Genomic DNA, 72,089 nt, shown 5'->3' with positions numbered 1-72,089 from the left:
TATTCTTCTCCAATACCCCTATATGAAGTTGCCCTCTGTTCCTTTCTGGGATCCTGACTGGTAAATTCAACCATGTGGATGCTAGCAATAACAGTACGTTTATCAAGGTATATTTAGTGCGACACATAATGTGTTTTATGAAAAAATGAGTCATTGGTGAAATTTGTTTGCCACACATTATACTTCCCTCTTAGAAATTCAAAAGATACAGCTTAGAAGTGCTGAAAAGTCTTGAAATAAACATTTTGAACTTTACTTAAGTTAGTATTTCTTAAACTTATCTGAGTAAGTAATGACTACTCACATCCTGTGGATACAGATTACTTGCAACATTATAATTTAGATCAATCCTTAATTATATAGGCAGCTCAGACCTGAAGAGATTAAGTAACTTGCCCATATGTCACACAGCTAGTTAGTGGTAGAACCTGGGACTTCTGATTAGGTTCAGTGAAGTCACCATTTTACTATGCTATTCATAAAAAGTAATGTGGATTATATAACGTTTGAACATTATTAGTCCCATAGTCTTAGCCAAATACACTAACTGGCTTGCCTATTTAGCATTTATTTTACAAGAATGGGATTAAAATGGATTTCTTCATGTTTAGAACTTGGCCCTGGGAACAGAGAAAGCCCCAAATTGATTTAAGCAGGGCCAAAGTTGGATTTCTCTGGGCTAAATTTGAACTTCTCTGAGCCAAAATCTATTGCCATTTAGCAGACTCGACAAACCAACTAAACATAACAGGTAAGAGGGAGGAGATTTACCCTCATCTCACAGCTGGCCTAAGAAAGATGACCCACATACTTCATAAAAGCCTAATTTACAATTAAGGCCAGATAAAATCTCGAGTTTTTTCCAAAAAACAATAATACCTTTTAGAATAATGAATTGTTTTGTTTTTCCTTGGTATGATAAGATGTAAAAATGTCCCTAATTCTTTACTTTTCCCTGTATTCATGGTGCTTTTTCATTCTTCGAAGTATCCTTTCACTCTGAATCTGGACCATATTTATTTCCAAAGATCTAGTGTATTTTTACTTTTCTGCTGTTGCCATAAGCACATTTGTGCTTTAGCTAGTCTGCTCGAAGGTTAGACATGCATGGAGCAGAGCCTTGTTATTGGTTACCCCAGCTGAATCCTATCTAGATTAGCTGATGACCAGTCAACCTCCAGATATGTGAACGATCTTCACCAGGATCAGCAGAACCACCTGACACTCTTCTGATTCCAGATGTGTGAGCAAGGGATGTCTGTTGTTACACCACTGAAGTTTCTAGCTGTTTGTTCGATAGCACTATTGTGCCAGTAGATACTTTATCTTTGGGTACAGTATCAGACACATCTTCCTCAAGTGCCTTCTCAGATTCTTGGCCTCACTGTTTCCCAGGCCACTAACCAGTTGCTTTGCCATAGCTACCACCCTACATAGAGTGAGAGACTGTCAGCAGGCTTGTGTGATTCCTCAGCCTGAGGTCAGCTAGCTACGTGCTCAGAATCCCTGGCCTGTCCCAACACTTCTGCACTCTAGGAAGCACCATGCCACAGGGTTTCCCCAGTGACTGTCAAAAGGGCCAGGGGATGCATGTGGAAGAGCAGTGAACTATCTGGAAAACTTGGATCAATGAACTAGAAGAGGCTTTCAGATAAACTTTTCTCTTTTCTTCTGAAAGATGCTCTGAGGCACAGTGTTTTACCCTCCTGCCTAGAAATATACCATGTAGCTAGGCAAGTGTTACTTGCCAAGTGAGTGGCAATGTCTCTTCATGGCTTTTGATGAAATAGAAACCAAGTGCTATACAGTAACTTATCAGTGTGCATTTTCTTCTCATCCTTGCTAGTGTTTCTTCCTCAGTTTCAGTGGCGTGGATTGCCCCTTCTAATAAAGTGATAGATGAAATTTTTACCTTAGGCTCTCTTCTAAGACAATCATATGTTTTAGTCTGGATTTGGTGAGAAAAGCAGATTCATTACCAGTATTATGTGAATAAAGAGGTTTAATAAAGGAATTAGGGTTCCACGCAAATATGGGAGTTGCTGTGGGAGTGAAGGTCTGGAACAGTGGAGCTGAAGAGGATTAATTAGAGGAATAGTCGTTAACCAGTTCAGCCAGAGACGTTCCAAGTACTCATGACTGCTTGTAGACCTGTACATCTTGAGTGTATAAATCGTATTATATTAATCCCTTAATCTTTCTTGTAGTTCTTTAGTTCAGGGGAAAGGCATCTCCTTCATCCCTTCAGAAATCTTAGAAAAATGAGTGTATTATTATACTCTTTATTGGGTTTTTTTCTTGAGGCCTTGGAAATGGCAGGACCCTGGATTTGATCTTTGTTCTAAAGCTACATTTAACTATCACACATTTGATTTGGTGAAAAACACTTTATTTTGCAGCCTTACCAATCTTAGACTCTGTATTCCCTTTCAATTCTATTTGTGTACTCACCTCCTTATTTTTGAGCTTGTCTCTTTCTTAGAGTAATTGCAACTAATAGCAGCCAGCTAATTTTTTTTTCAAAATTCTGCTTTAAAATCTCACCCAGTGCCATGAATGCATTAGGTACATTTTCTGTCTTCCATGCTACTGCAGGCAATAATTTTACCAAAATTTTGCCTCCAAATACTGACAATTAAAATACTCTAGTGAAAAGTTTGGCTAAAACACTTAATGAGCCCATAATGAAGACCACTAGCCCCAAAATCAACACCCATAAATAAGAGCCAGGTACGACTAGACATTTGTTGAAAGCCTCCAAATAACAAAGAAGGGCCTAGTTAACAAGGAGGGGGGAAAAAACCCAAAGGAACCAGACAAGCTGAGAACAAATGAAAAAAAAAAAAAAACCCAAATATCTTTAAAAAGATTATATTGTATAGCTGTGTGATAGTATAACACAAAACAAAAATGTGGTAGTATAACAATAAACAAAACCAAGATCCTATAAATTGAAACGTGATTGCTGAAATAATTCAGTAAAATGGCTGGAAGATAAAATTTGGCAAAGGAATGGAAAATTGTAAGTTCCAATAAAGTCCAACCTTAGTTTAGAGTTGTGTTTGAAACCATAAGCTATATGTTAACATTGAATTTAAAAATGAAACCTTGAGGGGAACATTATTTACTGAAAATGGTGCTAATATTAGCCATTACTCTTTGTTGTAAAAAAGAAAACTACACATAACACCCACCAGAGAGCATCCACTACCGAAGAGGTGCTAACAGTAAAGAACACAACAAGTCGCCTAGCTGACATCATCCATCCTTCCTTGGCTGTTAGCCACCCAATGCTAGCACAATGGGCACATGAATGGAGTGTCCACTATGGAAGGGATGAAGACTGACCATGGGCTCAACAGCATGAATTTCCCCTGATCGAGGCTGATTTAGCTCTTGTGGCTGCTGAATGCCCAACCTACCAGCAAAAGAGAACAAGACTGAGTTCCCAGTGTAACATTCCTTAAGACCAAATGTCAAGTTGGCCACATTAGGCCCGTTCCATTCTTAAGAGACCAGAAATTCCTTGTCACAGAAATAAACACATATTACAGGTATGGGTTTGCTTTTTTTGCCCATGGAACCTCATCCAGTACCACCATCTGAATGCTTATATAATATTAGATTCACTACCAGGGAATTCCACATAATATCACATCACACCAGGGAACCTGTTTTCAGAAAAGGAAGAACAAGAGTGGACCCATATGTACAAGATCTATTGATAATATCATATATCTTACCAACCAGAAACTGCCAGCCTGACAGAGCATTGGAACAACTTGGTAACAGTAGAGTTAGACAACAATTCTGAGACTATACTGTACAAGGATGCCATACTAAAAATGTATTATATGTATTGGATCAAAGATTTTTATATGGCACTGTGTCCCATTACAAAAAATATGGGTGTAGGAACCAAGGGGTGGTGTTAGGATACTTTGCGCTTCCTATATTCACATCTCTGAAGTCTGCATAGTTAGAGGTCTTGGTCCCTAAAGGGACACACTTTTGTCAAGAAATATAGCAGAAATCACATTGAAACATAAGCTTCAGATGCCTCCTTGGTACTCTGGGCTTCTTGGGTCTAGACATCAAGAAAAGGAAGTCCCTGTCTTGCCAAGATAATTGGCACTGATCATCAGGAGGAGGTAGAGATCCTATTACACAATCAGGGCAAGAAGGAATAGTGTGGAGCCCACATGATACACTTACCAAATTGTGACTATAATGAAGAGGTATAGCAACCCCACCCTGAAAAATGCATGATGACAAATTCAGGCCCTTCAGGGAATGAAGGTTGAGTTGCAACAGCAGTGAAGCCACCAAGGGCAGCATAGGTAGTATTGGACAACAAGGGAAATCTAGAATTAATAGTGGAGGGGGAGATGACGAGTGCTGATTGTATTCTTCAGCTTGACTTCAGCACTAGGGGTTATAGTTTGTCCCACTAACCTCCATCTTTCCCTCAGGAAAAGTGGTGCCTTCAATCCTGTAGGTGCAACTCCTAATTATATATAGAAAAATAGACCTAGGGGTGGGTTGTGGTAAGCAAAGAGATATGCTTCCCAGATTCACCTTCAAGAAAGGGCTTGCTGCCTAGCTGCAAGGAAGGAGGTCCACAACCCCCAGCTATCAGCTTTTTCAGAGTCTTCCTCAACTGTAAAGAGCCATTTTGCTACCGGTCATGCCTTTACCACATCTGCTGAGTGAAGTCAGCTGACTGCAGCTGCAGAAATGATCATAGCACACATGGGGAGAAAAAAAAACTAAGCAAAGAATTGTGAGAAATAATCATGCTAAAACACTGCATTTTAGGCTGGTTTGTTACTTAACAATAGATGTAGAAATTGGTATCTGGAGTGGCGTAGTATAACAAAAAGCTGAAACAAGAGGTATTGCCTTTAGGACTAGGTGATAAGTGGAGATTGGAAAAATACTGTTAGTTAGAAGCTGAAAAGGCAGTGTGGTAGGCAGAATAATGCCTCTCCCCAGCAAAGATGTCCACATTCTAAACTGCAGAACCTACGAATATGTTACCTCCAGCAGTAAGAAGGATTTCGCAGACATGATTAAGTATCTTGAGATGAGGAGAATATCCTGGGTTATCCAGGTGGGCCCAATATAAGCATGGGGATCCTTAAAGTGGAAAAAGATACATAAGCTAGTGTGATACAAAATGAGAAGTCAACCCACTGTTGCTGGCTTTACAGACAGTTGAAGGGAAACACAAGCCAAGGAATGCAGGCAGCTTCTAGAAGCTGGAAAAGGCAAAGGAATAGATTCCCCACTGGAGTCCCCAGAAAGGAATACAGTTCAGGCAACATCTTGATTTTATTCCTGCGAGATCCATGTTGGACTTCTACAGGACTATATAATAATAAATTTATGTTGCTTAAGCCTGCTAAGTTTGTGGTAACTTGCTACAGAAGCAAGAGAAAGAATACAAGAATACAGTTTAGGAGGTTATTAGTAAAGGCTTAAAGAATAGTGAAGGAATGGTAGAGGGTGGAAAGACAGTAAAGAAATTATCAAATGCTGAAAAACGTAGGACCTGAGTTTTGCAGTGAAAGAATGCTTAGTAATACTTTTGCCTGTCCTAGATGATAGAAAATTAAATTTATGAGCCTACAAATCTCTTAACGAGATTTCCAGGCAGCGTGGTGAAAGTACCAATTAATGTTTTATAACTACTGATGGTAATGTACAAGGAGGAAGAAATGAGCTAAAGAAGGAACTGTTCAATTTTAAAGAAGGAGTTACAGGAAACATTTCCAACCCAGCACTTGTCATTTTTTTTTTAATGTTTTATTATTTACTTCTAGGAGAGAGAGAGGGAGAGACAGCGTGAGGAGGGGAGGGCCAGAGAGAGAGGAAGTCACAGACTGAAACAGGCTCCAGGCTCTGACCTGGCAGTCAGCACAGAGCCCGACGCGGGGCTTGAACCCACGAACCGCGAGATCACGACCCAAGCGAAAGTCGGACGCTTAACCGACTAAGCCACCCAGGCGCCCCAGCACTTGTCATTTCTAATGGAAAAGGAAGCATGTATGACTGAATGGTGGAGCAGACTGAAGGGAGGAGCAAGGCAAGTGACGGATTGGGAAATCACTCCCAGAGCGATGAACTGAACCACAATCAAGGACTATCTCTTGCCCTTAGTGTGAGAGCTCTGACTATTTTAGCTTTATGTTTCTTGTTTCCTCCACTTTTTGACTGGAAGTGTAAGAGTGGTTTTTCCATTCTAAAAACCTGGACTGAGAGGCCACTCCCAAGTGACTATGCCTGGGGAACAGTAACCTGAGGACTTCTATCCTGATTTAGACTAGGATAATTATGTAAACTTATGCCATATGGGATGCCTTTTAGGGCCAGGGCAAGTATATTTTTGCATATGAGTTGGGCAAGAATTGTAGCCAGAGAATGGACCTTGATAGAGTCTTCAGAGATGGCCCCCCAAATAATTCCTCCCCTTCCTCTACAACATACCATTCCTACCTTCAAGGGGTGAATCCATTTTCCTTCCTCTTCAACTTGGGCTGACTTTGTAGCAAACTTTGACCAATAAATGTGGTGAAAAGTAAGGCCTGACATGCTCTTGGTTTCCTGAACCATCATGTTATAATTCTAAGTTATCCTGATGAAGAGAGGAAGTATGTAGAGAGTCCCTGTATACCACAGGGAGAGAAAGACCACCTAGGGAAGAACTGAGATATCCCAGTCAATAGCATAAGGCCCCAGACAAGTGGGGAAAGTCTTCTTGAACCTTCTAGCTCATCAGCTTAGCCACCATCTAAATGCAGGCACATAAGTCATTCTAGCTGCCACCATTTTAGGTTAGAAGAACCACCATTCAATCCATAGAAACATGAGAAATTTAAAAATCATTGTTTCAGCCATACATTTTGGGATGTTTTGTTACATAACAGTAGATAATTGATACAGTAATCTTTTTGTTTGTAGAGGAGGAGTTAAGAAAAAGAAACTTATGAAGAAAAGACCTGTAGAGATCTGGGGCCTAGACATTGTTTTTCTTTTTGAACTGCCTCTGTCTCTTTTAGTTGGTTGATGGTATCTTCACCAATACAATTTTCTTAAAAACTTTGTGAGCTTTCTATAACAAATTAGTCTACCCCAATAGATAAAAGTCACTTATATACATCTCTTTTAGACAGGCCTTTTCTACCACAGGCTGAGAATCAGGATGTTGTGGGAAATGCTCACAGGGCCTATGAGGCATTGCTTGACATCATTCTAAATTTTTTAAAAATGTTTATTTATTTATTTTTGAGGGAGACAGTGAGAGAGAAAGAATGTGAGCAAAGGGAAGAGAGAGAATCCTAAACAGGCTCCTCACTGTCTGCACAAAGCCGCATGTGGGTTTCGATCCCATGATCTTGACCTGAGCCGAAATCAAGAGTCAGATGCTTCACCAACTGAACCACCCAGGTATCCCCATTCTGAAATCTTAAAGGATCTGATAGCCTCTGATTTATCATAACCCTGAGACCATGTTTTACTCCTTATTTTTGGCACCTTGGGCTATTTATCTTTGCCCTGAGACTAGTTATAACATTGAAAATAATATTTCTGGCTGGTAAAATTGAGAATAAAAGTGGTAGAGAATACTTTAGAGACTGTTATAGATGTCTTCTAAGTTTATAGGAGGATATGAGGTCTATATAGTTTACTTTCTTATCTAAACTCATCATAAGAAACTTTGAAAATAATACATTTTAAAACAACTTGAAGTTAAACTTGGAATATCTGTTTTGTTATTAAGTGTCTTATAAACATCCGTGGTAATGAAATGCAGTATAATCATAACAAGCATCCATGAACATTTAATAAACAACTGTTAATTTCTAAAGCAGAAAGGAACATGAGTAAAAGTTCTGGTTTGATTTTTAAAGTGGATGCTCATTATTTATTAGCATAAGAAATACTTTATGTTTGATTGTCCTATGTGAAGGTGTCAATTGCATCTGGTTCTCTGCTGGGAATTGAAAAAAACAATTCAAATACTACCAAAACAGTATTTACCTTATTTATTCCTGACCACTAATAACTTAAGGCTTACAATCCTGTTATCAAGGGCAATGGTTTCTTTCAGCAAATATATATCCTTGGCAGTGCTACAGATAGAATCTAAATTACTGAATCAGAGGCACCTGGGTGGCTCAGTAGGTTTCAACTCAGGTCATGATTTAATGGTTCATAAGTTTGAGCCTCCCATCTGGCTCTGTGCTGACAGCTCAGAGCCTGCAGCCTGCTTCAGATTCTGTGTCTTCCCCTCCCTCTGCCCCTCCCTCACTCAAGCTCTGTCTCTGTCTCTCTCTGTCTGTCCCTCTCTCTCAAAAATAAACATAAATTTTTTTTTTATTACTGAAACAAATTTTCTGGTTTGATGACTACTTTTATTTAATTGATTATACATTTTGGAATTTTATAACTACCATGAATCTGAGAAATACATTGTTTTGTTATCTTCAGGGGAATTTTTTTAGGTCTAAATGTAATAGATTGTAAGTATAATGGAATAAAAACAATTGTAGGTTTCTTCCTTTTTTTAATGTTTATTCATTTTGAGAGAGAGGGTTAGAGAGCAAGTGGGATGAGGCAGAGACAAGAGGGAGAGAGAGAGAAAGAGAATCCTAAACAGGCTCCCCACCATCCACGTGGGGCTTGAGCCCACAAACTGCAAAATCATACTCTGAGCCAAAACCAAGAGTCAGAAGCTTAACCGACTGAGCCACCCAGGTACCCCAATTGTAGATTTCTTATACTCTCAAAGAAGATTACCTAATTTTCTTATTATCATTTATCTTAGGGGATTTTTTTCCATAGTGATATACTACTAAATGTGTGCTACTGTAACCTCTTCTCTAATTTCTCAAGTAAATATTTCATGAACACTTTAAGAAACCCTAGAGAAACTTTTAGTACTTTAACACATAAGTTCTGATTTTAAAGCACTTTGTCCAGAAGGAAGGAAAGAAGGAGATAAAGAAAACAAGGAAGGAAGGAAGGAGGGGAGGGAGAGAGGGTGGGGAAAAAATACACTGACTGAACTAAATGACCTAATGTTTTATAATCTTAAGGGGAAAAAAATCTTTTTTTTTCTTTCCAAGACATATTTCCCTGAAAACATGTTTTTTGCATTTAAAAAATAGAAGCCTTTGTTACTTTTGGAAAATACTTTTGTAAAGTTAAAGATGTTTTCCAAATTTAAGTCTGGACACCTTAATTTATTTTAACAATGAGAGTTAAGAAGCGATTCCAAAAGTAAATTGATATTACTTCTCAGATGAAATCAATGTACAGAGACATTTAAAGCTGGAACATGATATCTTTTGAAATCCAAGCTATTCTCCTGGACATGTGACAGGTCCTTGGAGGCACTATATGAGAAGAAAGGCTGCATAAGGAATAATTGGAGTACCTCAGTCAATATTGCCAAAGCCCCAGATGAGTTAGAGAGACTTTCTAGCTCAGCTTAGCCACCAGCTGAGTGCAGCCACAAAGCAAACCCAGTTAACATCACTTGAAGCATCTATAGAAAATATTTAAACTGTGTAACACATAAACTTTATATTAAGCAACCAGGTAGTTGACTGAATATTTTTCATTGTCTAGTCAGTGACTCTGTTGTCATATGAAAGTAGCCATACTTGACAGCTTTTACTATATACAGGAAAACTGAAAGTTTGACAGTCATTGCTTTTTCTCCCCAAGATTGCCCACATTAGGTCTTTAAATATAATGTGCACATTAAAACTAGTGAGTAGCATATTGCTCATTGAAGTTGGTTTGCAAATTGTTGAAAATCACCTTTTTATATCCATCTATTACTAATAATAAATACTTGCTATTTCAAATTTCAGTTTTCTAGAAAGCAAAACATCACTTTAGTATGTATATTATTATACATAAATGATTTTGATTATGGGTTGGTGAAAAACTGGCTGTAGTTAAATGCTAACCAATCTGAGTCTTTTGGGGCAGTGAATTTTTTATTAAGTTTTTAATTTTAATTCCAGTATAGTTAACATACAGTATTATATTAGTTCAGGTGTACAAATAGTGATTTAACAGCTCTACACATTACTCAGTGCTCTTCATGTCAGTGAATTTGAATAAAAAGTTGCTGCTTTTTCAATCTACCTGTATTAAGATATTCTTTTCAAGATGCAATGGATTTTCTGTTCCCCTCCTCAATTTCATATGTTGAAAACCTAACACCCAGTATGATGTTATTAGGAAGGAGAGCCTCTGGGAGGTGAGTAGGTCATGAGAGTGGAACCCTCGTGGATGGAACCTTTATAAGAAAAGAAACTAGAGAAGTAATCTTTTCTCATATCGATCAGAATTATACCACAGGCACACCCGAAAGTAATCATTGACAAGGGATTCTCAATCCGTATTTGCCTTTAAACTAGATTGGCTTAGGGGCTCCTGGGTGGCTCAGTCAGTTATGACTTCAGGTCATGAACTCACAGCATGTGAATTTTAGCCCTGTGTCGGGCTCTGTGCTGACAGCTCAGAGTCTGGAGTCTGCTTCAGATTCTGTGTCTCCCTCTCTCTCTCTGCCCTTCCCTTGCTCATGCTCTGTCTCTGTCTCTCTCTCTCTCAAAAGTAAATAAACTTTAAAATTTTTTAAAAAGAAATAAAAAATAAAGGGAAGGGGAAGGGGATGATTATTGGGTTGATTAATATTTTTCAAACTTCCAGTAGCAACCCATTAGAGGATCATGAAATCAATTTAGTGGGATGTAGTCAACATCTTACAAAATGAAATGAAATGAAGTAAAATAAAATAGAAATGATAACTTCATCATACTTAATATGGGCTAACATGCTTTGTGACACTTATGTTTTAGTTATACATGTGTATATTCAGTCATGATGTATGATGAATTTCTTAATGTATGTCAAATTCAAAGAGTTTAAAAGTCCCTTGAGTGGACAACCAGCTGTGTGTGCTATAGACAGTACCTACTGGTCTTCTGAAAATTTGTTAAGGGACTATTTGATGTGATTCTTCCTTACAAGATATAATGAGGTTTATCAGGAAAAAGAGACCCAAGAGTAAAAATTATTTAAAGTATGTGAATTATCTAAAATATGCGGATATATAATTATTCAAAAACAAACTAGATAGTAACAACAAAAACTGCCATCCAAAGATAAATTATACACATGGGATTTTATATACAATCTCTTAATTTGCTCAGCCTCCCAAGATTATGTATTGTTCTCATTTTAAGGTGACAAAAAGCAATCTATAAGGTTCATAGGTTAATAAGTTGGTGAAAATCACATGGCAAGTAAGTAAGAGAACTTGAATTTAAACTTAGCTCTTTGTGATTTAAAGAAGCTCAAGTTCAAACCCAGTAGAAGAAGAGAAATAATAAAAATCAGGGCAGAAATAAACAATAAAGAATCCAAAAAACAGTTGAACAGATTAATGAAACCAAGAGTTGGTTTTTTGAAAAAATAAACAAAATTGATAACCCCAGCCAGGTTTCTCAAAAAGAAAAGAGAGAGCACCCAAATAGACAAAATCATGAACGGAAATGGATTTATCACAACCAATCCCTCAGAAATACAAGCAATCATCAGGGAATACTATGGAAAATTATATGCCAAAAAAATGGACAACTTAGAAGAAATGGACAACTTCCTAAACACACACACTACCAAAATTCACACTGGAAGAGATAGAAAATCTGAACAGACCCATAACTAGTGAGGAAATTGAATCAGTTATCAAAAATCTCCCAATGAATAAGAGCCCTGGACCAGATGGCTTCCCTGGGGAATTCTACCAGACATTTAAATCAGAGTTAATACTCATTCTTCTCAAGCTATTCCAAAAAATAGAAATGGAAGGAAAACTTGCGGACTCATTCTATGAAGCCAGCATCACTTTGATTCCAAAGCCAGACAGAGACCCAGAAAAAAAGAAACACAAAAAAACCAAAACTACAGGCCAATATCCTTGATGAATACGGATGCAAAAATCCTCAACAAGATACTTGCAAATTGTATGCAACAGCACATAAAAAGAATTATCCACTGTGATCAAGTGGGATTCATTCCTGGGTTACAGGGCTGTTGTAGCAATGTGGATGGATCTGGAGGGTATTATGCTAAGTGACATAAGTCAGAGAAAGACAGACACCTTATGTTTTCACTCTTATGTGGATCTTGAGAAACATAACAGAAGACCATGGGGGAGGGGAAAGGGAAAAATAAAGTTAAAGAAGGAGGGAGGCAAACCACAAGAGACACTTAAAGACTTAGAACAAACTGAGGGTTGATGGGGGGTGGGGGAGAGGGGAAAATAGGTGATGGGTATTGAGAAGGGCACTTGTTGGGATGAGCACTGTGTGTTGTATGGAAACCAATTAGATAATAAATTATATTTTTATAAAAAGAGGATAGTCAATAGATACTAGTTGGATAAATGCACAATTTGAATTTCAAATGTATTCTATTTTTGTTTTTCAATAAATTTACATTTCAAAATATGTTCTTCTGGGTGGTGTTAACATGATATCCTCAAAAGTGTAATTACCCATTGACAATAGGAAGCTTAGAATAAGCTAGATAGCTGGAAGCAGCCAGACTGGCTTAAAACATATTAAATAATCCATCCTAAGAATGATAGACTTCTCTTTAACTGTGGTATTTAAATAAGCATTGTATTCTTGGCAGGTAAGTTTCAAGTCTAACTTCTGGAACACTGTTACCTGCAATATGCTCTGTACAGCTGGGTCAATTAACATGTATCAGAAAAATTAAAAATTTTTTTGCATAATCTTAGTGATCTTATTTTTATTGAATTTATTAATCATTCAGCACAAATGAGGAGGAAGAATTCTCAAGATTAACAATGCTGATAACAGCAAGAGAGCAGGTCCCAAATGTTAGCACTACATATCCATTCCAACTCTCATTTTGGAATGTGAAACCCCAGTATTTATAGTCATATTGGACTACATCTTTGGTAGCATGAACACATATTATTGGTTAATTATTATTAATTTTACTCTTTTGCATTATTATATTCATAGAGCTACAGTTCTAATACCTGTAGCACATGTTCTATTTTAGTGGGCATAGCAGGGAAAGTTTGGCAATCTTAAGGTCTTTCTTTAAGACACCAAGAGGGAAATGTTGTTCATTTTAAAGCAGTCAGTAATAAAACTATTTGTATCCAACTGTTCAAGCAGATAAATGGCCTCTAAATCCATAAAGGAAAAAAAATGAAATAAAAGCTTTAAAGAAAATCTAAATATATTAGCAGCTCATTTCCTGACATAGAGCAAACCACTACTTTATGCATAAAAATTATAGATGGAACAAAATTTCTTATTATATCAACACAAATACTCAGCCAATGGTCTATATTAGAAGAAGAGTTGTACCATATGGCTAGATTTGAATAAAACATTGTATGCCATTTATATTGCTGATTGGAAAATTTCAACTAGAAATAAGGAAAATAGTTCATGACTCACTTTGAAATTACCAATAGAAAGGCCTTAATTACATAGAAATTTGTGGGGTTTATTTCCCTTCCTTAACAAACATGAAATATTTTATGTGGTTGCTTCGGTTTACATAATTTTTAAATGGCTTTAAATTAACACTGCCATTGTTGCTTAGAACAAAACTGCTTCTATAGTGATAAATTGTTTGGAGGCATTTGAGCATTGGAGAGGTAGATTAATGTAATTAATACACTGGACCTTTTTTTTAAATAGTAGAGTTCTTTTAATGTTTTATTTATTTTTGAGAGGAGAGAGAGAGCACAAGCAAAGGAAGAGCAAAGACAGAGGGGGACAGAGGATCCGAAGCGGGCTCTGCACTGACAGCAGAGTGCAACACAGGACTCGGACCCACAATCCCTGAGATTGAGACCAGAGCTGAAGTCAAATGACCAAGCCACCCATGCTCCCCAGTGGTAGAAATTTTTAAAAGTTGGATTATATTCTTTTTTGTCAGGTTGGTTTCCATATAACACCCAGTGCTCATCCCAACAAGTGCCCTCCTCCAAGCCCATCACCCACCTTCCCCTCTCCTCCAACCCCATTGGCCCTCAGCTTGTTCTCAGTATTCAAGAGGTTCTCATGGTTTGCCTCCCTCCCTCTCCCTAAATATTTCTCCCCTTCTCCTCCCCCATGGTCCTCCATTAAGTTCCTCCTTATCCACCTATACGTGCAAACATATGGTATCTGTCCTTCTCTGCCTGACTTATTTCACTCAGCATAACACTCTCAAGGCCTATCTACGTTGCTACAAATGGCCAGATTTCATTCTTTCTCATTGCCTTGTAGTATTCCATTGTATAGATAAACCACATCTTCCTGATCCATTCAGCAGTTTATGGACACTTAGGCTCTTTCCATGATTTGGCTATTTTTGAAAGTGCTGCTATGAACATTGGGGTACATGTGCCCCTATGCGTCAGCATTCCTGTATCCCTTGGATAAATTCCTAGCAGCGCTATTCCTGGGTCATAGGGGAGTTGTATTGTTAGTTTTTTGAGGAGCCTCCACACTGTTTTCCATAGGGGCTGCACCAGCTTATATTCCCACCAACAGTGTAGGAGGGTGCCTGTTTCTCCACATCCTCGCCAGCATCTAGTCTCCTGATTTGTTCATTTTAGCCATTCTGACCCACGTGAGGTGGTATCTCAGTGTGGTTTTGATCTGCATTTCCCTGATGATGAGGGACACTGAGCATTGTTTCATGTTCCTGTTGGCCATCTGGATGTCCTCTTTGGAGAAGTGTCTGTTCATGTCTTCTGCCCATTTCTTCACTAGATTATTTGTTTTTCAGGTGTGGAGTTTGGTGAGTTCCTTATAGATTTTGGATACTAGCCCTTTATCCAATATGTCATTTGCAACTATCTTTTCCCATTCCATCAGTTGCATACTAGTTTTATTGACTATTTCCTTTGCTATGCAGAAGCTTTTTATCTTGATGAGGTCCCAATAGTTCATTTTTGCTCTTGATTCCCTTGCCTTTGGGGATGTGTCAAGTAAGAAGTTGCTGTGATTGAGGTCAAGGAGGTTGTTTCCTGCTTTCTCCTAGATCTAGGGTTTTGATGGTTTCCTGTCTCACATTCAGGTCCTTCATCCATTTTGAGTTTATTTTTGTGTATGGTGTAAAAAGTAGTCTAGTTTCATTCTTCTGCATGTTGCTTTCCAGTTCTCCCAGCACCATCTGTTAAAGAGGCTGTCTTTTTTTCCATTGGATACTCTTTCCAACTTTGTCAAAGATTACTTGGCCATACACTTGTGGGTCCAATTCTGAATTCTCTATTCTATTCCATTGGTCTATGTTTCTGTTTTTGTGCCAAGACCATGTGTCTTGATGATCACAGCTTTGTAATAGAGGCTAAAGTCTGGGATGGTGATACCTTCCGTTTTGGTTTTCTTCTTCAGTATTCCTTTGGCTATTCCAGGTCTTTTGTGGTTCCATACAAATTTTAGGATTGTTTGTTCTAGTTTTGAGAAGAATGCTGGTGCAATTTTGATTGGCATTGCATTGGGATTGCTTTGGGTAGTATTGACATTTTAACAATATTTATTCTTCAAATCCATGAGCATGTAATATTTTTCCATTTCTTTGTGTCTTCTTCCATTTCCTTCATAAGTTTTCTATCATTTTCAGCATACAGGTCTTTTACATCTTTGGTTAGGTTTATTCCTAGATATGTTATGGGTTTTTGTGCAATTGTGAATGGGATCAGTTTCTTGATTTCTCTTTCTGTTGCTTCATTATTGGTGTATAAAAGTGCAACTGATTTCTGTACATCGATTTTGTACCCTGTGACTTTGCTGAATTGGTTAATCAGTTCTAGTAGGCTTCTGGTGGAGTATGTTGGGTTTTCCATGTAGAGTATCATGTCATCTGAGAAAAGTGAAAGTTTGACTTCATCTTTGACAATTCTGATGCCTTTTATTTCCTTTTGTATGACTGCTGATGTTAGGACCTCCAACACTATGTTAAACAACAGTGGTGAGAGTGGATATCCCTGTCATGTTCCAGATCTCATGGGGAAAGCTCTCAGTTTTTCCCCATTGAGGATATTAGCTGTGGACTTTGCATAATTGGCTTTTAATGATATTTAAGTATGTTCCTTCTATCATAACTTTCTCAAGGGTTTTATTAAGAAAGGATGCTGTATTTTTTAAAATGCTTTTTCTGCATCTATTGACAGGATCATATGGTTCTTATGTTTTCTTTTGTTAATGTGATGTATCACATTGATTAATTTGTGAATATTGAACCAGCTCTGTAACCCAGGAATGAATCCCACTTGATCTTGGTGCTGTTGAAATCAATTTCTAGTATCTTGTTGAGAATCTTTGCATCTATATTCATCAGGGATATTGGCCTGTAGTTCTTTTTTTGCTGGGTCTCTGTCTGGTTTGGGAATCAAAGTGATGCTGGCTTCAGAGAGTGAGTCCAGAAGTTTTACTTCCATTTCTGTTTTTTGGAACAGCTTGAGAAGGATAGGTTTAACTCTGATTTAAATGTCTGGTAGAATTTCTCAGAGAAGCCCTCTGGTACAGGACTCTTATTTGTTGGGAGATTTTTGATAATTGATTCAATTTCCTCACTAGTTATGGGTCTGTTCAAATTTTCTATATCTTCTTGTTTGCGTTTTGGTAGTATGTGGGTGTTTGTTATGAATTTGTTCATTTCTTCCAAGTTGTCCAGTTTGTAGGCATAGAATTCTTCATAGTATTCCAATAATTGCTTGTATTTCTGAGGGATTGGTTGTAATAAATCCATTTTCATTCATGGTTTTATCTATTTGGGTGCTCTCTCTTTTCTTTTTGAGAAACTGAGTAGAGGTTTATCAATTTTGTTTATTTTTTTAAAAAAACAACTCTTGGTTTCATTGTTATACTGGGTTTTTTAAAAAAAATTCTATATTTATTTCTGTCTTGATTTTTATTATTTCTCTTCTTCTCCTGGGTTTGGGGTATCTTTGCTGTTCTGCTTCTAGTTCGTTTAGGTGTGCTGTTAGATTTTGTATTTGTGATTTTTCTTGTATCTTGAGATAAGCCTGGATTGCAGTGTATTTTTCCTCTTAGGACTGCCTTTGCTGCATACCAAAGAATTTGGATTGTTGTATTTTCACTTTCATTTGTTTCCATATATTTTTAAATTTCTTCTCTGATTGCCTCATTGACCCATTCATTCTTTTTAAAAAAATTTTTTTACATTTATCTATTATTGAGATACAGAGAGAGACAGAGCATGAATGGGGGAGGGGCAGAGATAGAAGGAGACACAGAATCTGAAGCAGGTTCCAAGCTCTGAGCAAGCTGTCAGCACAGAGCCCGACACGGGCCCTGAACCCACGAACCATGAGATCATGACCTGAGCTGAAGTCAGATGTTCAACTGACTGAGCCACCCAGGTGTCCTTGACCCATTCGTTCTTTGGTCAGATGTTTCTTAACCTCCATGCTTTTGGAGGTTTCCCAGACTTTTTCCTGTGGTTGATTTCAAGTTTCATAGTATTGTGATCTGAAAGTGTGCATGGTATTATCTCAATTCTTTTATATTTATTGAGGGCTGCTTTGTGACCCAGTATGTGATCTATCTTGGAGAATGTACCATGTGCATTCGAGAAGACAGTGTATTCCATTGCTTCAGGATGTACGGTTCTAAATATCTCTGTCAAGTCCATCTGATCCAATGTGTCATTCAGAGCCATTGTTTCTTTAGTGATTTTCTGTCTAGTTGATCTATCCATTACTGTAAGTAGCGTATTAAAGTCCCCTACAATCTGCAAATTCTTATCAATAAGATTGCTTTTCTTTCTAATTAATCATTTTATATATATGGGTGCCTCTGAATTCGGTGCGTACACATTTATAATTGTTAGTTCTTCCTGATGGATAGACCTTGTAATTATTATATAATTTCTTCTTCATCTCTTATTACAGCCTTTACTTTAAAGTCTAGTTTGTCTGATATAAGTATGGCTACTCCAGCTTTCTTTGGACTTCCAGTAACATGGCATTTAGTTCCCCATCCCCTCACTTTCATTCTGAAGGTGTCCTCAGGTCTAAAATGAGTCTCTGGTGGACAGCATATAGATTGGTCTTAGTTTTTTATCCATTCTGATACCCTATGTTTTGATTGGAGCATTTAGTCCATTTACAGTCAGTGTTGTTATTGAAAAATATGGGTTTAGAGTCATTGTGTTCTCTGTAGGATTCATGCTTGTAGTGATGTCTCTGGTACTTTATGTTCCTTTAAACATTTCCCGTATAGAGTCCCCCTTAGGATCTCTTTGTGGGGCTGATTTAGTGATGATGAATTCCTTCAGTTTTTGTTTGTTTGGGAAAACCTTTATCTCTACTTCTATTCTGAATGGCAGGCTTGCTGGATAGAGGATTCTTGGCTGCATATTTTTCTTGTTCATTACATTGAAGATTTCCTGCCATTTCTTTCTGGCCTGCCACGTTTCAGTAGATAGGTCTACTGCTACCCTTATGTGTCTACTTTTGTATTTTAAAGCCCATTTATCCCTAACTGCTTTCAGAATTCTCTCTTTATCCTTGTATTTTGACAGTTTCATTGTGATATGTCGTGCAGAAGATCAATTCAAGTTATGTCTTAGGGGAGTTCTCTGTGCTTCTTGGATATCAATGTCTGTTTCCTTACCCAGGTTGGGGAAGTTCTCAGCTATGATTTGTTCAAGCACCCCTTCAGTCCCTTGCTCTCTCTTCTTTTGGAATTCCTATGATACAGATATTGTTCCCTTTGATTGTATCACTCAGTTCTCAAATTCTCCTTTCATGTTCCTGATCATTTTATCTCTCTTTTTCTCGGCTTTCTCTTTTTCCATAATTTTATCTTCTTATTCACCTATTCTCCCCTCTGCCTCTTCAATCCATGCTGTGTCCACCTCCATTTTATTTTGCACCTTATTTAGAGCATTTTTAAAATTTATCATGACTATTTTTAAGATCCTTGATTTCTGCAGCAATGGAGTCTCTGCTGTCTTCTATGCTTTTTTCAAGCCCAGCAATTTTATAACTATTATTCTAAATTCTTGTTCAGTTATGTTGCTTATGTCTGTTTTGATCAATTCTTTAGTTGTCACTTCTTCTGGAATTTCTTTTGAGGACTATTCTTCCATTTCATCATCTCAGCTAGTTTTCTGTTCCTTGCAAGTTTTAAAAGCTCACAGTGCTTTGCCTCTGTGATTACTGCTATATTAAAGGGGGCTCATACATTGTCCAGGACCTGGCCATTCAGGAGGTGTTTTTTGGAGAGTGTTACTTGCTCCCTGTTGTTGTGACTTTGGTTATTTTATTTCCCTACTCATAGTAATGTTTTGGATCCTCCACTGGGTGTGGTTTGGTTTGTTACTTGAAGTAACCCTGGAAAGGAAAAAGGAAAACAGACAGACAACAAACAGGAAACAAAAAGACGCAAATGCACAAACAAATAAAACAAACAAGCAAACAGACAAAAAAGAAAACCTAAAAGCATAAAACCAGAAACACCAGCTACAAGTAAAGAACAGGGTGGAGGCAGCGCTGATGAAAGAGGATATACAAAAAGAGAAATGATGGGCGGGGAGATAGAGAAAATGAATGCTGATCAGGAAGAGAGACTAAAAGGCTTAATCCAGAGAGAGAGAAAGGAGAATAAGGAAGGAGGTGAGGAAAAATAAACGAAGATAAAGTTACCCAGAGAAACTATATGACCTGATTATTCCAGAGAGAGAGAAAGTAAAGTAAAGCAGGAGGTGTAGAACATGCATCAAGAGAATGGATTAAATCTGTCAGTTTAAGCAAACCAATAACCAAAGTAATCAGCCTAAATGAGGGAAGAGATAAGAAAGAGAAAAGGGAGAGTATATCTGAATAACAAGAATTGACCTAGAGGTAATGCAGGCAGGCGATGCCACAGTGCTAGTCTGAAGGAAGGAATGTCTGGTTTGCAGCATCTATGCAGCTCCAGTAGAGAAGCGGCTGTCTAGTAACGAGGGGCGTGATTTGATGTCAGGGCCCCACCTCCGCTGTGGGCCCGTTGGACCAACCCCTGAGGCCCCACCGTGGAGGTTGTGGGGAGAAAAATGGCGACCCCCCCAGTCCGTTCTTCACAGACCAGGTCTCCCAAATCACTCCTTTGGATCCATCCTCATTGTGCCGGGGGCACAGACTAGACGGCTATCTTGCTCCACTATCTCTTATGTCCCACGCTGTGTTTTAAACTCCTGCTCCGTGTGCTTAATGATGCCCGGAATGTAATCCCTTGGCTGTGCTGCAGCACTTCAGGGGAGGGGACCGAATTCTCCTGCTGCCGACTGTGCCCCTGAGTTACCACCAAACCTGGAGGGGACTCTGCTCTTTCCCAGGTGTGGGAACAGGGCAGCCTGCCCCAGTAAGAAGAAAGCTCTGCAGTTAGAGATGGGATGATGGGTTCCATCTCCATCCCGGTCAGAGGTTTGTCTCTTGTCCAGATACAGACCTACGCTCCCCCAACTTCTCTTTCTCTTCCTTTGTCTTTCTGCAGAAGGAGATCCCTGCCCTCCGTGCCTCCATAGCCCGTTTTATCTTCCTCAGTTCGCAATCACGCACCTATCGGGCTCTCTGGTTTTCCTGTTTTCTTTCTAGTAGACTCAGCCTCTTTTCCTACTAGACTTTTGGGGTTAAGAGTCCTTTGGCTTCAGCCCTTCTTTTTTTGAGAGATGCAGGGAGTATGGATCCCCCTACTTCTCCGCCATGTTGGCCCCTCCTCTATCCTATTGACTATCTTCTATGCCACATATATCCACTATGCCTGTGACTGTTTTTTTTTTTTTTTTAATTTTGATTTCCAAATATTCGTTACTAGTATTGAGAAATGTGATTTATTTTGTATGTTGGCCTGGTATATGAATTTGCTAAACTCACTTATTATGTGAGTTTTATTTTGTTTTTGTTTTAGATTCCTTGGAATTTTCTGCACAGACAACCACATCATCTGTGAACAGAAACAGTTTTGTTTCTTCCTTTCCAGTAAGTATGCCTTTTATTTTTTTCTTGCCCACTTGAGTTGGCCAAGACTTCCAGTATAACGTTGGATGGGAGCGTGAGAGCAGACATCCTTTACTTGTTCCCAGTATTAGGGGGAAAGAATTTAAACCTTCACCATTAAGTATGATGTTAACCTTAAGTCATATGTGCATATGCATGTGCATGTTTTCAAATGTTACCCATTATGAGGCTAAAGAAGTTCCCTTCCATTTATAGTTTGTTGAGTTTATATGTAAGTAATGAATGAAATTTGAACTTTATCAAATGCTTTTTTTCTTTTTGCATCTATGAATTCTTTCTTCTTTAATCTGCTGAAATTGTGAGATACAGTTCTCTAATTATATTTTCTAATGTTGGACTACCTTTGCATTCCCTAGACAGATTCTACTTGATTGTAATGTATTATCCTATTTATGTATTGTTAGATTTGATATATATTTTGATCAAGCACATTTGGTATATTGAATATATTTGATAAATTGCTAGATTTTGTTGAAGATTTTTATATCTCTATTTGTGGGGTATGTTGTGCCATAGTTTTTTTTTGTTATGACTTTCTCTCATTTTGGTATCAGAGTAATACTGTCCTCCTAAAATGAACTGAGAAGTATTCCTTCCTTTTGTGTTTTCTGGAAGAGTTTGTGTAAATTTGTATTCTTTCTTTCATTTTTAAAATTTTTATTTATTTTGAGAGAGAGAGAGAGAGAGGCAGAGAGAGGGAGAAAGAGAATCCCAAGCAGGCTCCACACTTAGCACGGAACCCAACTTGAGTGCTAGAACTCATGAACCGTGGGGCCATGACCAGCCAAAGCCAGGATTTGGACACTTAACAGACTGAGCCACCCAAAGCACCCCTGTATTCTTTCTTAAGTGCTTGGTAGAAATGATCAATGGAACTATTTGGGTATAGAATTTTCCATTTTGGAAATGAGTTTATGAGTAAAATCAAATTCCTTCACAGATATAAGAAAATTTAGGTTAACCGTTTTTTGAGTGAGTTTTGGCAGTTTATTTCTTTAAAATAAAATTCATCTGTCTTATGAAATTTATGGGTATTGAGTTGTTTGTAGGATTCTCTTATTACCCTTTTAATGTCTACAAGGGTCTATAGTGTATGTTTTCTTGATTAATCTAGGTAGAGGTTTATCAATTATTGATTTTTCAAAGAATAAACTTTTTGTTACCTTGATTGTATCTATTTTTTATTTATTATTTACTTTTTTGCTTGCTTTGATTTTAATTTGCTTTTCTTCCTAGTATTTTAATATGAAAACTTAGACTATTGATTTGAGTTCTTTTTTATTTTCTAACATAAGCATTTAATGCCATAAATTTTCTTCTAAGTACTACTGTAGTTATATCCCACAAATTTTAATATGTTTTGTTTTCATTTTCAATCAGTTCAAAATAATTTTCAGTTTCCTTTGAGACTTCCTTTTTGACCCATGGATTATTTAGAAGTGTGCCATTTAATTTTCAAATGTTTGGGATTTTCCAGAAAGTTATTTTTCTAGTTCCTTTTGAACAGAGAACAAATTATTATTGTTCAATTATTTTAAATTATTATGATACATACTATGGCCCAGGATATGATCTATTGCCATGAATCTCCTGGAATATTTGAATTAAAATGTATGTTCTGTTGTTAGAGTTTCCTTTAAGTGTCAAGTTGGTTGATGATGATGTTCAAGTGGCCTGTAATCACTGGAAGACATAGATTGTAGTTGGCTTACTTCATCTTGGCCAGCAGTGGATTTTGAGCCCAGATTATTATTTTTATTATGCCATAACAAAGTATTTAAAACTTTCTAAAAGCTCAAAAATCCCTTATGTATTGTGCAACATACTTCTTTGATTTTAAATTCATCTTCATACTGTGAGAATGTTTTATTTTTGCTTAAAAGGGAAAAGTCAAAATCTACTTAGAACATGTACAAGTTTTTCTTTTTTTCTTCTTTCTTTCTTCCTTTCTTTTTCTTTCTTTTTTTTTCAAATAGACTAAAACATTTTATTTCATTGATTGCTCATTGTAAACAGGCTTAACATATGTTTCCTACTATATCCAAATTTTAAAGATATGCCCTTCTGACTCTAGGTATTTTTTTAAGTCTTTATTTAAATCCCAGTTAGTTAGCATACAATGTAATATTAGTTTCAGGTGTATAATGTAGTGATTCAGCACTTTCATACATCACCCAGTGCTCATCACAACAAGCGCATTTCTTGGGTGCCTGAGTGGCTCAGTCAGTTAAGCGTCTGACTTCAGCTCAGGTCATGATCTTGTGGTTCATGAGTTTGAGTCCTGCATCCAGCTCTGTGCTGACAGCTCTGTGTCTCCCTCTCTGCACCTCCTCTGCTTACACTCTGTATCTCTTTCTCTCTCTCAAAAATAAATAAACATTTAAAAAATTAAAATATAAAAGCAGGTTCACTCCTTAATCCCCATCACCTATTTCACCCAACTCCCTAACAACAACACCCCCCCCCCCCCCCCCACTTCTCTCTGGTAACCATCAGTTTGTTCTCTGTAGTTAAGTCTGTTTCTTGGATTGCCTTTCTCACTCTCTTTCTTCCTTTTGCTCATTTGTTTTGTTTCTTAAATTCCACCTATGAGTTAAATCATATGGTATTTGTTTTTCTCTGAGTGACTTATTTCGCTTAGTGTAATACTCTCTAGCTCTATCTGTGTCATTGCAAATGGCAAGATGTTCATGCTGAGTAATTTTCCTTTATATATATATCCCACATCTTCTTTATCTATTCATTAGTTGATGAGTTAATGGACATTTGGGCTGTTTTCATAATTTGGCTATTGTAGATAATACAGTCGTTTCCTTTTGGGGTCAAAAGGCTATTTCTCCTTAGTTATAGAGGGCAAACTGAGGCATAGTGAAGGAAAGAAATCTATTAAACTACTGCATCAGGTATGGAATCTGAGCTTTTTTCCCTTCTGGCTGGCTACTCTTCCATGCTTTCTTCCATTCACGAGTTAGAGAGGCAGGTTAGAGTAGTGTTTCTCAGTCTTTAAAAAAGGAAAAGATAAAGAAAAATAACAAAAAGGCATGTTCCCTTTTCACAAATATAAATGTCCTATACTCTTTTTACTGTACATTTAAATTTTCTAAACATATGAATATTTTTGACTTAAAGAAAACTTTTAGTAATTTAGGGTTTTCCCCCTCAAATTCCTCATGTTCCCCTCTCCTAAGATTCAAACACATTCCCTGAGGGTGAGACACCTTACGTTGGAAGTGGAAATCATTTCTCCCTACCAGAAAATCTGTACCTGACCATTTGGGGATCCTTTGGCAGTCTTCTTGTTCTTTAAAGTCTTGTACACCTTAAGCAGTCAGACTGTAGCCCATCTGCAAATCCAGAAATAGAGCAGGTTCCACTACAATAGATAGTTTCCTCCCTTTCCAGACCCACACCTTCTGGACAGGAAGAGGACACAAAGAGGGCAGCTGGTTTGTACAAAAACCTGCAAAAGAATCACCTGTGTCACAGCCCCTGAGGGCAACTAGTGATAGGTTAGAAATGGTTGGCCAAGGGCTGAAGGCCAGCAAACTCTTGGGGCAGAGTAGGCATTACCAGCAGCAGGTCACTAGTAATGAGAAACTTTCTTCTTTGCTCTTTGTTATGAAAGTGAAACCATATTGACTTTGCTGCCAAGTCGGCCATCATTTAAACAGATTCAGCAGAGGGACTACCAGACAAATCTATTCCTTGTCAGGTGTCTTCCAAACATACCTGAAATAATGGGGAAAAGTAACATGATATTATGTCAATGAGTCATATTAACCCCTTTCTTTTTTCTCTAAGTTGTTTTTGGATCTTGGGCGTATTAGCTGTGGGATGATACAGGATATTTTGAAGAATTTTCCTAGCGTCCCTACAATGTTATATAAAATATGAGTAAGTCTATAGAGGCATGGAGAAAGAAAGATAGCATTGAAAATAAAAGAGAGGGAGTAAGCAAGAAAACGGACTAAAGTGAGAATAAGAGTCTACATGAGACTAAAGGCCTGGCATATTTTAAGCCTGAGATCAACATTGTTTCTTAATTGATCTTGTGTCTATTTTCATTCTCCTCTAACTGAGCCTTTTCTATTCCAGAGCCAGTTTTTACACTGCACATATACGTCCTTTGCTTAAAACTCTGTAGAGGATAAAGTCCTTCTGATCTGATCCTAGTCCTCTGCTTTAGACTCACTAACTGCCATCCTTTATGCTTAGATGATTGTCATTTCCTTTCAGTTTCTGAAAACACTGGGCTGTGTCATTCCTCTTTGCCTTTGCATTATTCCTTGTCCCTGGGATGTCTGGTCTTTGTCTTCGTTGGTCAGTTATGCTGTGATACTTCCTCTGCGACTTCTTCTGAGGCCATACATTCTATCAGAGTTAATTTCATATTCTGTAAAACACGGTACATAGAACTTTCATTATAGTACTGCTTGTTATATGCTAATTATTGATTTTGTGTTTGTCGTGCCACTGATCCGTGAACTTTTTGTGGGCAAGGACAACGTCTTGTTGGTCTTTTGCCATCTGTATCTAACACTCTCCACCATAAATTCTTAGAGAATGTTGGTTGATACACGTCAAATAGAACTGTAATAAGAAGTCACCATATAGACTTTCACTTTGTAGACTCTTAAGCTCAAATACGCAGCTGTGTTGTGCTATTATGATATATATTTTATCCGACTTAGGGGAAAAAAAACTAAACAGTTTTATTTTAGGCAGATAGCTGGCTTAAGGAATCATGTTCTCTTTTTCCATTGGGATAAGGATATTCCACTGGGATAAGGGAAAATATGAACAGGAGCCTTTTACACCAATATTTTATATTTAGGGGAAAAGGACTGCAAATTTTTCCAAAGCTGGTTAGAAAAATTGGCCCCTCTGCAATGTGATACTTCTAAAAATAATGCCCAAAGGAATAGCAGTTCTAGAGAATACTAAATCCAAGTGTGGCTAGATTCCATCTTCATTTTGGAAACAGCCACAGCTGTGGCCAGCCCAGTCAGACAACGGAATGCAGTTTGGGATTTGATATGGGGGGAAAGGAGAGGGAACTTGCTTTCCTATCCTGAAGCATTTGGTACATAGTTCCAGGTCTCTTCCCTTCCCCCATCTCCAGACCCCAATCCTCTCTTCATCACCTAGGAAATATATTGGTGATTGGGATAAGATCTGGCATTTGGATTTTGTTTGTACTCTTGGGAATATTGTGCTAAGATGACAATATTATACTGTACATCTCTAAATCTCTCCAAGTATGGACAAGTACCAAGTTCAGCCACAGAGAAATGTTTCCTTCTTTTAAAAATTTTCTATAAATGGTATTTTGCAATTTATCTTAGACAAAAGAAGCACAGTAGTTCCAACATCATTAAGCTTTTTTTCCCCTCCAAAATATTATAAGATCAAATGTCTGCTGGAAATGACACATTGGTCTTAACCAACAATACTTTATAGAGAAGATAATTTCCAGTCCTATCTTCTGTGTCTGCTTGTACTCTTCTCACCTCTCTTGCTTTATTAAATAATCAAAAGCTCACACAGCAAAAGATGAGAGCACTAGCAACTATATGGAAGTGGCATTTCTATTCTATTAAAGAGCTACGGTGCGGGGGAGGGGTGCCTGGGTGGTTCAGTCAGTTGAGCTTCTGACTCTTGATTTCGGCTCAGGTCATGATCCAAGGGTCATTGGATCAAACTGTCCATTGGGATCTATATTTAGCATGAAGCCTGCTTAAGATTCTCTTTCTCTACCCCTCTCCCAGCTCATGTGTGCTCTTTCTCTAAAATAATATTTAAAAGTAAAAATAAAAGAGCCTCCAGGAAAACTAATATATGGCTATGTTAGTCAGAGTAGCAGTTACCCTTGGGAGAAAAGGTTGGTAGTGACTGGAAGGAGGCACAAGAAAGACACAAGGGAGACTTCTGGGGTGCTGCTTGTGCTCTATTTCTTGATCTGGTATTGGTTACACAGATGAGCTTAATTTTGACCTATATCCCCGTATGATTTATATACTTTTCTATATGTGTGTTTTACTTTAAGAAAAATAAATCATGATAATCATGGTACTAGAGCCATGTTGGGTCAAAATGCCATTTAGCACAAAGAAAATTAAGGCCAGTAGATCTGTGTCTGTATGCTAACAGGCAATAAGTATATAACATAATGAAATAATATACAATGAGTATACATGGTAGGAACATGGAATATGCCTTTTAGTAAGAGGCTATTTGTTTACTTTGAGAATAGGAGTCCCAGAAGCCTAGCCTTTTTTCAGTGAGTAATAAGGCAGGAAAGGTTCTCTTCCGCTCGTATTGCCACATCGCTTAGACCTTCTTCACTTGTCTTCATATTGTTACAGAAGAGCCCTTTGGAAACACAGGGAAAATATTATCAACCCATCTTAAGAAGAGGAGTCTAGATACATATTAATTTCATAATTTGTTTAAGATAATAAAGTCAGTGGTGATGCTAGGATCTGGACTCAGGTCTGCTTGTTCCTGGTGTAGAATTTCCATGTCATACAAGTCAATATGATACATTGAAATCAACAATCATTGTGTCCAGTTCCCTCTTTTCCATATCAAATCAAGAAAATACTATTATTATTGAGAGAAAGCCTCATTTGGACTCTGTTGACCTGGATCAATGACTTCTTGGTTACTTTCTTTCCTATGATTTATCCTGCTTAAACTTCTATATAAGAATATAATGCCCACCCCACTCTGGAATCTCCTGCCAAGGGAAGACCTGATATTTCTCAGCTTTCTTCAAATAGTAGACAAGATTGGCATGTCTGTGAGAGGAATTTTTGGTGAAAGAGTATGGTGGAGTTATATGGGATACCCCCATCATGAGTTTCTGAGATTTGGTGCTCCTGGGTGGCTCAGTCAGTTAAGCATCTGACTTCAGCTGAGGTCATGATCTCATGGTTTGTGGGTTTGAGTCCCATGTCGGGCTCTGTGCTGACAACTCAGAGCTTTGAGCCTGCTTTGTATTCTGTGTCCCCCCACCCCCCCGCCTTCTTCCCCTCCCCCTGCTTGTGCTCTGTCTCTGTCTCAAAAATAAATGTTTAAAAATAAATAAATAAATGAGTTTCTAAGATCTCTGTAAGGACCCAGCAATGGCTCACCAAGGGCATGAGTTGTGAGCCATAGGAGCAATCTGCCCTGGGTGCGGGAAATAAGAGGGTACATTTTATGTAGAGAATTTGTAAAAATAGTAAAGGCAACTGAAAGTTGTTAGCCTGCTTTTTTTTTTTTTTTTTTTACAGTCTTGAGGTCTTTTATTTTATGTTTTTACATTTATCATGCCATGAACTCATAAGGAATGGGCTCCAGCAGCTCAGGCTCCTTTCCATTGGTTCTCACGAAGTGTGCTTCTCTGGGCGAGGCAGGCTGGTGCTTCAGCTGAACCCAAGTACCCTTCTCCTTAGCTTCCTTCTTTTTCTGATCATTTTCTTTCACACGCTTCAGGAAGCTGTCTCGGCTCTTTGAGTGCTTAATATGCTCAATACGTACATTAATTCTCTTAGCAAGAATCTTTCCCTTAGCTTGCTTGTTTACGACGATGCCAACAGTATGCTGGGTAACATTGTAGACTCTTCCGGTTTTGCCGTGGTAACATTTGTGGGGCATCCCTTTTTGAACAGTGCCCATTCCCTTGATGTCCACAATATCACCTTTCTTGTAGATTCGCATGTATGTTGCCAAAGGAACAACTCCATGTTTCCTAAAAGGCATAGAGAACATGTAGCGAGTGCCCCTCCTCTTTCCCTTTGTGTTGGTCATTTTGGCGAATTACTGGAAGATGGCGGTTCCGGCCGAAAGGAAGGTTTTTGTTTTTTTTTTATTTTTTATTTTTTATTTTTATTTATTTATTTATTTTTTAGCCTGCTTTTTATTATCACCATGTGCCTGAAAATCCTTAGGCGCTCTTCCTGGAGACATTCACCAGACCAGAGAGCAGTGGTGAGGACTGCAACTGATGCTTCCTCCATGCCTCATTTTGACATTAAAATGAGAAACTCAACAGATGAATATAGGGAAAAGGAAGGAAAAATAAGATAAAAAAACAGAGAGGGCAGTAAACTATAAGAGACTCTTCAATACAGAGAACAAATTGAGGGTTGCTGGAAGGGGAATGGGTTAAATGGGTGACAGGCATTAAGGAGGGCACTTTTTAGGATGAGCAATGGGTGTCATATATAAGAGATAAATCACTGGGTTCTACTCCTGAAGTCAAGACTACACTGTATGTTAACTAACGTGTGTGTGTGTGTGTGTGTGTGTGTGTGTGTATAAAATAGCTCTTGCAGCTATAAAACACGCCATAATTGTCAGTGCACCAGCAAGCAAGCTCTGTCTCTAAGGCCAAAGGGATCAAGGAGTTGTTTGTAAGAGTTGTTATAGGTGGACATTCTGGCTCATTCTGGGTCTGCACCTGTCTTGTGGCCTCATTCTGACATCTCTTCACAGAACTGAAGCTCACGGTATTTGAGCAGATGATTGTGAACATGTACAGACATTGGCTCGGAGACCACTCCACAGGAAGCACTCTTGCCTCTGTCACCTCTCAAGACCACAGTCTTTCCAAGGTGTTGCCTATGACTTTGAACAGCTGAATAACTTCTCCTTCCCCTCTACAAAGGCATCTCTGATTTCATCACCTCTCAGGCTAAGCCCCCTCTTATCTCCCCTACTCTCCACCTTTTTTATTGTAGAAATGAGTTAAAAGCTCTAAAACAAATGCTAGCTTGTAACTATGACTGGTCAGTAACTGAAGAAGAGGAAGGGAATGGAGGGAAAGGTATCTCCTTTCCATCAGACTCTGGATATTTGCATTGAGGTTCCTGCTACCATTGTTCCCTATGCCAAACTTATGCCTTACTAACTGGCTCCAAATGTAGTTCCAAAAGCTTGAAAAATAAAGGATGGACCAAACTGAACTAAGCAAATGTTAACTTAAAATGATAATGTTAATATCAGACAACATAGAATTTTAAAATATCATTCAACATAACAAAGAAGATTCCACGTATGTTTGTGTAACAAAAAATAGGACCACACAATATGGACTGAAAAGAATAATTAGAAACACAAAGAAATTTGTAAACACTTAATCTTCATAGAAGCCTTTAATGTATTCTTTTTTAGAAACTGATGGATAAATCACATAGAAAAAAATAGTTATTGAAAATGAAAATTTAAAAAAATGATAGTTACATAAAACAGAATAATAGACTATTCAAATACTCTTGGAACATTTAAAAATTTTGATGTATAGGTCATAGGGTAAGTCATTTCTCTGACCAAAAATGCAATTAAATTAGAAATTATAGCAAAAAGATAGCCCAGAATGTTTATTTTCTTAGAAATTTCAAAACAAATAATTTCTGTGAGCAAAAGAAGAAGTCAAATTGTTTATAAATCCATTTTGAAATTCAACAATGAATGCATAATACATCAAAACATATAGAAGGCTACCAATACATATGTTTATTAAAAAATATAAAGGATGGAAAATAAGTCGACTAAGATTCAATTGAAAATCTGAAAAACAACAAAATGCAACTGGAAGAAAAAAGAAGGAAGGAATTTATAAAGATAGTATCTGAAATTAATGACTAGGAAGAAGTTTTAAAAGTGGGTGATAAATAAATCAGCTCCCCAAAACTACCAACAAGTACAGAGGGCCATGACAAGGAAAAATTAGAATAGAATGCAAATGTCCATTTACTGGGTGCCACAACAGTACGGGCATTGTACTAATGCTGGGATATTTGTTAGATTTTTTGCTTGTTCAGCATCTTTTCTTATTGGAATTGATACTCCTTCCATTACCAAGGTTTCAATCACATAGCCCTGGCCTCCCACATCAAGAGTTAGTAGTTACCCAGATTGGACAATTCTTTTGGATACAGTCATTTATTCAGGCTTGGGTATTTGACACAGATAGGCCCCCAAAAGTCTTCTTCTTGGGGATTCAAACGGGTGCCAGGAAAAACAGACTCTCTTTTTGTAAGATTCTAAATTGTAAAGGACACTTAAGCCTAGGACCCTCTTTGTTGCCTGAGGATGAATCAACACAGCGGATTTTTGCCAAGAGACAAAGAAAGAGGGAGAAAAAAAAGAATACATACATACATGAGTACTTGCCCTGAGAGTGGCTTCAGGTCTGGAGTTCCCAATGTTTCACCTTTCACCTTAAAACAAATATTCTTTCTTGGCCTTGAAGATGTGAGTCTGAGCACCCCAGGTACTTTATTTTCTGAATCCCATCACTTGCTTTCATTGCTCAGGAACACACACTGAGAAAGAGTATAAAAAGAGCTTTATCTATGTGTCCAGCAATTACTTTACCATTATGATAGCACTGAATCCTCAGTTCAACATTTAAAGATGAACAGAGACCCAGAGAAAGATGCATACATGATAAAAACAGACTAAAATCTGTACCCTTGTGGAGATTACATTATAGTGGAGAAGAGAGACAATAAATTGTGAATATAATAAGTAAATAGTATGGGGACAAATGCTATGAGAAAAATAGAGCAAGCTCAGGGGTCTCAGGAATATGCATGTGTGTTGGGGGATAATACAGGTTGCATCTCAAATAGAGTGGTCAGGGTAGTACCTTGAGAAGGTATCATTTGAAGAGAGACATAAAGAAGGTGAAAAAGTTTCCCAGATGTGTAACTGGGGGGAGGGAGAATTTCAAGACTGAAGAAACAATTTTGCAAAGCCCTAAAATGGAACCAGATTTATTGCTTATCCAAACAGCTTTCTTTTCCCAAAACACTTCATTATCACTTGGCAAAAATGTGTGGTAGTAATAGGTACATCATTAATAACTTAAGCTATAAATGATGCTCTCTCCAATTGGGTAGTGCACCACATGTACAGCTTGCACAGCCGCCTGTTGCAATCATGGTGTGGACATATCTGGGGAAGAGCAAGAAGTGGAGGGAACCAAGAGAAGATGCCACCAGAGAAGTCAAACAAGACATTGAAGGTCATTGTAAAGGACTTGGCTTACACTCAGATGGAATGTGGTGCCATTTAGAGTTTTTCAGCAATTGTCAAATTTTTAAAGGCCATTCACTGTATATTTGAATCACAGCTTAACAACTTCTACCAGGTTTTAAAGACATCTGCTTCCCAAAATGAAGTTTTTAAAATTTGTTTTAATGTTTTATTTATTTCTGAGAGAGACAGTGTGAGCAGAGGAGGGTCAGAGAGAGGGAGATACAGAATCTGAAGCAGGCTCTGAGCTAGCTGTCAGCACAGAGCTAGAGGCGGGGCCCGAACCCGTGAGATCATGACCTGAGACATAGTCGGATGCTTAACCGACTGAGCCACCAGGCACCCCTGAATTTTCTCTTACCAAAAAGTGGCAGTCCTTTAGAAACAGTGTCATGGAGGGGGGACGCTGCTGGTACCCTACATAGATGCCCTTCACCAGCCAGGATAGCCATTCCCTAGGTGCTAATAACTCACTGCTCCTTTTTCTTGTTTCTTCAGAAAATTGCTCTCAGCCAAACAAAAGCCATCTTGCTCAGAAACTTATTCTTCCTTTATTGATTTCCTCTGCACTACATGGCTTCTCTCGTTTTCCTTCCTTTGAAGCACTCCTCCAATAAATCAGTTGATCAAGAATTCCTGTCTCAGGCTCTGCTTCTAGGGAACTTGATTGAAAATACAGCGTTAGCTTTTTAAATGTGTTCAAGTCCCCAAACACATGTACCATAATGTAGCGAGAATTTGAGGTAATAATGGGAAAGCCAAAACAATCAACAAGAGTGCTCACTTTTTGTTGTGGGGTAGAGTGCTCTTACTTATTCTCTAATATGGTCACTGTCAGACAGTTTAGCATTTCAGTATTTCCTGAACCATTTAGGGTCAGTTCTTGTAAGATCCTCAAAGCACCAACTGTTATGGGTCAGGGTAGCTTCATGTTGGATCCCTTCCTTAGGAATAAGGTGGATTGAATTCTGTTGTCAGAAGTTGAAATTATAATGCAACCTGGCACATAATCTATCTCTTTATAATGGAGACCTTTTGAATGAAGAGAAAGAAGACAGAGGATGAGGATGATATGTCACTAAGAAGAAACGGAAGGAACTATGGCTGGGAAAATCAAACCTTATGAATCTGTTCTTTATATCGAAGGTTTCTCTGCATGGAAATGGAATCTAAAGGAAAGATTTGCTACCAATTAAAATAATTTATTTTCTTGCATATCAAAGAGCAAGTATAAAGATAAAAGAAAGTTTGAAGTTCACATGGTATTACTCATGTATATTTTCATCTATGTACAATAGACATGTATAAACACATATTACAAAGCACTAAGAAAATGAACACAAGATGGCTCAATCCTATCTTGCTTTAATAATATTATTATCTTTGGGGCACCTGGGTAGCTCAGTCAGATGAGCATCTGGCTCTTGATTTCAGCTCAGGTCATGATCTCATGGTTCATGAGATCGAGCTCCTTGTGAGTGCAGAGCCTTCTTGGGATTCTCTCTTTCCCTTTCTGCCCCTTCCCTGCTTGTGCTGTCTCTTGGTCTCTCAAAATAAATAAATAAATAAACATTAAAAAGTTAAAAAAATAAAAGTAATACATTATCTTTTACATATATCTTTATGTGTCACTTTAATAGTATTTATCACATCATGTGATAATTTGTGATTATTTTTCATTATGTTTTCCCTATCCCTGTTATATAGTTTTGAGCTCCTTAAGTGGGAAAACATGCTGTCCCTCATAGAATTGGGCATAATAGTCAGCACACAGCAGGCAATCTATGTTTATCAAAAATGATAATAATAATATTTCTTCCTCATGTCTAGACTGTAATCAGTTAGTCTTGAAACATCTATTTTGAAGTAACTGTTTAAGAAAAACTACAGCCTTGGCATTTTCATCTGACCCAGCTACAAGGATTCAGGGGTGACAGTTTTCCTCTCTAGTGCTAACCATGAAAAAACTTTCGTATTCCTTCATTTCCTTTGTTATCTTCTTTTTTCTCCTTTACAAGGAAGATGGCTCCCCATGGTTTTTTGTGAATATAAGGAGTATATTCTTATACTCCTTATTGAAAGTGAATTGAAAGTGAATTGACTATTAAGTAATTCACATGATCAGTGTTTTCCCCAGACAGACTTGCTTGACACAAATAGGCAGGCCGTGTGGCAAGATGTGGGTTTAGTAAACTGAAACAAACCCTTTGCTTTAACTCAGATGCACTCACTATTCTTTCTCAATTTCTTATTTTATTTTCCTTTCAGTTCCTATGTACCAGCTTAACATGAGAAGCCAGAATAGTGTATTCCATTAGAAAAACAAAACCAAATAAATTAAAACTTTTCCAAAGAGTCCAGACAAGAAACAGATCTTAACTTTATTCTCATGTCACAATTTACCATTAACCTACAGTACACTTTGTGTGTGGAATGATGAGTGACTCATCCTCTCTATTCATTGCCTCCAGGAACTCATCAGGGTAATGGGTCTCCATTCTCATCTCTATGGGCTGCCTACATGGTGTCCCCTCTTTTACATATCTGGAATCCCCTCTCCTATGAAGAAATTGTCTCGTCTCACTTTCCTATTTAGATTTCTCAGTTTCTTCTACTTCACAAATCTTGCACACTTTCTTCAGCCTTTGGTCTGGATTCTCTGTTATTTACTTCCATCGGACTTTTCCTCTGGATGAAATCGAGTGAACTAAAAGAGATAAAATTGAGTAGGCTGTCTCATATTCTTTCCTTTCCCCATAGATTCTATCATCAAGACAAAGCATCTTCAAAACAGTCTTCAAAACTATTAGACTTTTCACATTGCCAAAAGTGACCCACATCAAGAAGAGCATAATTATTGAGTGCCATTATGCTCATATTTAATTTTTCTTCTTTGAATTACTTTTAAAAAGACCCATTTCTGGGGACACCTGGATGGCTCAGTTGGTTAAGCATCTGACTTCAGCTTATGTCATGAGCTCACAGTCCATGAGTTTGAGCCCCATGTCGGGCTCTGTGCTGACAGGTCAGAGCCTGGAGCCTGCTTCAGCTTCTGTGTCTCCTTCTGTCTCTACCCCTCCCCCACTCATATTCTGTCTCTTTCTCAAAATAAATAAATATTAAAAAAATTTTTAAGTCCCATTTGTGTAATCAAAGTTTGGTGAATGCCTAGCCCCAACAATGTAGTTCTTGGGGTGGGAGGGGAAGGTGGATGGGAATGGGTTAGCATATAACATGCACCAGGAAAAGAATACAGGGGATGGAAAAGTGAACAGAAAACAAAACTCTGTCTTGTTACACTCAACTGTGGATGAAGGAAAGTGGAGTCAGTCTTTGAATTAATGTGTATTTAATTCTAGTGTTTTGACTTTTGATACTGTTGAAAAGACTTGAGGCTGGCTGACACTGATCCTCTGTGACTTGAACTGAACTTTAGTTTCTCAAGTGCTCTTGTTTAAAATGAAAAGAGTATTTGATTAGCCTGTTATTTCTTACTTTTTCTACTAATAGCTTTCACGCTCCCTTGATCTTAGCCCAGAACAAGATGGCTGATTAGAAAGATATTTCCTGCAAGAGACCTGATCTAGACATATCTACACCAAGTCAGAATACTTGGGCACCATCCCAAAGGGCAGAAAATGTGTTCTCTATTATTAAAAATGTTGGAATTGAGGTACAAAGTAGTACATAGTAAATGAGAGCATGTTTTAGATCTTTGACAGGCTTTTCTGACATTAGAGGCTGAGACTAAAATCATACAAAATGGTGCAGAAGTAGGTCCAGCCCTTGGCTTTGTAAAAATGCCAGGGTGTAATCACATCCTATTTGTTTTTCAAATGACACTGCAACTGAAGAAAATTTGGTCCACAAGAAGATTATAGAAACAGTGCATCAACAACCTCCCATAGTATATGTCATTTATTATTCATTCCTCACTGGAGGTGGTAGAAATAAAAATGAAGGTGAGTGGCAAAGTTATTATGGATATTGAGGATCACTGAAATATTGACAATGGTGATAGAGACAAACTTCCTCGGGACTTGACTAGCTTCTAGGTGTTATGTCCACTCATATTAGAGGTCAGTGAATTCTCAAGGGCTGGCTTCTGAAGAAATAGAGTGATTCTACTTGAGCTTCTTGAGACTGAGATTCTCCAGGAGAGGCTGAAGGAAAAGTTATAGGAAAATTTGAACTTGGATTATCCTGTAGTATCCCAGTTAATCAGAGCAAATATATCCCAGAGGTGTTTCACTTCTGAAGCCCTGAAACACTGCCCCCAATTTCCTCATGCAATTTCCTTATGGTTACCAAGTCATCAGTGGCCCTGAAGATTGATCCCACTCACTGTTTGCTGTTCAGCAAATCATACCCAATTTACCTTTTGGTGTTAGCGTCTTGCCCACATGTTATTGTTTCAACTTCTGCAAATGGGCATCTGGCCTTGCTAAGACAAGCTTGTTGGTTTGGCTTTTGAAGGTCCAGCTAGCTCTTGTGCAAGGCTGACTTATCTGATGGACTCAAGACAAGCACAGTCTTTATGAGAAACTTAAAGGTGTTGTTTTTCTCTTCCCTAACACTATACTACCTCATTCCCAGAGGCCAAAACTGGGCTGCTTGTTCACTGGGGCTATGGTTGTCAGTGCTTCCTCACAGAGGGCAGAGGAGTGGAAACCTTACAGAGGATTTAAAATATTCACCAGTAGACAGTCAAGGGCAGCTGAGAAGAAATCATAGGAAGGCACAGGGCACCTGACATTCTTTTCTCTCGGTCTCAGTCTCGATCTCAGTCTCTCATTTCTTACCTCCCTTCCTTCCAGACTACACCAAGAATGAAAATGTGAAGAAAAGATTAAATGAGGGTAAATACAGAAGGCATTTTTCCTGGTTTTGAAGAATACAGACACATATTTTGTCTGACTTAATATATTTTACAATAAAATAAAGTGCAAAAGAAAAGCCATATTTATATGGAATCCCTGAAAAAAACATTATTTATCCCTTGACTCAATTGATTATTGATAAAACTACAAATAGTATTCACTTGGGGGGAAAGCAATGATTTGTGATTATTAGTCACAAATATCGAAGAAAACAAGTATCTGTGCACAGGACCTTCTTATTAAAGGAGTTTACAAGGTGAAAAGTCAGGAGCTCTTTGTGAGAAGAGAGAAGAAGAGGAAATGGAGTTTGTATAGAATAGGAAGACGGGCCGCCTGGGTGGCTCAGTCGGTTAAACGACTTCGGCTCAGGCGGTGATCTCATGGTTTGGGGGTTCGAGCCCTGAATTGGGTTCTGTGCTGACAGCTCTCAGCCTGGATCCTCCTTCAGATTGTGTCCCATTCTCTCTCTGCCCCTCTCCGACTTGTGCTCTGTCTCTCAAAAATAAATTAAAAAGAAAGAAAAGAAAACACGAAGACACAAAAGTGAGAGAAAACACCTGCTTTCCTATAAACATTTGACTTAATACAGTTCCCAGAAATGTTCAATGAAATAGCTGTTAACAAGAAATTCAGATTCAATTAACATGACGTTACAGTTTCAAAGGTCAGGAGAAAAAACTGCCTTTCTTTTCTCTTTACTTTTGAGCTTCCTCCCTCTCCAGAATTTTCTGGTGATTTAGCCAACAGATGGAGTTATTTCTTTTAAAGCATAAAGAAAGGTCACAAATAGCTTTCAACAGATTACAAACAATTTGACACATGATTTCAGAAGCTGGGAAAATTCCAGAGATGCAGGACAACTTCAAGAATTGATGAAAAGTTCCCATAAGAATGCAGGCCAAAATTAACATTGCTAACGCAGGCTCTATTTTAATTAATTAGGTGCAAACCATAGCACAGCCTTCTGGATCAGTTGTGACTGTTGTTCCAGACAGCTTTGAGAATTCTTTGATATTTAAATTTGATGTTATTGCCTAACAGTGAAAGGCCTTTTGTTACCATACGGTAGAAAAAAACCTCTATTCTCACACCTAGACCCAGTCCATGGTGTAATTTGAAGGATTACAAAGGCACTGCCCTGTCCAAAATATTCTTATTCTATGCTCCCTACATGGAATAGAGGTCCTTTTTATTGCTGTGGGTGGTAGGGCGTCCTTCTTGAAGATTAAGGAATTCTCAGAGATGACTGGTCCCCAGTTTTACTAAAAGGTTCCTGATATTAGGAGAAATTCTAGGACACTATGGTTTTACTTCAGAGTCATTAGGTGTAAAAAAGGTCTTTTATTACTTAAAGGAGAACAACTTTGAGATTCCTTTGAACTTTAGAATGTGAATCCTCAAAAGAATATAGTATTTATTTTTTTATCTTTTCTAATTGATTTTAAAGAGATTGATAGAAGCACCATTGTTCTCAAGCTCTTTCTGTCTTTAGTTATTAGTCAACAAAGGTCAGTGGACTACAGCAATAAATAGTAAATATATTCATTTCAGTATCATTATTAATAAGGCAGTGCCCTATACCAATAAGGGGAAGATACAGTTAATGTTTGTTCTCCTTTTCACCTTTGCCCATTTTTATCCTGGTAGTTCAAAGTATCGCAACCTTCCTCCCAAAGTTAAACAAAGATTTTTTCTTTATTCTTTATAAGAATAGTCTTATAGCTTTCATAACACCATAACCTTAATGATAGTTTCTTTACCTGTTACAGTTTCACTTTCGTCATTTTTAAAATGAAGATGGTTTAAAATTTTCTTCTAGCTCTAAAAATGTTGTGTTCAATGTAGATTGATCTAGAGAAGTCAATACAGGAGACATGAAGGAAGTCCCATTGTTGCCAGATTTTTTTTTTAACCTCAGTACCCAGGGTTTGTTGTCTCGCTGCTTCAAGGAAAGAAGAGGTGGACACGAAATGAGCAGCAGGCAAAAATTTATTGGAATATAAGATCAGAAAGGAAGAATAGTAGGAAAGCTCTTTTTACAGAGAGGGGGGCATTTGAAAGTGAATGCCCTCTGACTATAGGCAAGAGTCCTTGTTTTATATGTGTTTTTCCTTAACCAGGGACCTCAGGTCCAGTCCTTTCCTATGCCTATTTTACCCTGTCTTTTCCTATCATATTCCTCCCTCTGAACACATGACTCCTAACTGCCCTTATGAATAGGGTGATGACCCATCTTAATTGCTTCCTGCTGAAGCGGGGCAGGGGTGGGGGGTAATGACAGGGGAACAGCTGTCAGGGCAGGTTCAGAGGTCATCCAGAGGTTTAATATAGTGGGAGGGGGTTTGGAACATCGGGGCTAGCAGAATTTTTCTTGGATGTCTTATTTCTCTGGCATATGTGACAGCTCCTACAAATGACATACAAAGAATATTAGACTATTCTAAATGCAATGCCTTCTAGGGAGGAGGCCACACCATTAGGAAGGAAAGATGCATTGTAGCCATCCAAAAAGTCCTTGAGATGTCTGGTCATTTTTTAATAATTTAACTATTGGTTTTTCTTTCTCCTCGCTCTTCCATATTTATTTGGATATGGTGGTACTATTGATTAGAATAATTAAGTACCTGAACTAGTTCATGGTCTTCAAGCCCCAAATCCTCCTCTGGCCATCCAGTTTCCATGAGGCACATTTAATTTTACCTCAAGGAAAGACTGATCTTTGATACCCAGATTACTATAAATTTAGGCAACTGTTTATCTGTCCTGGAGCTAGTAGCACTATAGCCCCTAATTTGATCATGTCCCTTCCTAGCAAGGGAGTGTGGCTCTCTGGCATTATCAAAAAAGAATGTGAAAAAATCAAGTTTTCTCATATGTATCCCAGCAGCTGAGGAAACAATTTAGTCATAAGTTTTCCAAAGACACCTCTAATCATTATGCTAAATTTAGACGGTTGGCTGGCAGTGGAAAGGACAGAAAAGGTGGCTCTGGTGTCAAGAAGGAAATCAACCAGTTTTCCTTCTACTTTCAGAGTTACCCAAGGCTCTGGATTTCTGATGGGTGGTTGTGTCAGAGGAGCCACCTAAATAGCCCTGCCTCACTCAGTACCTTTCAAGGACATTGGTTGTCCAAGCCCTCACAGATTGAGGTCCCTGAGTGCATTCAGATCTATAATGACTGTCTGCACAAAAGTGGCGTGGCTTACGGGGTTTCAGCTTTAGTTGTCCCCCCCCCCGCCCCCCAGGACATTCTCATTTCCAGTGCCCTCAACAGCCACATGAAGGGTAGTTGGTGCCAGGACCTCGGGAAGTCTGGTCCAAAATAGTTCAGAAGGCTGCAACTAAGGTTTCAGATTTTTTCTTAAGCTTCCTTCTCAGTTCCTTATTTTCCTCTTGATCTCAGTTATAATACACCCAATTGGCAGCTTTTAAGAGCTCCTTCAGGATCCCTTCTGGGCCAATAGCCGATTTTTGCAGTTTCCCCCAGAATATCTGAAGCCTATTGACTGACAGATTTGTCCTTCAGAATCATCTCGGCTTCAGAGATGTTAGGGGAGAGAGCTATATCTTTAATAAGAGCCTCTTTAACCTTTCTAAGAAGGCCACCAAGTTTTCATCCTGTATCTATAAGATAGTGGCTAATTTAAGTTTAGACCTCCTTAATCCTCCAAAAGCTTGGAAATGGCAGCGACATCATTCCCCAATGGGATTAGCATAGTCCCAGTTAGGATCTTGGGGCAGAACTACCTGTGCTCCAGTAGGAAACTGGAAGTTCCCTATAGGACCTCCAGTCCCATGATAATGAATTGCTCATCTGCATCTCAGCTGTTGCCAGAACCCCCAGGTTTCTCTATCTCATTAAAAGTCTTGATTCAACAAAAGCATTATATCTTTCCAGGTCAATTAAAAAACATACCTAATATTCTTTTTTTTAAATTTTTTTTAATGTTTTATTTATTTCTAGGAGAGAGAGAGAGAGAGACAGCGTGAGCAGGGGAGGGTCAGAGAGAGAGGGAGTCACAGACTGAAACAGGCTCCAGGCTCTGAGCTGGCAGTCAGCACAGAGCCCGACGCGGGGCTCGAACCCACGAACCGCGAGATCATGACCTAAGCGAAAGTCGGACGCTTAACCGACTAAGCCACCCAGGCGCCCCAAAACATACCTAATATTCTTAAAAGCCTCTATATACTTATACAGATTAGAAAATTTATCCAGATCTCCTTTTATCTACCTTAAATCTTATAATGGAAAAGGTAGTTTCTGCCTTAATAGAGTGGTGTCTCCCTACCTGTCTCCTTCTGGCATTCCAGCTTCTTGTAGGGGAAAAACGCCTGTTACATCATGTCTGGGCTGGAAAAGGAGGGGAGCAGAAGTGCATGGTTTCTTTTAAGTCTGGTTACATAAAGTGAGGACCTGAGGAGGAGGAGGTTGAGGTGGAAAACTTCCCTTCCTCCTTCTCTAGGTCTGCTTTGAGTATAGGCAAAGGGCCCTTAATTGTTTCCTCTCCTGATTGCTGGACTTTAAAAAGGGTTGCCATTAAATCAGGATCAACCTTACATTGCTTACACATATCTTTCTTAAGGCCCAAAAACACTGACCATAGGGGACTTCTCCCCATTTCCCCTCACGTTTGCAAAACAAGTCCAATTGTAGGATGGTATTATAATTGCTATTTCCCTCTGGTGGTCAGGCTTCCTTCTCCAATTTGTATTGGATCCGAGCCTTTGTGCAAAAGAAAATGAGTCACGTTTTCTTTAGGTTTTGTCAATCAGAATTATCCCAGGTTTTCACAATGCATTACAAAGGAGTATTGGCCTTGGTTGGGGAATTACCCATCTATAGAAAGAGGAGGAAAAGGCGTTCCTTATCTCAATTTCCCACAGCTAGCCAGGAGTAACCCCACCTCCTAGCCCCGCATTTTGGCAGGCTATATGACTGGCAGCCAAAAATCCTGTCAGTGTCATGAGGTGCTGGAAGTAGTCGCTCTTACCCAGGCTTGACCGTACCTCTGAGAGCTGACCCGTCTTCCCTGGTTATTCCTACCCTTCTATTTCCTGGCTGCAGGAACTTGGGGGTATGGAGTGTGATCAAGCAAGACTCCTCTGGTTGTAGAAGGATGTGCTAATTTTATTATGGCCCAACAGTAATTGACATATTGATCATCGCCCATTGAGGTGGGGTTAAAAGGGCCAAAGTCGAGATCTATTCCTCTGCCTTTTATAGCAGTGCCCACATAAATATGCTCCAGCCATGTGGGTATCCACTTTAAAGTCACTAGATTGGTACAAATTGGGATACCCTGGGTTAAGTGTAGCAAAATGGGTCCCATGTATCCCAGTAAAAGCCCTTCATATATCATAGTCATCCATCCCTCACAGATCTTGCAGAAACATAAATGTGGAGCATTTGGAAACTGGCAGCAAGGGTATTGCCACCATTTCCCCAGCTTTTGGATGAAGGGGGGGCAATTTTGATCTTACACCAGTGTATTTTAAAAATCCATTCATTTTAACCTTTGTCATGACCACACATAAAATTCCTTTTCAAAGACTTCCCTTCATGAACCTTTTACAACTTTCCTTTGCATTCAGATTTTGTTCCAGCCATTTCTCTCCAAGCAACCAGTCTCGTTTAGGTTAAAATTACATTCTTTTACCTTCAACAAAAATGTATTTCCATTCCTTCTATCTTTCTTACTTACACATTTACTTTTATACATACAGAGTTGCTTTCCTTATTTCCATCAGTCTTACCTACATTTAGCAGAATTTTAACTCTTAGAAATATTAGTCTTCAGAGAAAACTGTAGTAACCAATTGTAAACTGTTACACCAGAATTTTTAGGTGGTAAATATATAAATCAATCAAGCACAAAGCATTGTTTTCCAACACACCCAAATATCCTTGTTTTTTTGCAGTAAGTCAAAAGCACAAACCTGTGTTAAGTAAGTAATGCTTCAGCATTCCATCTGATTTGGAAAAGGTCTAGATGTCCAACAAATTTAATCCAGTTTATCATTCAAGCAAAATTTTAATGTTTTAGGTTATCAATAACCCTGAGAACTGTTCTAACAATTACCCATGAAAACTGTGAGACAAAGTTAATCATCATTTTAAGTCACCTTTTTGCTGACAAATTGCAACAGAGATAACATGAGCTTATTTGACCTTCAGTAAACCTAGGTAGAAAACGTTTTTATTTATTTTATGTTGATACCTCTATCTTAGTTAAGTCAACAAACTTTAGATTCCTTTAAATACTATGTTTCAACTGTGTCCATTTAAAAGTCAACCAACTTGTCCCCCATTGTCATTTTTACCTGGGGCACCAGTGGGAAAATCTGAAGTGGACAGTTGAAGTCTAGTACTCTTCACTCCCAGACTTGAGGGCGGGCGGAGGAACCATTGGTGCCTGAGGCACTGAGGATGGTCTAGGAACCAGTTTGCAGGCTGCACCCAAGGTGGTGCAAAAACAGGAGGAGGGAGGAGAAAGCCGAAGACATAATGTCAGGCCAAGAAGCCTGGAGGCAGATAAAAGCCCAGACGGCAGAGAAAGAGGACTCTTTGTCTTAAAGCCTGTCAGCTTGGACAGATGGACAGATGTAGACTTTTTTTTTTTTTCCACTAACAAGTGGAAATAGGCAGTCCACGTCAGGCCAGAGAAGATAGGGAAGTTCCTGGAAACAAAAGGAGTTTTGGCAGCTGCTTGGGAATATTCCTTAAAGTCCCTGTCCCAAGGTAGACTAATCAGAGACAGTTGGCTCTACTTATCATTTGCATCTTGTGAGAGCCTGCCAAATTTCTTCTCTCCTATCCCCACCATGGACATCAGGGGCAGGAGGAGGGTGAGTGCCAGAAGGCATTGGAGTGAGTATTGCTCTCTGCTCTGCAAGAGATGTTTGAAAATGAAAGGTCCAAAAAATGGGGACCTACCTGGGAAGTGAGCCGTGCCAGAGTGTCAGAAATGGAAGCAAGTAGGGGTGCGTGGGTGCCTCAGTCGGTTAAGCACTCAACTTTGGCTCAGGTCATGATCTCACAGTTTGTGGGTTCGAGCCCATGTCGGGCTCTGTGCTGACAGCTAGCTCAGAGCCTGGAGCCTGTTTCAGATTCTGTATCTCCCTCTCTCTCTGGCCCTCCCCTCCTCATGCTGTCTCTCTCTCAGAAATAAATAAAACATTTAAATAAATAAATAAATAAATAAATAAATAAAAAGAAATGGAAGCAAGTAGAGGGCCACCTTCCACTGTAGTTGGGAAACCGGTGAGTAGGAGCCTTTGGGAGTGACCCATATCACTCTTATAAGAATATCTGAGGGATCAGTCCTGGGCTTTTCCACTCATTTCCCATTTCCCAAAGAGCTGACCAAGACAGAAAGAGGAGAATTCCACTGGATACCCAAACAGGTGGTCAGAGATCAGGTTCGGCCAACAGCCTTCAGGCATCCACCACCTGACTGATGGGTCAGGACCCATCAGTTGCTGCCTGGCTTCCCCTAAGCCCCATGCATCTGGAGATTTTTCTTGAAAGGAGACTGAGACATTTTGTTGGATCAGATAGGAGGAGACCCAAGGAGTCTATCACTCGAGACTTGAGAAAGGCAGCTGTGCTATTTGCTCTTAACTGACTGGCTGGTGCCCATTGTTTGGTTTGAGAGTTTCATCTAGGATAGAAAGAAAAGAAGTGTCAGCCACTCTTTACTTACAGTTAGAAGATGTTGATATCCCAGATAAGCCCCCAAAGAAATGTTGCAAGATTTTTTTTACCTCAATACTTGGGGTTCATTGTCTCACCACTTCAAAGAAAGAACAGGTGGAAACAAAATGAGCAGCTGGCAAAAGTTTATTAGAGTATATAAGTTCAGAAAGGAAGAACAGTAGGAAAGTTCTCTTTATGGAGAGGGGGCATTCAAAAGCAAATGCCCACCTACAATAGGCAAGAGTCTTAGTTTTATATGGGTTTTTCCCTACCCAGGGACCTCAGGTCCTATCCTTTCCTTCTCTGCCTATTTTATCCTTTTTTCTTTTTTTATCATACCATGATGACAGTAAACAAAAATCCTAGGATAATATCTGGGTAGCAAGATTACATAGTAACTTTTTGAGATTAAAATCAGAGGACAGTAGTCTTCAGAAAGGCTACCTTTAAGGAAAAAATAATATGGAACTTAAAAGTTTTCAGTGGTGTTTGACATGTTGAAAAGGGTTTTATAATTCTCCAGAAGAATTTGGGGGGAAAATTTGAATTTAGTGCATAAAGAAAGTAAGCATTGACATATTTAAGCTGTTATTAACTCCAGGAAAACAAAAATTGTACAAGAAAGCAAATGTAACAAACACTATGTGATTTTATATATTTTATTTATATCTTGATAATGATGGAAGTGCTACTCTATACAGCTAAGGACTACATTATAATAATTTTATTTGCTAAATCTACCAATCCTACCATACCTTAATGTGGGTCCCTTTAGTTACTGGGGTTAATGAGTGGTAAACAGCCTTAATGATTTCCCCAGACTCTGAATTTTTGAAGTTTTTTGAGGTTACTATCTCCCAATTTCTGCCCTTCTGCTTTCCAAACTTACTGAAGTTTCTATTTAGAAGATGGTAATGTATAAACAAAATAATAACAGCACACACCACACAAAAAAATAAATAAACAAGCAAAAACCTCACTGAGATAATCTCTGTGATCCTGGAAGTTTCCATTTCATATATCCTGCATTCTCACATACTATATAATAATGGTCCAAAGCACTTTTATCTACTGAAAGAACAAATACACAGAGCAATTGCTTTATGTTAGTGATTTAGTTAGCTATATATTTCATTGTGCAACTCAGTACATTAGAATAAAGGATATTGGAATGTTTTAACAGATATTGTTTCTGGATATGGTTTGCTAAATCCGTTCCATCAACTGATATTTATCTGGCTAGAGCACATGTCTACACATTGCCTCTTTTAGGCATTTCATTAAAACAACAACAACAACTACAAAAATACCTGAATCCTTAATGAGTTTCAAATGCCTGTTGAAAATAATCAACAGGAATGAATACCATGAGGGATTAAAAACGAATAATCTAATGATTTAAGCTCTTTGTAGCTAAAAGACTCTGTGTCCAAATAGGTAATGAAAAAATGACTTCTGATGCAGCTTTTTTTTTCCTGTTACGTTAATTTATTTATTTGGATAGAGAAATCATGAGCGGAGGAGGGGCAGAAAGAGAGGGAGCGAGAATCCCAAGTAGGCCCTGTGTGAGATCATGACAAATCAAGAGCTGGACACTTAAATGACTGAGCCACCGAGGTCCCCCGTGCCAGGTGGTATGGATTTTTCAATCTATACTTCGATGGTACTCTTGCTTCTGATGAGTAGAAAAATCTATACTCATTGAATCTATATTCATTCAAAATTTAGATTTTGGAATCTATGCTTTGGTATTTGCTTCTAGTGAGAAGCAGAGGTTTCATAATGTACAGTGAATCTTTGTCAGAAGCTATGTCGGTACCTAAAATGGGAACTAACTATAAATGGAATATAGCATGTTTTAGATGGTTCAACAGCATTGTTTCTTAGTAAATTGGGCACAAGTGTTATTTAGGTAAAAGCAAGAAAATTCCCAACCCTGAGTGCCTTCCTAGACTAAAAATAAAGTATGGACCCAGAATTGCAAAAACAAATAAACAAACTCAAATTCTGCTTCAAGCTGAATTCAGAACCATGGACTTAACCTGGGTGACCTTTTCTCATGGTAACCAACATTCTGCAGCACTCTATGGTGCTACACTTGGTTGAGTGGTTTGCCTACCAAGGATTTCTGTCAATTTCCACAGGAAAGTTGTACAGAATTTTTTTCTGAACTGTAAAATACTCATTTTATGTAACTTTCAAAAGAATTCTAAGACTAAATAAAAGAAGGGAAGAGAAAATAAAACAAATCTAGTTGTCTTAAATTCTGATGATTAGATTTTCTATTGGCCTCTCACATCTTTTACTGCTGTATTTTTAAACATCTGGAGAAAAAGAAGAGAGTAGTTAAGCATCTGAATATTATTAAAGCAGAAAGACCACACAAACATTAAATGATCCCTGAATGGTATTGTCTTCTTTTGTTCATCACTCTCTGTCATGTTTTTGACCCCTTTGTTTTTATTATTGGGGCAAAAACAGGAAAAAATTTTTTTTTTAAAAAAAGGAAGAAAAATGGATTTTTTTTCTATTATAATCACCATCTATAATTACCCTGGCATCTTTGCTTAACCTTTCAAAATCCTGTATGTTTGTAATGCTAAAGCCATTTGCTCAATCCATACTTTATTCCATGGAACTAACTAAAGACAAAAATGTCTTTGGGATCCTGGAAAGAACTTGCTGCTCCTTATCTGCTCTTTGTATACTTCCAGTGACCATCTTACCTTCTTGCAGCTCAAGAACTGGTCTAACTGATTTTCCATGTTGAGTTCAGAAAATATCTTACCTCTGAATAAACAAATCAGAATCATCTCATGGGTGAGGTTTAAACCATGAGATGAGAAGTTTCAGTCAATCATAGTTTTCTCTATTATATAGTTTTGGACTGAGAGAGCAGTGGGAGAACTGAGCACTCACCTCCCACCAACAGGGGCAACAATGGAGCTTCTCCTTTCAGCAGCTTTGTAGGATATTGTTAGGTACCATGGAGGAAGTGATGGGAGAGTCTGACTTTTTTAGTGAGTACAGATCCAAGGGAAATGTGTTATTTTAAATTTTTATAAGCCTAAACATTCAAAGTTTATATTGTATTAGACAAGTGTGGTCTATAAATTAGCATTGATTAAATATCTTGGAACCTAAAACTATTACTTAAGAATGGAATACTAAACTCAGAATTCCTAACTTATAATGAAAATTACTTGTAAAGAGAAAGGAAATATACTATTGCAAACTTAAGAGTACAACTTATTTCTTTCAATTTCCCATTTTTCCAGGTATATTTTCTTAGAAATATTTTTTATAGCTATTTCTTAGGTTGAATATTCTGGACAAGCCTAACCCTCTTGATGACAGAAAATTTGAAAAGTAAAGTAAAAATTATAAAAAGTGAAGACTCTATCCTTGTCTGCCTTCCAAGTGACTGGAGAAAAAAATATCCTTAAGATGCTTCTCTAACTTTTATTCGTTAATCAAATATCTTAACAACTAAAAAAATCATGGCATCGTTAACTGAGAAAGAAGAATCCATTCTTGAGAGGGATGTAATTATCAGCTTTGGACATAGAACATTGTGCTTAAAGCAATGATAGGGATATGTCTTTGTGGAAATATGTAACAGACAGAGAGAAATCTCAAACTGGGTCTTATAATTAAAGATTTGGGAAATTGCTTTGGTACTTTGGTATCATCCTTCCATCCCAGAGGAACAGAGAGGGATAGATAGAAGAAAGACCAAAATTCCCAGAATCAAGACATGTAAAGCATGCATAGTGTTAGGCCGAAAAACAAAAATCAGAAGAGGCAAAGTCTGAAAAAGTCAGGATAGCTGATTATTGTAGAGCCAACAAAAAATTCTTTATTTTAGGGGCACCTGGGTGGCTCAGTCGGTTAAGCGTCCGACTTTCGCTTAGGTCATGATCTCGCGGTTCATGGGTTCTAGCCCCGCGTCGGGCTCTGTGCTGACTGCCAGCTCGGAGCCTGGAGCCTATTTCAGTCTGTGACTCCCTCTCTCTCTGACCCTCCCCTGCTCACGCTGTCTCTCTCTCTCTCTCTCTCTCCTAGAAATAAATAAAAAATATTAAAAAAAATTCTTTATTTTAAAGAATAAGTGGGTTTTGGAAGAGTACCAACTAGTACAAAGAAGGCAAGAAGAAAAGGGACTGAAGAAAAAGATGAGACCATAGTTGGTGACCATTGAATGACTATCAAATGATCTATAGAAGATAGCAAATAGATTTTGTTCAATTTGGATAATAGAACCACCCTTGGGGAAATCTTCATAGGACTCCCTGAGATTTCTGTTACATAGGAAATCTGGTATGGGGATATATTAGGCATGCTATATCTAAGGTCATCACGTTAATATGAATCAGAGACTACTTCACCAAACAGGGGTCACTCATAAACTCATTGAACAACTTTATTTTAAGCAGTCTAGTATGTGAAGAAATATGCCTTCTACTCCTGATGATACACAAAGATAATCTGTGTGCACAGATATCAATATTCTTTGTACAATTTTGCTGTAGTTCTCTAAAGATACTTTGTGAAATTGAGCACTTGGTTATATCAATCCTACCATAACCAGGACCAAAAGTTTTTAAATGTACATAATAACTTAAAATTACAAAAGTGCTACACAGAATCCCTTAAATAGTCATGGCATGGATGTATTCACACACTTTAAATGGCTTTCTATTTATTATTATTAGATGCATCCTTTACACCAGGTCTTGATACTTATTGAGTATTATGTGACGGAAACCCTGAGAGTTAATTTAGCCCATTTTTACAAATGAGTCACAGCAAACTTAAAGATATTGCCCAAGATCACAATAGAGAGTGATAAATGAAATAGAAATTTGTACAAGGTATAGGGCTGAAAATAGAAGGAAACAATTAGCTTAATCTGTATAGAACAAGGAAGGCTTCTCAGAGTTGGCGACATACAAGATGGTTTTTGAAAGACAATGGCATCTGTAATCAGTAAAGGAAAGAGAGGGTGTTGTTACACAAAGGCAGACACTCATCTACCCTTCAGATGGACCCTAGTTGGCATTTGGTATGAAGGGCTTGGGGTAGGAGGTAGGGATGGAGTGTCACTTGCCTGAGAGCTTTTCTGCTTGGAACCAGAGGGTAGAAAACCAGATGAAAAAGCTAAGGAGAAGCTGAGTAAAAAATAAATCATAAAGGGAAAATTTGAGTAAAACATGATGACAATCAAAGAACATGGATAAGAGGAAAATCTGGGCAATTTTTGGAGCTAAAGAAGTAGTGTGAGGGGTCTTGAGGGGTCTTTATAGATAGAGGTTTTGGGTGTTAGCTAAATATCCATTGAAGGAACTGACCCATTCTGGAACTGAAGGGATGGAGGCATTAAAAACCTTGGAATGTTGAGAAACCTCTTTACTGGAGAGTAAAGATACATGATAACATGTTTAGAGGAGCCAACCCATAAACATAGGCAAATAAAGCAATGGTTATGGCAGTGGTGATAGAAAGGAATGTACTAGAGAGATTTTTAGATCATACATAAAGCTAGGGCTATTGATTGGTGTAGAGAACTAGAGAAATGGAGGAATTGAAAGGTTCTTTCGGATTTCTTATTTTGGGTACATGATGATGCCACTAACTGAAGTAGAAACTCTAATAGGAGGAATATGTCTTACAGAGAAGATGTTGGGCATGTTGAGATTGAAGAACCTTGACATCTCGGTGAATATGCCTTGTGTGTGGTCTGATTGAATTGGTCATAAATCCAAAGGAAAAGATGAAATTGGATTTATAGGCTAGTTTTTCAATTCTATGAATTTTATTCTATTCATTACTTTCATAAGTAAGATCTAAAAGGAAAAGTCACTTCACTCTCTCCAAGGATAATAATATAGTATTTTAATACAAACCCATGTGTTGGTATTGGAAGGACTATTTTGAGTAGCTTGGCATGCCTATCATTCTGTTATGGGTACAGCCTGTACTTGGAGAGAGATACCCCTAATTTAATCTGCAAATTCAGCCAAAAATTTAGGAGTGTTTGTCTGCAGTGGTTTTCTGACTTCCTGACTTGTGAACTTCTGGGAGAAATTAAGGGAGAACTCACCGCGCTCTAGGACAATGGGTAAACTATTGAATGAGCCCTTACATCGCGGAAATTTAATTAGAGAAAATTGTATGCATCTTGAAGAGTTAGGAGTCACAGAATGAATTCAGAGACATTCCCAGAAGACCCACTACACATGAAAGAATGCTTATTCAAATATAAAACCACTTGTCTTTCCCTATACCAGTTCCTAGTTGCATGACAAGACAGTATGTCAAGACTTACCTATTTGTTGAGAAAGCTTTTATTTCCCTCCCCTCCTGAGGCAAGAATATTAAGGAATGGAATTCAACAACCACCAAAGATTTGGAATCTACTTAAAAAATTTGTTTTATTATGTACCCATTTTTAAACCTTTGCAAATGGAAAAAAATAAAACTAACAATAAGCGACAGACAAAAAGCCCTGGCACAATGATGTATCATAGACCTGTCTTTCCTCTTTTAAATATTTCAGGATAATTCCTGCTGACAGCAATGGAGGCTGATGTGAGGGTTTGGGCAGAATTTTGTTTGAGTTTAGCTGACATTATTTTCATTGCCTTGTCTTAAATAAATTAAAACAAAATCTTCTAGATGTTTATTCATTTGAATTTTTGTTACAACACGATGGCTCTAACTCTGTGACCTTCGGGCTGTGACTGTTGCTCAAAATGTGCTCAATAAAACGTGAAAGATCTTTTATCTTTGCAATGGGATTTGAGGAGAGGAAGAGGAAAGGACTTTTAACAAAAATACAGGGTAATACAGCTCGTAGTGATTTGCCTCAATTGGGTCTGATTTAGAGGGAGTAGGGTGGTAGGCAGCCACAGTGAGAGTGCTGATATCCCACCAGCTCCATGGTGTGCTGCTACTTTTGTCTTACACAGAAACCACCAAGTCCCCAAGAAGCTCTCAGATTAGCACTGACATTGACACTTACCCCAATTTCTAGGGCTCTAGAAACAATTCTAGAGTCAACAATTATCTGTTGGGGTTTAAGCCTGAGGAAAGTGTTAGAGAGAAGGATCTAAATTCTCTCTAAGGATCTAAAATTTTAGAAGGATCTAAAACTCAACATATATAAAATTGAATTCATTAACTCTCCTCTTTGTCCAAAAAACATTTTTTTCCTTCCTTCTTTGTCTTTGGTCTCCATAAATGAATCTACCATCCACCTAGTTACCTAAGTCGTGGAATAAATTCCAGAATATAAAAAGACAATGTGGTGTAATGCTTAAGAGTAAGAATGCTGGTGCCAGACTGCCAGGCTTCAAATCATTTATTAGCTGTGTGAACTTGAGCAAAATTCTTAGCCTTTTAATGCTTTGGTCTCCTCAGTCAAGAAAGTGGTATGATACAAAGAATATAAAAATAGTAATTCAAAAGGATATGAGTATCCTGATGTAGAGAGTAGCATTATCTACAATAGCCAAATTATGGAAACAGCTCAAGTGCCATTGATGGATGAATGGGTAAAGAAGATGTGGTGTACACACACACACACACACACACACACACACACACACAGGAATATTACTCGGCCATGAAAAAAGAAAAAAGAGTGAATTCTTGCTATTTGCAACAACAGGAATGGAGCTGGAGAGTATTATGATATGCAAAATAAGTCAGTCAGAGAAAGACAAATACCATATAATTTCACTCATATGTGGAATATAAGAAACAGAACAAATGAGCAAAGGGAAAAAGAGAAAGAGAGAGAGGCAAACCAAGAAATAGACTCTTAACTATAGAGACCGAAAGGGTTACTGGAGGTGAGTTGGGTGGGAATTGGGTTAAATGGGTATTGGGAATTAAGGAGGGCTCTTGTGATGAGCTCTTGTAGCTTCTATGTAAGTGATGAATCACTAAATTCTGCTCCTGAAACTAATAGTCTATTATAGTTAGAATTTAAATAAAAACTTTAAAATAGTGAGATGATAATAATTGTCCTTACCTCATAGAGATGTTGTAGTTATAGAGGATGAATTAATGGTTATAAAGTACTTTGACCAGGGCTTGAGACACAAGTACTATGTAAATATTTGTTAAATAAATTCAAATATATGTTATCCTTGAGACTTTATCAATCACTGGAGTCTGTATAATAAGCTTCTAACTAGTTCCTCATTTTCCATTCTTCTTCCTCACAACTTGTCCTTTATACCGCAGTGTGAAACCTTTCAATGAGTCTCCTTCAATGAGCTAAAGGATAAAGTCCCAGCTCAGCCTCATTTCTTCTTACTCCTCCTCACATTATTTCATTACCTGACATAATTTCACATAGCTTTTCCCTTTTCCTGGATGGTGCTCCAGCCATCGTCTACCTTCCAATTTCTCTTCAGTTTTCAATACAAAGTTCAAACATTCCTTCACCACTAGACCAATCCCCTCATCTAACCCAGGCTTAATTAGATATTCCTTCTCTGTGCTCTCATGGCATGCGGCACACAGTCTATCAGCAGACGCAAATATCCATCTGTGTTTATCTCCTTGACCAGACAAGAGCTGCCATGGACATGGCCAGTACCAGGTTCAGAGTTTGTCACATATTTGGAGTTAAAACATGGTGGTTAAATTTTACCTACTTCTCTTCAAGGTGTCTAAGAGTCTACTGTTGTATGGTTGTACATTTTAGAGATAGGAAGGCAAAAGAGTGTGCATAATACATGATGAAAACTTGCAGGAATTTATTTCACACCTAAACCTAAAGTCAAAACTCTTTATGAAGTTGAGATAAGCTGGTTAAGAACAGATTTGACTAATGATCAACTAAGAACAAGATGAAATTAGTAGCAGTATTATCACAAACACTGCTTACTTTTTTGGACAAATATTTAATTTTTCAATGATTAATGATTTCACTTCCTGATTAGCAAATAAATATATATATATTAAAAAGCGTATTTATTTATTTTGTGAGAGAGAGAGAGAGAAAGTGCACACTAGTGGAAAAGGGGCAGAGAGAGAGACAGAGAGAGTCCTGAGCTAGGTGCCGGGCTGGAACTCACAAACCATGAGATCATGACCTGAGCTGAAATCAAGAGTCAGCCACTTAACTGACTGAGCCACCCAGGTACCCTGCAAATAAAAATCTTAATAGCTATCTTTATGAAATATGTAAACTGTAGCTTGCTAAAGCTTATTCACTTCTTAAACTGTACCTAGAATGTATTAAGAACTTCACATGAATTTTTATGAAGACTCATGTAGATATTCCTATAAAATATAATAACTGGGATAATATTAGTTGTGAATAGTGAATCTACACCTGAGTCTTCTCAGAGAAATACTCATATATATTGTGAGGCAGTGAGGAAAGTATTAATTAAAATAGGGAAAAAAGTGCCACATATTGTTTAAGCTGGCTCTATTCTTCTCTGGCTGAACACACTCTTCTCAGGGTATCAGAATGGACTGTGCCTCTGCCCCCAAAGAAGAAAGTTAGAGTGGATAATAAATACATAAATAATCTATCAAACCTGCCTTCTTTCCACGTGGCATTAGTGAAAGTAAAGCCACACCTGTAACACTAGTGCATATGCATTAAGTGGTAATGTGTATTTAGAAACATTCAAGATTCATCAAGTATTATATAAGCTAATTTTTTAAATGCTTCGTTAACAACTTACCTCCTCCTTATTGTAGCAATTCAATAATCAATTGCAATGTCATATTTTCTCCAAATTACCTGTCCTTTAGACAAAATCTCTCGGCCTTCCTTGCAGAGTCCTTCAGATTGAACTAGACTTTTCAAAAAGAATGTTCTTGGTGAAAAGCACTCATGAGGAATTAAAAAATTCCTAGTTTGCTTTTGTAGGTGAAAACATACAGTTGCCAATATATCAACCCTGAGTTTTTTCTCTGTTCTGCCAGTTCATCCATGCATTGGCACCTAAATTCATCTACTTTGCCAGCACTGGTAAGGAACCATTCTGACCAATTAAGAAAATCTCTAGCTAAAGTATCTCTTTTCCTACATATAAATATTGTCAAAGCATATACATTCCTCATCCACTTCATTTGGGATGTTCTCATTTCTTTGGAACTTGAGCTCCAATCCTTGCCCATTCTCTGGAACAAACAAACAATTTCAAAGATGCTAACTCACTCTCCCACCCTAACTCTTCAGAATTAGGACTTTTTTTTAACTGTTGATAATTTTTCTGAATTATTCCAGAGTATTACGAATTGTACCCATGTGGAACATTTCTTACTCGGTACCAATTACGAACTGAAAACAAAGCACAGAGTCTGACCTTTACTAAATTGATAGCCCAATTTTTATCATCCATTTATTTACTGATGTTTTTTAAGTATTAAAATCCAATGAATGAAAAATTAATATCTATATGTTTCAATTGTAAATTGAATATTTGGATCAGTCAAACCTGAATAGTTACGTATTCATGTTGTAACTGAGAAAAGAAGCACAATTGTCCTTTCATTCTCAATTTCCATATCACTGTTTCTCTGATGATCCAATTAAGTCCCTTAATCCAAGTCATCCTTTGGCTCAAGGTGAAAATAATCTTTGCATGGAGAAATCATTTTTAATCAATTCAAGATGCAGCTGGAATAAATGCTACTGGCTGGAGCAGCCATTGTTCTTGGCAAATTCCTCTAAGCAATAAACAATGAACACCACACACTCACGAGAAAAGAAGTGAGGGATGGGGATGGTCACTTGTTCTCATTTTATATTGCTAAATATTATTATGGTCTATTTATATACAGTGGGGACTCATATGTAATGTACTTGATACAGAACAATCAGGAGTTGTGAGTTGCTGGAGACCAGTAATTCAAATGCTTAGTTTAACAAGTTTGGTGTTTAGTCATGAAACTAATGCTCATTGGGGATTGTATTAAAAAACAGAACACATCAATAAAGCAGTAGGAAGAAATTTCAGAAGGTAATCAAGGATTGAGTATGTAGATTCCCATAGTGTTTGTTTGGAGAAGGAAAAAAGTATGTGCAAGCTTTGAAAACATTCATTGCTTACCCAATACCATTATATATAGCAATTAGTGTCTCATCAGTTGTGTTTTCATTGAATCATTAAATAAGATCTCAATACGTAATGCCTTTTATAACAATGTATTTCTGATATTTTAAGAACAGAATTTCATATTCCCTATCATTGATATTGTGGTTCAGTGACGGCGGGAGATCCAATTCCACAACCTCAAACACTTTGTAGATTTGAACTTTGGTGCCTTAAATTCAGAAGATTTTCTTGGAGCATTGATTACCCTCTCTATTAAACAATTCAGACATATGTATCTGAACTGAACATCTTGCCAACTATTCCAATGGCTAGGAAGTGTTTTAGTGTTTGAAGGCATTGAGGTTAAGTGAAAAGATAGTGTGCTATGAATGACAGGATAGGTCAGCAGTAGGTTATAATCATCCTTTAAAGAAGTGACCATTTGGAAATATAGAACATGGCCTTTGTTCACTGACTTCAACCCAGGCAATAAATAAATAAATAAATAAATAAGCTCATGGGAATTTTCATATTTATGGGGAAAATTCAGCATAATGGCTAAGAACATGAGCTCGATTCAGAGACCCCAGGGTAGGAGTTGTAACTCCATTGTTTACAAACTGTGTGACTTTAAGAATTTACTTACTCTCAGTTTGCACACTATTATAGAAATGGTGCGTATCTCATAGAATTTCTATGAGGAAAGATAGAGTAATACGCATAAAGTGCTTTGCACAGAGTCTGAAACCTACTTAATATACAGCCAACCCTCATTATCATGGATTCTGTGTGTGTGAATTTGCCTACCTGCTAAAATTTATTTGTGGCTACAAAACTGACACTCAGGGCACTTGCACAGTCATTCACAGACATGCACATAGCAGTGAAAAGTGTGTCACCCAGTGGGCATGTTCCCAGCTGAGGTAGAATAAAGAGATGTTCTGCTACCTAAAAGAGGTCATACTCCATTTTATTTTGAGGGCTTTATCCAGGAAACTTTATTTTATTTGTTATCTGTCACAACCTTTAGGCGCTCAATGGGAAGCCTCCAGGAACCACATGTGTGTCAGAGTTATAAATGGACTTAGTTCCTTGTGTCCATACATGCTCACTCTCCCCGTTTGATGATGTCAAATCTGAATTAAGGTTGACTTTACCTTACTACAAAACAAAATTCCCTATATTCCAAATTTTTCCAGTTTATCATGTACTGTTAAGATCCTAGAACTTGTCACTTTAGCACCTTTATACGTTTCCCTCTGCCTAGAAGGTATCTCTTCTCAGGAAGTGGCAATCTTTTAAGTTAGGATCATCATCTTAAAGAGGCCTTTCTTAGCCATCCTATTCAAAGTAAATTCCCTAATGTTCTCTATCATGGCAAGAAGAGTTTTCTTTCCTGCATTTACCGCTGCCTGTAATTGTTTATCATTTGACAATTGTTTCTTACTCCTACACCAGCATCTAAGTCCCACAAGGACAGAAACTTGAACTATTTTGTTCATTGGTTGTTTCCTCATTGCCTAGACCTGTAATTAGTAAAGACATTCAGCAAATAGATTAATGAATAAATTCTATTATATAGTTTTTGGTTTGAATCTTCATATATGTTATTTTCAAATCTAAGCAAAATAGTTTGTTACTTCAGATGGATTCCATTCCATTTTTTAATTCCATTTTGGTATCACCCAGCAAAAAATAGGTTGAATGATAATTGCTTGAAGAAAGAGAACAGTAGACTCTTACCAACTTTGCACACAAGTGTCCATGTTATTAAATGCAACATCTCAGATCCTAACCTCATTCCCCAAATTTGTACCATGCATTAAACTGCAAATAAACTATCATTTGTTGGTAGGGCGAGTAATACATGAGTTTCTGCTTTGGGGAACCTAACGGCTAGACAATTACAACTGATATTTTTATCTGGTACCTGAAGAAATAATCTAATATGTGACATGGGATAAAAGAATACTGTTCTAAGACACAGACAACAAGGGCTATAATCTCTGTTCCACTACTAGCTTGCATCATGAATTTGGGGCAATGTTTTAAATCCCTGTGGACCTCACTAACCCAATCTGTAAAAAAAATAGACACCACAGTACCTTCTACCTCTCTATGGCAATAAAAGTGAATAGAAGCTATCTCTTATTTTACAGAAAAGGAGGTAATAGGGGCTCAAGCACAAAGAGTTAATACCTGCCAGGTCAAGTTTCTGATTGGAAGCACTACAGCAGACTGCTGCCAGGGTTTGTCATGTGCAGCAAAGTCTACATGGTGAAGACACCTTAATTCAAGAGTCCAGGGAGGTCACAAAGAGAAAGACCAGGTTTTTGAATCTGTATAACTAGTGCTTTCTATTTAATAGGCAGACCTACATGGGAAACCTCATTATAAAAAGAACTGCTTAGTGTGCAGTGGAATTACAGCAATGGAGCAGTGCAAGAAAAGAAGGACTGGAGGGGCGCCTGAGTGGCTTAGTCGACTAAGCATCTAACTCTTGATATGGGCTCAGGTCACGATCTCGCATTAGTGAGATCAAGCCCTCTGTCAGGCTCTGCTGGGTTTTGCGCCAAGCACGGAGCCTTCTTGAGATTCTCTCTCTGTCCCTTCCCTGCTCGCTCGCTTTCTCTCTCTCTCTCTCTCTCTCAAAATAAATAAACTTTAAAAAATAAAAGGAGGAGGAGTTGAATGATAAAGTGTGTTTGCGGAAAGACTATGAGGCAACTTCCCTATCGTGACTGGCAATGTTAGTAATAATTCTAAGAGTCTGACTCCAAAAATTACTCTTTTTGGACAGTGCTTTGGTCATCATAGCTAGTTTGCTTCTGTGATCCTTCACCCACTCCCAGATTTATTGAAGTATGATCACCAAATGAAATTGTATGCATTTAGGTTGTACAATATATAGTGAAAGGATTACCACAATCTAGCTAATTAACACATCTATCACCTTACATAGTTATCTGCCATTATTTTTGTGGTGAGAATTCTTGAGATTCACTCTCTTAGTAAATTAGGTATACATTATTATTATTATCTGTAATCATTATGTTGTACATTAGATCTCCAGAATTTATTTACCTTCTAGGTGAAAGTTTGTACCTTTTGATCAATACCTCCACATTTCCCCCAACCCTGCCACCATCATAGCACATGGTAACCACCATTCTACTCTGTTACCAAGAATTTTACTTTTACTCACATATAAGTGAGACATGCAGCCTTTGTCTTTCTCGGTCTGGTTTATTTCACTGAGCACAGTGTCTTCTATATTCACCTGTCTTGTGGCAAATAGCAGGATTTCCTTTCCCCTTTGAATCTTCTTGGCTCCCTTGTAAAGATTACTTGACTGTATATATGTGGGTTTATTTCTGGGCTCTTAATTCTGTTCCATTGGTTCATGGGCCTGTTTTTATGTCAGTACCATACTGTTTTGATTACTATAGCTTTGTGATAAATTTGAAATAGGAAGTATGATTCATCCAGTTTTGTTCCTCCTGATCAAGGTTGCTTAGTTATTCAGAGTCTTTTGTAGTTCTATACAAATTTTAGTATTTTTTTGACTCTCCTTTTGTCCCCTCCATGCCTCACCCTCTGTTATTCCTTCTTCAGTACTGTTAATAAATCTGTTTTAGGCAGGCTCTAAAGAAAACAACCACCCCGGAAACTGCTTTAAGTATTTACAATGGAGAGGTTTTATGTCAGGGAATTCATTATGCAAGTGATTTTGGGTCTATAAAGCAAAACATGGAGTGATAGTGAAGCATCCTGAAAACTAGCAGTAACAGGAAATGATTCTTACCAGTAGATTAAAACTGTGTTGTCCAATATGGTAGCCAGCAACATCTGGTTGAGAACTTGAAATATGGCTGGTCTGAACTGAAGAAATAACATGTTGAATATATTGAGTTAATCAAGGTTCAGTATTTAAATTCATTTTTCTTGTTTACTTTGACTTTTTAAATGTGGCTTCTAGAAAATTAAAATGTACATATATAGTTCACATTATATCTCTGTTTGATGGGACTGGGCTAGAGGGACAAATGTGAGAGGTGATGTCACTAAAGCTCAGAGTCCCTGGAAACTTGATGGGCTGCCCCAACAAGAGCTAGAGGCAGGAAAGAAACATACCTGTTGCTTGAAATGCAAACTGGAGCCAGAAGGGAGAAGAGGAGTACCCTGGCTCCACCCTGTACCCTAGTGTCCTATCAGAGCTGCTCTGCTGCCCAGCAGGTGGTCACCTAGAAAACAGTTTACAGAAGTCAGTCCTCCTGTGATACGGAGTTGAGTGGCACAAGGGTAAAGGAATACATCTGAGGTAAGATTGAATTTTTTAGATTACAGTCAGGTCCTGGTATGTCCTTTTTGTTCATTCATTCATTCAGCAAATATTTATTGACTACCACTTACTACACACACCATGTAAAATTATTGCCCTGGATTTCTGACCCTTGCTGTTCATATCCTTTGCTTGATTTGGTTTCAGATTTCCTGACTACCTAGATTATGACCTGGATACTTATAACTTCTCTGGTCTTTGATCAAATGAGTCATTCTATTCTCTATTATGTTCTTAACTCCTGATGAGGAGTATTTGAACTCATTGTCTTGTTTTCCTAATTCCTAGCAGACTGTCTGGGATTTTCACTCAATTCTTTATTCAATATCATTTATAGTGCCTATCCAGCCCTTTGCACCAAACAACCAGCTACTTCTACAGAGTATCTGCTACTGTAGCCATACTGCAAGTCATAAGCCTCTGTCTTTCTTCTTTCTTGCTCCCTGTTTCGTCTCTGTAGTAAACCACCACACATGGAAACAGTGTTGAAAAAGCTGATCTCTTGACCCATGGCATGAAGAGATACATAAAAGGAAATATGCAGGTCTTCAGTCTAAAAGTGAATCTTCCTGGCCAAAAGCTAATTATTACAAAGTATTTATTTTGGATAAGTTTAGAGCCTGATAATCATCAAGTTCATAGATAAGTATGTTTTTGTTATCAATAAACATTTTCTGGGTACTATGATGTGTTAGGCACTCTTCTAAACATCACAACACAAAGATGAAAAGGTAAAAAAAAAAAAACACCCCAAATTCCTAGAGAGTAGATATAAGAAAAGATAAATAGTCTAAGGAGTCATGACAACAAGTGACACAAATAGTGAATGTCCTGGGAGTTTAGGTGAAGAACTCCCTGTGTTCAGGGAGTATTTCAGAGAAGAAGGGAATCTGAGCTCAGCTTTGAAGGAAGGCCAGAATTAGATTAAATAAAATTGAAAGGGAAAAGTTTTCCAGGAAGAGAAAACTATATAAATATCAGGAATAAAGAGGAGCAGGAATAAATTTATTCCATATTGAAGTAGAGGCTCAAGTCTATCAAGAATAGTCTTAATCTAAATGAAACCCCAGAACTGTCTAAACCTAAGTGAAGGACCCTATAACATTTTTTATTAAGATTAAAAATAGGGCTGGGGTGGCGCCTGGGTGGCTAAGTTGTTTGAACGTTAGATTTAGACTCAGGTCATGATCTCACGCTCCAGAGTTTGAGCTCTGCATCGGGCTCTGTGTTGACAGTTCAGAGCCTGGAGCCTACTTGAGATTCTGTGTCTCCTTCTCTCTCTGCCCCTCCCCCACTAGTGCTCTGTCTCTTTGTTTCAAAAATAAACATTAAAAAATTTTTTTAATAGGGCTGAGAACTTCAGCTCATTAGGAAGTGGAATGGGATGCTTCTATGGTTAGTACTCTCTATACTACAGTGTGGCTTAGCTACCACTTTGGACCATAAGCTTCCCAAGGGCCAGTGTCTGTCCTGTTCATCATTCAGCCCAAGGCTGCTTAGTGATTCCATGTTGAGTGAATGGATGCCAATAAATGGTGTGATAGTGCATGAGTCTCTGGGTGGAGGAGACCCAAGGCAAACATTCACTAAATACTGATGTATTCCAGAATAGCATTTAGGGAATTAGAAATGGAATTAGGTATTGTACTCCAATTAAGAGAAATCCCTTCAGGGACTTAGGGTAGTGTGTTCCCTGGGCCACAATGAGGGATTTAGGAATCCTAATGGAGAATTTGGTCAGCTTGGAATGTTATTAGGAGATGATAAAATGTATAATGTAATTGTCACTACCCATGCCTTTGAAATAATTTTCTTTATGGTGTTATTCTTTTAAGGCTGACTCTGTTAGGTACATCTGGATTGCATTAAAAGGTATATTAGATATATCACAGAGCTAATATTTTAGAGTCAAGATCCTGCAGACCAAGGCAGGTGCTTGGGTGGCTCAGTTGGTTGAGTGTCTGACTTTGCCTTAGGTCATGATCTCACAGTTCATGAGTCTGAATCCCACATCAGGATCTGTGCTGATGGCTCAGAGCCTGGAGCCTTCTTTGGATTCTGTGTCTCCCTCTCTCTCTGCCCCTCCCCTGCTCATGCTCTGTCTCTTTCAAAAATAAACATTTAAAAAATTCTAAGACATCAAAACAGATGCATTATCATCACAGAACCCAAAGAACCATAAGAATCACTGAAAGCCTCAGGGGAACAGCTTTACAGGAGGGAGGCTTTTGAAGAGATCCACTCTTTTTATTACACACTGAGGAGTGTTGCTCTATTTCAAATACAGTGTTAATCCAACACTCAACCCAATGGAGACCATACAGCTGTACAGTGGGCATTATTTCTAGAATCAACTAGAAGTGGATTCAAAGCCTGGATTTTACACATATTACTCTATAAGCTTAAACCAGTGATGAGGATAAACATGGTGCTTATACCACATGATAGTTGCAAGAATTCAATAAAATAATGCAAGCAGAGCACTTAGCACCATGTCTATCACAAAGAAAGTGCTTGGTAAATGCTAATTTTTTCTATAAGAACAGTAGAAGTACACCTAATACCCAGGAATCTTTAGTTTTCCAAAGGGGAACCCTTCCACCCCTGACATACACATATATATAAATCAGAGAATTCATTGAAACCAACTGCATACATGCCCTATTTCCTATGTCTTCTCCCAAAACATAAGCTGCTAAAACTCTTTGATCATTTTGACCTTGGATTTGCCTGTGAATCATTTTTGTGTATGACTCTTCCCCAAATGAATGCTTCTTGCTCTGACTACAGTGCAGCCCCTGCCCTGGTTTTGCTTTACAGACAAGGTGGCATGTGAATCTCGCTCTCTTAGTATATGATTTAAGTTTGCTTCCGTCTTTGACTTCTGTCCTGCTGATGGCTCATGGTGACCTTCACACTGTTGGAGAGGAAAACAAACACAGGAAACAAAGTAAAGAGCCTTGAGTTTGAGGAATAAGTAAGCAATATCTAATTGCTTTCTGAGAGTAGCTTTTGATGAGTGAAGGGGATGACAAGTGAAAAAAAATGGTGCACAAAATCACTGTCTCTTGGTCATAGGTGGAAAGGCAGAGTTGCTGAGTTTGGGGGGAGGGTAGAGGGAGAAAATGTAGACAGCACACTTCCTCTGCTTTATGATGTTCTCTGGGAATTGTGACAGTTAATATTGGCATCAGTGACAGTAGGGCTTAGTCAAGGAGCCACTTAATCAGAAAATTTCTTTACCCTTAAAAATACCCTCCATTTTTTTTGCTTTTGGAAATAGAAAGGAAAAGCTATTTCTGTGGTTTCTCAAATCCCTAAAATTGCAGTTTGGGTGCAAATTTTCAAAGTAGTGTCTGCCAGAGTGTTGCTTTTATAAGACTAGAACCAGGCATTCAGCTTTAGGGAAGCCAGGGATTTGGAGGTAAGCCACGATGGGCCTAGGGCCAGCTCCCAGATTTCTGATGTTTTATGGCATTTACAACTCACCACTCTCCGTTGAAACCATTACCTCAGATGAGAGGATAAGAAAAGAGTGTGGCCTTGTGAAGAGCCATCCTAATCATGGAATTACCCTAGGTCATCGAGATACCTGCTCTGTGGTGGGAAACCCTGCAGTTTGAGCATTGTTTTAATTCAACATGGTAAAGACTGGAGGAAACCTATACTAACAATGTTTGAAATTTCTTTCCACCTCTGGCATCTCATATGCAAAAAATATAAGCCTATAAATCTCTCCCTACCTTTCCACTAACCCCTTTCAGAGTCATTAAAGCAGTTTTTTGGGTCATGAGAGCTGGTTGTCTGGCAGCACTAAGTTCTGCCCCCAAAGAGAAAGCTCTTTTCCACAAACACAATTTTGCCCCGTGCCTCTGCCCAGTCATCCTTATTCCTGTCAATATCTTGCCTCCTCTTTGTTAAGGATTTCAGGAGATTTTTCTCTACATGTAGTAACATAGGTCAGGGACTCCCTTTAAACACAAAAGATCAAATGACTTCAAAGTGACTTAGAGGATAATTAATCATGATTAGTGAGATAGAAAATGATAGAAAATGTTCCTATTTTATATTACTGTGATCAGAGAAGGTAGTAAGGTGAATAGATAATGAATATTCAAAATAAGGGGTGGGATTTGGAAGTATTGGAGAAAGATTATTCTAAGGTAGAAGGAACAGCTAATGCAAAAGTCTCTGAGATGGCAGAGTGGAAGCATGTATTCAAGGAAAAGCAAGAAAGCCAGTATGACTGGAGCACAACAAATGAGAATGACCAAAGACAGGTTATAGACTATTGGGGGAAATAGATCACTTAAGGTTTTATAGGTGTTTTCTCTGACAAAGACAGGAAGCCATTGGAGAGTTTTGAGCAGAAGAAAGACATGATCTGACTTAAGTATTATTTTGCTTTATTTTGGAGAGAAAAAGAGAGGGAGAGAAAGAGAGAGAGAGAGAGAGAGAGAGCGAGCGAGCAGGGGAGACAGGCAGAGGGAGAGAGAGAATATCGATTAGGCTCCACTCTCAGTGCAGAGCCTAACATGGCTTGATCCCATGACCCTGAGATCATGACCTGAGCTGAAATCAAGAGCTAGACACTCAACCAGTTGAGCCATATAGGTATCTCCATTTTAGTTTTAAAAGGATCACAGGAAAGGAAGAAAGAAAATGAGTTAGAAAATTATTATAGTACTCCAAGTGAGAGGTGTAAATACCTTAACTAAGGTTATAGCATGTGGATGTAAGTGAGAAAGTTGGAACAGAAAGAGATGCTGAGAATTGGTTGTTTTATTGATATATTTTTAAGGTAGAACCAACAAGATTTCCTAAAAGATTACTGGTAAGTTATGAAGAAATATAGGAATTTTTAAAAATACAAGATTTTTGGCTGAAACAACTGGATAGGTCACTTGTTATTGGTAGAGATGAACCTGCTGCCGTTAAAGTCAAGGGGAAAATCAGGAGTTCTGTCTTGAACACATTGACTTTAAATTTGTATTGAACATCCTTGTAGAGATTTTGAATTGGCAGAAAGAATTTTAGATAAGGGGTCCAGGCTGAACTATAGCTTTGAGTATCATTGTCATATAGATATTTAAAGCCATGAGACTATAGGAAATTGTAGATAGTCAGGACAATGTTTAAAGAGGTCAAGCATATGTGGAGGAGTCACCAGAAATGACTAGAAGGAGCAGCTAGTGATGTAAGGGGACAGCTAAGAGAGTAATGTGCCAAAGTCAAGTAAAGAAAATTCAAGAAGGAGGAAGTTTTCAATTTTACTGAATACTTCTATGAGGTCAAGAAAGATGAAAACTAAGAAATAACCAAAGTGGAAAGTTTAAAAATGTAAGTTGACCTCCATTGAACACTTAATGTATTTTCTCTTAAAGAGTATTTTAAAGGACCTTCACAGAAGCATATGAGACACAAACATTTATTAATTTCCACTGTAAATTTGGTGACCAAATTTTCTGAACACCAAGATTGATAAGGTAGTATTTTAATGGAGCAATTTATTTGAAAATAGGATTGTTCTCTAAAACTCAAGCCATGTCTACAATAGACCAGGAAAGACCCATCAGCAAAGATATGGGCTCACTCCATTCTGGATGTCTTTCTACTCCACTGAAAATCAGTGGCTTGTTCATCCACTTATTCCTTCATTTTGTAAAACACTGTTATTTATAGTTCCCTGTTTCTCTGTTTCTTTTTCCTTCTATTTGCCTATCTATCTAACCATCCTCTACCTACCTACCTATTTACAAAAGAAATGCTGCTTTAATAGAAGATAGCCTTAACACATAGGTAGAGTTTTTGCCAACAAGATTAGAAGAATCCATAACATTTTATTCGTTAATATCTGTGGAGGCTATCGTGCTTTAATGCAAAAACAAGAACCACTTTGAGAAACACAGGCTAAAACTCACATGAGCAGAATGACCAAAAATTGCAGTGAGGATAATAACCTTCTATTCAGTGGAGTTTGAAGTATCTAGAGGATGTTTAGGAGAAAATGTTGGGTAGGAAGGGATATATGGATATACAGGTTTGTAGAACAGAAGAAAAGTCTATTTTGAATAAATAAAGAGTTTGAGCCATTATAAGATGAAATAACTTTGGTGTAGATGGGGGTCATAGAAGAGAGACTGCAAAAAATGAAAGAAGAACTGAATAATAATCACTATTAAAATATTTCAAGGGGCTTATCTCTCTTTAGTAACTATGCTTCAATGTTACAGCGTTGCTTTTCTCATAAAATGCCATTTTTATTGCATAATTATAAAACTAAATTATGAGAGAAAATAGTAAATGCAATCCATAATCAGTGTTCACATCTCATCAAAGGAATATGCCAAGAAGTCTCTTCCATTCCTGCCCCCTAACAACTAGTTTTGGATTCTGTCATTCCACTATTCTTTTAAAGCCTGAGGTATTTTTTAGGGACATTTCTGGATACAGATATTCAGGACAGAGTAATCCTTTTCATAAAAATAATAGAGTATAAAGCCTTCAAGAAATGGAATATGTCTAGATAATATTTCATTTATTTCTCATTTCTTCTGAACCATAAGTTACCTCATTTGTAAGCATTTTAACAACCAACATGAAATGGCTCTGAAAAAATCTACTACTTTTCTTCTATGAGGCTTACTACATTTTTCCTGATTGAAACACTGCTTGGACATAGTGACACTATTTGGACTTTTTATGCTAAAGTTGTTTCTTTTAAAAGTCAGATTCTAGGGGTGCCTGGGTAACTCAGTCAGTTAAACACCTGACTTCGGCTCAGGTCATGATCTTGTGGTTCATGGGTTCAAGCCTCCCATCAATCTCTGTGCTGAAAGCTTTAAGCCTGGAGCCTGTGTCAGATTCTGTGTTTCCCTCTCTCTTTGCCTCTCCCCAGCTTGCACTCTGTCTCTGTCTCTGTCTCTCTCTCAAAAATAAATAAACATTAAAAATTTTTTAAATAAAATATCTGTAGAATTTGACTTTTTAATTTCTTTAATGTTTATTTAGTTTTGAGAGAGAGAGGCAGAGACAGAAGGCAAGCAGGGAAAGGGCAGAGAGAGAGGGAGACACAGAACCAAAGCAGGCTCCAGGCTCTGAGTGGTCAATATAGAGCCCCATGCAGGGCTTGAACTCACGAACCATGAGATCATGACCTGAGCTAAGTCAGATGCTTAACTGAATGAGCCACCCAGGTGCCCTTCTACAAATACTTTAAATCCAACATAGTAACTACATCTTGCATTATGATTCAGTTCCTAATTGTAGAACCATCTTTCCCTGCTTTCATTACCTCCTTTGTGATCAGGACTAGTATCTTTTTGTCTGTTTGCATTACACCTACAACCCAGCATCTTGCAAACCAGATACATTTACATAATGAAAGTGACCTGAAAAAAAATAGTAAAACTTTTGTCTTAGTCTTTAATTATTAGAAAATCTTGAATTATTAGAAAAGAATATTTTAAAAGTCTTGTCTTAGTCTTCAATTATTAGAAAATATGTTGGGGTGTTTAACATGAATTTAAACATGTCAGTGAACAGAATCGTAGATGTATCTTGCCATTCAATTTCCTCTTAGTGCTTCAAGAGATTTTCTTATGTTTTTCCCCGAGACTTACTTATAACTTTTGTTTTAATTGAAACAGGGATTGTTTTGTGACCAAGATTAAAATCATAAACAACATTCATCGGGTGCCTGGGTGGCTCAGTCAGTTAAGCATTCAACTCTTGATTTCAGCTCAGGTTATGATCTCACCTGACAGTTGAGATGGAGCTCCGTGTGAGGCTCCACACTGAGCATGGAGCCTACTTACAATTCTCTCCCTCTCTCTTTGCCCCTCCTCTGCTCAAAAAAATAAATTAAAAAAATAAAAAATAAAATAAAATCATAAACAGCATTCACAATATGAGTATCATATATGGCAGTATGTTAAGAAAATGTATGTACTTTTATTCATGTACTGAGATATAAGATGCTCAACAAATAGGAATCCACATTACCAAACTGAGCTCCAGAAGTTTCTTTGGCATGAAGCCATTCAGGCAAAAGAAAAGTTGACAAAATGGTAGGAGTGGGACAAGAGAAGAATAAAGAGGATAAATGGCATTCTGCAATTGCCTCTTAAAGGCAGCCATTTTGATATGTGGACTCTTCCTCACAATCCCAAAATGAACTTTAACTTATATAAATTAACTATAATTTTATACATAAAGTTTATATATAAATTTAATATATTAAATTCTCAACTCCTTTTAATAATTGAAAATGTGTGACATGATCATCCTCGCTCCATTCCCTGGCAAAGAAATTAGTACGTCATGAGGTATGAGTGGGGCCAGAGGGGAGGGTAAGGATGAAGAGACATCCAGATACCATATGGCAGACAAACTACAGATAATCAAGAAGCATGTATTGACCAAACTCAAAACTTCAAAAAAGGCCATCAGTCATTCTTAACAAAACTATCCATTCTCTAAGAATTTACATGAATGAATAATCCAAGTGTCAGATTCTTATTTCTCTTTTAAGCTATAATAGACATACTAATTTACTTCAAATCAGTACATAGAACTTCTGCTTAATATGATACCTGGTTTTTAAAATTTGGAAATGAAGATAGGAGTGTATGCTTCTTGTGGGCTTCCTGATGCATATAGAATTTGGGAAGGGGAGGATACCAGGGCAGTAATTTGATCCACTAATAGTATCTTTGATCTCAGTAGGGAATCCTTCATTACACACTTAATGACTCTGTACTCAATAAAGCACATATATTAATATCTTTAAGATGAAAGTCTACTAAGATTTTTTGGAGTTAATGTGTTCTAACTATTTCTTTGTAATTAAACAAGAGTGGGGAAGGTTGTACATTAAATGCCATTTTAATGTATTTTGAAGCCAAATGGCTTCCTCATTAAATGTGTTAGATAGCCTATCTAGTCAAAAGAGCCTTGGGAACATAACTCCCTGAAGTTTTCTTGTTTCAAATGAAGTCTTAGGGATAGAAATTAATTTGGACTTACAGAATGAGGAGACTTTTTTTTTTCATTATGAGAACGATGGATGGAAAGTTTTCTGTCCTTCACTGCTTTGAAGGATATATTATTGTGCCTTTTGGAGACCACCAGATCAGTGTCTTATTTTTCCTCTGCAGGAAAATGTCAGATACCTAGAATACTTGAGAAATGGTGAAATCTGGTTAACTATTTTATTTTTCTTCTGTTTAAGGACTTTTTTCTGTACATAGTTGTTTGAACAATCACTCTAGGATAAGTGGGTATAAGAAAAACATTGTAAAATATATTAGTACTTTCTGCTGCATTAGTTGAATATTTATTAACTTAATAAATATTTACTGATTATCTTTTTGCCAAACAACATTGGATAAAGAATTGTATGTTTTTGCTCTTAAAAAGCTCACTGTTTAATAGGAAGAGACAGGGATATGAATGCAATTGTATAGTATATTAGTCAAAATAGGCTGACTGCTATAACGATATTAATTCTCAGTGTTTTAACACAACAGGGGTCCATGTTTTGGTTATGTTGCCATCCACTGTGGGTATGCGAAGAGGGTGAGGGGGTGGTTCTTACCTATACATTCCAATCAGGATCCTTTCATCTAGTGGCTGTGCCATCTTTTTGGTTCCCAGAGAGCTCCACTAGATTTTCTGCATGTGGCTAGCAGGCCATGGAAAAAAGAACATAGAATATTACATGGGAGGTTTCATGGGTCAGGTCTGGAGGAGCCATCTTTTCACATTCCATTGGTCAGAACACAGTCATAGGGCTGTGTGAAACTTGAGTGTTTTATCCGCTTCAAAGGGCTTTGAAACTGATGATGATGATGATGACGACGACGATGTGTGTGTGTGTGTGTGTGTGTGTGTGTGTGTGTGTGTGTGTGTAAGTCTGTTTCTGGGGTCTGTTATGATCTACTCATCTACTAATTATCTCCATTATAAGTCTGGTATATGGGTGAGTGGAGACTTTGTTCTCTTTTTACAAAATAGCCCTGACAATTATTGGCTATTTGCTTTTCCATCAAAATTTTAAATCACCATATGAAAGTTCCATTAAAGAGCTTGTTCCACAAAATGTTTTGAATTAAATTGCAATTTGACTATAATTTTATTAGAATTCAATTTGTATCTGATTCACCCCAGACTTCATTACATTATAGTTGCTCAATAAACACTTTTTATTGACTAACTAAAAGAAAGATGACAATTCTAAGCTTCAGGACAATGCCCATTAGAAGTTTTAACTATGCTCAGAATTGCAAGCTAATATTAAAATTGAGCAAAATAAACCTCATAATTTAACTGCTGCAGGCTCTCTACCATGCAGTCCACACATAATATTGATTTTATAGGACACTGGACTTAATTCAGATATTTAAACATGACAACATATGTAAAGTACCTAGCATATGAATCAGTATTGTTATAAATAGTACCAACAGATAGTATGGTTGAATACATGGCAATTCCCTTTTTTTTAAAATTTTTTTCCTTTGGAGAGGAAAGCAAGTGTGGTTTTTTTTTTTTTTTTTTTTTTTACAAATAGTTTATTGTCAAATTAGTTTCCACATAACACTCAGTGCTCATCCCCACAAGTGTCCTCCTCCATGCCCATCCCCCCTCCCCCCCACATCCATCAGTCCTCAGTTTTTGTCAGCATTCAAGAGTCTCTCATGGTTTGCCTCTCTCCCTTTCCCCCACCATTTCCGCCCTTCTTCTCCCCCTTGTTCCTCCGTCAAGTTCCTCCTAATCCTCCTATACGTGCAAACATATGACACACAATTCCCTTTTGCTATACCATTATTCTACATTTCAGCAAAACTTATTAAATGACCATGCAGGATTTTTTTAAAAAATATTTTTTAACATTTATTTTGAGAGACAGAGAAAAGCAAGTGAGCATGAGCAGGGGAGGGGCAAAGAGAGAGAAAGGGAGACACAGAATCTGACACAGGCTCCAGGCTCTGAGCTGTCAGCACAGAGCCCAACATGGGGTTTGAACCCATGAACCACGAGATCATGACCTGAGCTGAAGTCAGATTTTCAACCAACTGAACCACCCAGGTGCCCCACCCATGCAGGATTTTAAAAAAGTAGCCAGGGGAAACAAAACATAGATATTGATATTTTATTTGTGATTTTTAGAATATGATGTAATGCTTTTAAATGTATTACTACTTTTTAAAATCAATTACTTTGAGTGTTAAGAATCCCTAAATAATCTACAGCTACTATTCTTGTGTGGCTGCTTGATTGCTTACTGAAGTTTAATAGCAGAATACTTAAATTTAGGAGTTACTCACTAAACATAAGATTATCTTTTAAATATCTAAAAAATTTAATATAGATCTGTAGTGGTATGCTTTTTCTAAGACGTAAATGACTACTGATGTAGGCTAATGAGTAAATTATAGTATTATATAGTATTATATGAAAAATAGCTGTGACACAAAGGATTTTCCAAGGAAAGGAAACAAATAGTAAGTGGTATGCTTACCTATATAAACATACTGTAATTGAATGAAACAATCCCAGGGCTGCAAGCTTCCTTGATAAGATTCATTACTATTTCCTTCCTCTCTTCCCATCCTCCTTCCCGAAAATGTGTCTGTTTCTAATCAGGAAGAATAAATTTCATGGCTGAAAGCCTTGATGGGCAATCCAGATGGGCAACAGGAAACCACAGGTCTGATTTTCTGTTTACAGGCCCAAATAAAGTTTATTCTTTCCCTGAGTCTGTAGACAGAGGTAAAAGATAAGGAGACTCAGAATAGACCTAATGTGGCACAGCCACATTACAAGTGGTGAGACAGATGTAAGCAGGTCCCAAGTTCTCGTGAAATGATAAACACCACCTTTCAAGGGGGGTCTATGAGAAAGAAGAAAGAGAAGAAGAAGAATAGTGGGGGGGGGGGAGGGACTTTGCACTGAAACAACGTTTGGAGCTGGAGCCA

The 72,089-nt window shown here is 37.8% G+C and overlaps 1 protein-coding gene and 1 long non-coding RNA gene across 4 annotated transcripts; both read right to left on the bottom strand.

Annotated features, from left to right (window-relative positions):
- Window positions 1-28,378: 28,378 nt before the first annotated feature.
- LOC120235034 (60S ribosomal protein L21-like) lies at window positions 28,379-28,946 on the bottom strand. Its single transcript, XM_039237139.1, has one exon. It carries the CDS (start codon window positions 28,883-28,885, stop codon window positions 28,403-28,405), a length of 483 nt encoding a protein of 160 aa, XP_039093070.1. The 5' UTR covers window positions 28,886-28,946; the 3' UTR covers window positions 28,379-28,402.
- Window positions 28,947-30,345: 1,399 nt separating this feature from the next.
- On the bottom strand, window positions 30,346-43,435 carry LOC120235035. 3 transcript variants are annotated; one of them, XR_005529280.1, is made up of 4 exons: window positions 43,320-43,435; window positions 41,288-41,349; window positions 38,760-38,941; window positions 30,346-31,404 (listed from the first exon to the last, which is right to left on the bottom strand). It is a non-coding gene; the product is annotated as an uncharacterized LOC120235035 (long non-coding RNA). The 3 variants fall into 3 exon arrangements; XR_005529279.1 differs by lacking the exon at window positions 41,288-41,349; XR_005529281.1 differs by lacking the exon at window positions 41,288-41,349 and having other exon boundaries at window positions 38,760-38,938.
- Between the last annotated feature and the right edge of the window lie 28,654 nt (window positions 43,436-72,089).

The sequence above is a fragment of the Hyaena hyaena genome, unplaced genomic scaffold (genome assembly GCF_003009895.1).
Source record: "Hyaena hyaena isolate Hyena2069 unplaced genomic scaffold, ASM300989v1 scaffold_120, whole genome shotgun sequence".
NCBI classification, from domain to species: domain Eukaryota; kingdom Metazoa; phylum Chordata; class Mammalia; order Carnivora; family Hyaenidae; genus Hyaena; species Hyaena hyaena.
The sequence above is the reverse complement of the archived record's forward strand: the minus strand, read 5'-3'. Positions and strand labels throughout refer to the sequence as shown.

What these genes read in the sequence shown, in the direction of transcription:
- LOC120235034 (XM_039237139.1), bottom strand. Translation starts at nt 28,885, where the DNA reads ATGACCAACACAAAGGGAAAGAGGAGGGGCACTCGCTACATGTTCTCT.